At 41.3% G+C, this 71,914-nt stretch overlaps 3 protein-coding genes across 17 annotated transcripts; 1 reads left to right on the top strand and 2 right to left on the bottom strand.

Annotated features, from left to right (window-relative positions):
- Positions 1-9,133: 9,133 nt before the first annotated feature.
- LOC133051815 (protein ARMCX6-like) lies at positions 9,134-12,075 on the bottom strand. 13 transcript variants are annotated; one of them, XM_061136452.1, is made up of 4 exons: positions 11,959-12,075; positions 11,552-11,630; positions 11,115-11,191; positions 9,134-10,822 (listed from the first exon to the last, which is right to left on the bottom strand). In XM_061136452.1, the coding sequence occupies exon 4, from the start codon at positions 10,648-10,650 to the stop codon at positions 9,718-9,720; it is 933 nt and encodes a 310-aa protein (XP_060992435.1). In that variant the 5' UTR covers positions 10,651-10,822; positions 11,115-11,191; positions 11,552-11,630; positions 11,959-12,075; the 3' UTR covers positions 9,134-9,717. The 13 variants fall into 13 exon arrangements, 10 of the variants coding, with proteins under 10 accessions (XP_060992435.1, XP_060992437.1, XP_060992434.1 ...); XM_061136454.1 differs by having other exon boundaries at positions 11,111-11,191; XM_061136451.1 differs by having other exon boundaries at positions 11,107-11,191.
- A 4,970-nt stretch (positions 12,076-17,045) lies between these two features.
- On the top strand, positions 17,046-25,004 carry ARMCX3 (armadillo repeat containing X-linked 3). Of its 2 annotated transcripts, XM_061137412.1 has the most exons (5): positions 17,046-17,184; positions 17,713-17,792; positions 18,076-18,136; positions 18,412-18,482; positions 18,687-25,004. In XM_061137412.1, exon 5 carries the CDS (start codon positions 18,874-18,876, stop codon positions 20,011-20,013), a length of 1,140 nt encoding a protein of 379 aa, XP_060993395.1. In that variant the 5' UTR covers positions 17,046-17,184; positions 17,713-17,792; positions 18,076-18,136; positions 18,412-18,482; positions 18,687-18,873; the 3' UTR covers positions 20,014-25,004. The 2 variants fall into 2 exon arrangements, with proteins under 2 accessions (XP_060993395.1, XP_060993396.1); XM_061137413.1 differs by lacking the exon at positions 18,412-18,482.
- Positions 25,005-43,334: 18,330 nt separating this feature from the next.
- On the bottom strand, positions 43,335-47,649 carry ARMCX2 (armadillo repeat containing X-linked 2). 2 transcript variants are annotated; one of them, XM_061136382.1, is made up of 4 exons: positions 47,515-47,649; positions 46,260-46,323; positions 45,859-45,937; positions 43,335-45,505 (listed from the first exon to the last, which is right to left on the bottom strand). In XM_061136382.1, the coding sequence occupies exon 4, from the start codon at positions 45,386-45,388 to the stop codon at positions 43,559-43,561; it is 1,830 nt and encodes a 609-aa protein (XP_060992365.1). In that variant the 5' UTR covers positions 45,389-45,505; positions 45,859-45,937; positions 46,260-46,323; positions 47,515-47,649; the 3' UTR covers positions 43,335-43,558. The 2 variants fall into 2 exon arrangements, with proteins under 2 accessions (XP_060992365.1, XP_060992366.1); XM_061136383.1 differs by lacking the exon at positions 46,260-46,323 and having other exon boundaries at positions 47,515-47,613.
- Between the last annotated feature and the right edge of the window lie 24,265 nt (positions 47,650-71,914).

Raw genomic sequence — 71,914 nt, forward strand, 5'->3', positions numbered from 1 at the left:
ACAGTCAACTGTTTATTGAACACAATTTTGTGTCAGGTACTACTCAAAGCATTTTGAATTCAGTTACGAGTAAGACAGAGATAAGCTTTATTAAGTCTGCTTTCTTATGGAGGAAATAGGCCATAAAATCAATTTAACTAAATAAAGTAGCTAAATTTAAACTTTAAATTATATATATGTGTGTGTGTATATATATATATATAAACCTTTATTTTGCTTCATAAACTTTCACCAGGACTTGTTCACTTCTCACTTTATAAAATGAGGCTATTAGCTCTGCTGCCTTTTCTTCCGTCTTTTATCATCTTCTTCTACATCCCACATTCTGTCAGCTATATTCTATTGATTCATGCCTACTTAAAATTTCATTCCCACAAATTATATGTGAATCATTTTCTAAAACTATACAAAATAGTTTCACGTTAGGACTCTACTTCAGCTCAGCAATGAACAGCATTTATAAAGTCATAATCATCTAAATACTGTTCATGCATGTGTGCTAAGTCACTTCATTCATGTCCAACTATTTGGAACCCTATGCCCTCCTCCAGGGGATCTTCTGACCAGGATCAAACCTGTGTCTCTCACATCTCCTGCATTGCAAGTGAGTTCTTTACCACTAGCACCACCTGGGATATACTGTTCACAAAACATTAATGAAAGAAATTGAAGAGGATACAAGGAAATAGAAAGATATTTTGTGTTCTCGGATTGTAAGAATACTGTTAAAATGGCCAGACTACCCAAAGCAATCTATATATTTAATGCAATCCCTATCAAAATACCCAGGGCATTTTTCTCAGAACTAGAACTAGAACAAATTACCCTAAAATTCATATGAAACCACAAAAGACCCTGAATTGCCAAAGGAATCTTGGGGGAAGTAAAGAACAAAATTGGAGGTATCACCCTTCCAGACTTCAGACAATTCTACAAAGCTACAGGATCAAAACAGCATGATACTGGCACAGATACATAAACAGATACATAAATTAATGGAACAGAATAAAGAGCCCAGAAAAAAACCCACAGACCTATGGTCAATTAATCTGTAACAAAAGGGGCAAGAATATACAATGGAGAAAAGACAGGCTCTTCAATCAGTGGTGCTGAGAAAATGGGACAGCTACATAAAAAACAATGAGATTAGAACATCCCTTCATATCACATATAAAAACAAACTCAAAATGGATTAAATACCTGAAACCATAAAATTCTTAGAAGAAAACATAGCCAGAAACTTCTTTGACATAAATCATAGCAATATATCTTTGGATCTGTTTTCTAAGGTAAAAGATATAAAACAAAAATAAACAAATGGGACCTCATTAAACTTAAAAGTTTTGCACAGCAAAGAAAACCATTGACAAAATGAAAAGACAACCTCCAGAATGAAAGAAAATATTTACAAATGATATGACCAACAAGGTTTAATATCCAAAGTATAAAAACAATTTATACAACTCAATATTAAAAAACCAAACGACTCAATCAAAAAATGAGCAGAAGACCTGAATAAACATTTTTTCCAATGAAACTATACATATCGCTAACAGGCACATGAAAAGATGCTCGATGTGGCTAGTTATTGCAGGAATGCAAGTCAAAATGAGGTACCACCTCACATCTGTCAGAATGGCTACCATCAAAAAGGCTACAAATAATAGATGTTGGAGAGGATGTGTAGAAAAGGAAACCCTTGTACACTGTTGGTGGGAATGTAAATTGGTACAGTCACTATGGCAAATAGTATGGCGGTTCCTAAAAAAATTAAAAATAGAACTATCATATGATCCAGCAATTCCTGTCTTGGGTATATATCTGGAAAAAATGAAAACACTAATTTGAAAAGATACATGTACCCCAATGTTCTTAGCACCAGAGCTTACAATAGCTAAGACAAAAAAGCAACCCAAGTATTCATTTGTCATTTGTCAACAGACAAATGGATAAAGAAGATGTGAGATTACTCACCCATTAACAAAGAATGAAATTCTTCCATTTGCAGCAACGTAGATAGATAATATTATGCTTAGTGAAATGTCAAAGAAAGATGAATACTGTATGATATCACTTATATGTGGAATCTAAAAAAAATCCAATATAGCAGAACAGTAACAGACTCACAGATATATTAGATAACAAACTACTGGTTACCAGAGGGGAGAGGGAAGAGGGGAGGGAAAAGTTAGGGATGTGGGATTAAGAGATACAAACAACTATGTATAAAATAGATAAGCAACAAGGATATATTGTACAGCAGTATTATATATGGAATTATAGCCATTATCTTATAATAACTTTTAACCTGTAAAATATTGAATCAGTATGCTGTGTACCTGAAACCAGTATCATGTTGTTAATCAACTATACTTCAATAAAAATGTATATACTCTTTATGATTTTCAATGTATAGAAAGCCTTATTGGGAGACTTGGTTGTTATAAAACATAATGTAAAAGTAAATTGGAACCTATGACAGAGATAGAGAAAGAGAAACAGAGAAATAGAGATATGGCTGTGTAAAGCAGAAAACCTAGGAACATTCTCTCCATTAGAAGGGTAAGTTTCTCTTGCTTTCAAGACCCCATGAAAACACCCTTTCGATGATGATACCACCTGACTCCCTCAGGTGCCTTCACACATTCAAAGGTCTTTCTTGGGGTGTAGAAGGGTTGCCTTTATATCTATTTGATCACTTCAGACTGTTCTGGGAGCCATGTTGCCATGGTTCACTCATGTACAATCTTCTGGTGTGGTAGAACTAGGTGTACCTAACAAAACACTCCAAAACTCAGTAGCTTAGAACAACCGTCTTATTTGCTCATTATTTTGCGTATCAGGAATTTGCACTGGTTGGTTCTTCTGCTAGTCTTGCCTGAGGTAATTTATGTAACTGGAGTCAGATCAGCTGGCAGATCAGTTGGGGGCTGATTTTCTTGTATAATAACTAAGGTTGGCAGATATAGCAAATAAAAATACAGGATGCCAGTTAAATTTGAACTCTAGATAAATAATTAATAATTGTTCTATTATAAGTATGCCCAATGCAATATTTGGGACATACTTATATTGAAAAAATCTTTTATGTTCATGTGGAATTCAGATTTAACTGGGAGTCCTGTATTTTACCTGGCAGCTCTTCCTAGGGTTCCTCAGTTGCAACAGTTTATGTCTGTTCTGCATGGACTCATCCTCTAGCAGACCAATCTGCTTAGCACATGGTGGTTTCAGAGCAGGAAGAGTGTAATGTCCACTGAAAATGCACTGTTCAAGCCTCTTTGTGGGTCATGTTTTCTAATGTTCGAACTGGCCAAAGCAAATCACATGTTCAGGCCCAGATTCAATGCAGGAGGGGATTACACAATGATATGACTTCCCTGGTGGCTCAGATAGTAAAGAGCCTGGCTTCAGTGAGGGAGACCCAGGTTTGATCCCTGGGTTGGGAAGATCCCCTGGAGAAGGAAATGGTAATCTACTCCAGTATTCTTGCCTGAAAAATCTCATGGATGGAGGAGCCTGGCAGGCTACAGCCCATGGGGTTGCAAAGAGTTGGACACAACTGAGCGACTTCACTTTCTTTTCTTCTATGGTAACAAGGAGGCATGGTTCATTGTAGCTATTATTGTAATATTTTCTCAGAGGTCATTCTAATTGTTACTTTTCCCCCTTATTTGCCTATATCACACACTCAATTGATTTTAACAAGTTCCTGTTTGTTCACCCACTATCCCAAATCCTCTGTCCGTTTACTCCACTTTGGTCTGGTCAACCAGGGCCTGCTGTTTAGCTGTCATCTTAAAACTCACCTTTATTGCATTCCCAAGTTGTGATCATGATTTCCTTGATTCCATATTTACCCTGGACTTGATTACTACCTTTTTACTTAGAGTGCAAGCTCAAGTAACTTCCTAAGAGAAGGTCCACAAGAGGCAAAATTTGAGTACTTTCAGTCCTGAAAACATCTTTATGGTCATCACATACCTATGTGATATGTAGGTATGTCTGTTTAGAAATAAAATACTAGAGAAAAGCTCATTTTCTAAGAATCTGAAGGCCTTTACACATTGAGATATCACATCCAGTGTTATGAATAACATGTCTGATGACACCCTGCTTTGCAGATGACTTTATCCCCACCCTTGAGAAAGTTTGAGGTTACCTTTTAATCTTTATTATTCTAAAATTTCTTGGGGATATGTCTACGTGAGGTTTTTAATTGTATTGAGCACAGAAAACAGCTTTCTTTTTAATTAAATTAAAATTAATTATAAATTAATTGTATTGAGCACAAAACACAGCTTCCTTTTTAATTAAAAAAGAAAAATACGGAGAAAAAATAATGAGGATCTATATATAAGTCATCCATAATTAACAGCAAACATTAAGACTCTGTTGTATTTGTTTATAAGTTCTTTGTTAATAGATAAAATTAAACTACAAAATTGTTAGGGTCACATTTTCCTCAGCCCCTTACCAAAGGCAAGTGGTATTATAAAATTGATGTGCATCTTTCAGTGCCCATTTTTAATTTTGCAATAAATATATGTATCTAAAATAATATATACTATTGTTTTATAATCTTAAAATTATATAAATGGCATTATATTGTATCTTTCTACAAATTGCTTATTTCACTCAACTTCAGGTGTCTGAGATATCTAGACTGAGCTGTAGAGATTTAGTTCATCCATTTTTTCTGCTTTATGAATTCAATTATATAGATAGATGACTTATTATATTATTCAAAAACCTACAACAAACATCAACCTTAGGGCTGAAATATCAGTCATTAAAATCAGAAAAATGCAAGTATGCAGTTTATCATCAGTGCTGTTGCTCTGGAGGTCCTTGACAGTGCAATGAGATAAGAAAAAGAAATGAGCTATAAATTATTGAATAAGGAGAGATAAAAATATAATAATTTGTAAACTATGTTTGTCTAGTTGAAAAGTCAGAAAGAAAAAAGAGGCAAAATAATAAATATAATACGAGAGTTCACCAAAGAAACCTGACTATAGAAACAATATTACATCAAGAGTTTTTATAAATCCAGGAAAAATTATTTCCTATTATATTTACTTTTGATGAAAATATATATATGTACAAAATTCAAAAGCTACAAAAGACATAAAAACGAGTCTCTTATTGAATTTTTCCCATGCAAACACAACATATGCACAAAGAGGCCAAAGTGTTTTGCCTTTACTTCTGTATGACTACACATTCTGAAAGATAATTTTTACTATATAAGAAAACAAAATAAAAAATGATAGAATATATAAAAGGTGTATAATAGTACAAAAAACACAGTGTGCTTCAACATGTTTTCTCTCACAAAATAAGGCAGTTTTTACACACACATGCACACAAACACAAACCACTAGTAGGTTAACAAAGCAGCTTACTTTGAAAGCAAACTATTGGTATTAGAAGGAAATACAGTCAATGTCTTCTAATAACCTTGGGCTGTCAAAGGCTGTCCTGAGTAAAAGAAAAATATAGAGTTCAACAGAAAAACACTGAAAGGCACAGAAATCATAAATTCCTGAATGACCAAATACATCACACAAAAGGAAAATCAAGGGAAGTGTTGAAAGAAACCATGGTGATTTCAACATGTAACAATAGCCTTATTTCAAATGTGGACAATGACTACAGTGTAAATTGTAGAGCAAGTCTATATATAGAAAATAAACTTGCTTTCTCTTGCAAAACAAGGCAGTTTTGGTGAGGGAATAAACCAGTCCCATTTTGCTTGGCGCTAAAGCAGGCAGGGCAGGGGGTTCCTAAGTTTCCTGTGGACCAGAATGCATCCTGAGATGGTATCAGAGGATACCTGATACCTGCTCACAAGCACCAGCACACCCTCTCTGACAACACACACACCCCACTTGCCACGGACGACCCAGTAACCCAGAGGGTCCCTGAGTCAGTGAGGGGTTCCTGGGAGAAAGGGGTGTGCCCCAAGAGGAATTCCACAGCAGGAAGCCACAGAGGGGCTGCTCAGCTGGGGGCATGAGGTCCCAGAGGCACCAACTGTATCATGAGAATGGAGTGATAAGTGGTGCTGTGTTGACAGGTTATCTGTTTGGAAAAGGAGTCAGTTTGGATGACAGCTCCCGCCTTGCACAAAAGGAAATTCCAGGTATATCCTTGAGACAAGCCTTGAAGTGGAAAGGTAAGAAAGAATTAGGAAACCACAGAGGAGACTCCTTTTGTAAAGGGGAAATGGGGAAGGCCATCCTAAGCCACACACAAAAGCAAGAAGCAATAAGGGAGAATGAGCCTTCCGGGGAAGAGGAGGGCCTGAGCAAAGTGAAGGGTGTGTGTGTATGTGTCTGTGTGTGAGACAGAGTGAGGTGATGCATGTGGCATGAGGATCAGACAAGGGACTGGCCGATGCCCGGCAGGGCTGTGCTACAGTGCCCATCCCATCTTAGACCAAGTACTGCCCCAGGAGAGAGGCGGGGGCCAGTGCTCCACACCGCTGTCAGACTCTTAACCAAAAGTGCTGTGGTGGTCCAGCAGAGAGATTGACTTGGTGAGGGCTGTGCCTGTCCCCAGTGACACTTCAAAGAGAGGGCACTGTGGTTGGAACTGCCCCAAGCGTGGCACGAAGGGCCCCATGGGGATGCAGTCTGGGAGATGCAGGGGGTGTACCAGGCAGGAAGCTGGATGCCTGCAAGCCACCCAACCTGGGCTTATGTCCGGGAGGGGTGGGGTGGGAGGGGGTCATATAACAAAGTTCCCAGGACAGGAAGCAGGCTGGGAGGGTACTGGAAGTTGGTGTAAAAAAGTTCGTACCTACAGGCACAGATGTAGACAAGATAATGATGAAGAAGGGAAAGCAGGGCTCCTTCTGGAGCGGCCGGAAGACAGTGTGTGGAGGCACTTCCAGACTTACCCGAGACGCAGCTTTGGCTGGGGCAGTCCCATCAAGGCAGGCACCCCCACAGAGTGTGATAAGCTCAAGCTTTGAGAACCCTGGCTAATGTTTGCCACAGGGAAACCCAGCAAGAAACTCGGTGGATTGTAGCAGACAGGTGGGCCTAAGTTTGTGCTGGGTGGTCCCCTGCTGTCTCATTTTTGAATTAAGCATGGCAGGGGTGGCAGGCTCCTTCGTCTTTCCAGTGCTGAAAGCCTCTGACTGTGCTCCTCAGGCCCTGACTGCAGGCATGCCTCTCGCTCCAGGTCCCTCCACATCTGAAGGCAGAACCTACGGGGACCTGGGCTCCTGCCCTGGCACGGCAGCCGGCCAGGGGCAACTGAGGCCAGCCAGGGCCCAGAGCTTCCCCACACAGGGAGTGTTTCAGGGAGGGCAGTGCCAGCTCGTGGAGAGGGGTCGTGACTTGGGCCAAGACCCCACCATGGAGACACTTCAGGGCTGGCAGGCTGTCCTGTGAGAGAGGTGCTCAGGAGGTGGGCAGAGGCCTCCCAGGCCCTGCCTGAGATCGGAGTGAGTTGTGGCCTGAGAGGGCCTAGTGCCTGCCTCGGAGATGGTGGAGCACTGCCTGTGGCGGGACTCAAGCGGGGACTTGGCAGAGTGCAGAGGAGGAAGGAAGCACGTGGTCATTTGGGACGCCAAGCCAGGAGCAAGCAGAAACGCTGTGGTTAGGTTAGGGCAGAGATCACTGAGGCTGAGCAATAAGGTGTTGCTGAAGACGCCCCCGGCCAGCAGGCTCCACTGGACGAGTGGATGAGGGGCTGCCTGCGGGCAGTCCTGCCTGGGAAACAGACTGCCCCGCCCACCTGAGGCTGGCTCAGGTGGGCTCCCACAAAGGAAGGATCAGGGAAGTAGCTCTTAGAGCCCCAGAGCCAGCAAGCGAAGCCCCAGCCTGGTGAGCCTTGCTGGGGCTGTGGTGTCACAGCAACCGCAGTCACATGCTGGCCAGCAAGGCGCCAGGGCCCGGGACGGGGCAGAGTTCTGGCGGGCCCCCATGATCACTAGGCAGCCCAAACTGTGGGGGGGGGATGAGTACAGGCAGGAGAGTGGCACCCCACCTGCACCCCCCTGCCCCAGGCTCCAGGAGAAGGGAGGGAAACACTGAAATAAAACTGTGCTCTGCACGGTCAAGGGCATTCAGAAGGCAGTACACTGGGACATCACTGATGACCAGGGCACAGTGTCCCGGAGCCACACCCCAGGGGCACCAGGAGAAGGCACTGGGCTCACAGGAAGCACCGCTCAAAGGAAGCTTCTTGTCCCCTACGTGAGCCTGGCCTGTGAAGAGGAGGACCACTTCATGACACATCAAAACACCCAGGGAACCTGCTGACCCGGGGCTGAGGCTTGCTGGGAGGGGCCTGGAAATGTGGGCAGGGGCGGTGGAATGAGTCGCACAGATTCATGGAGCTTTCAGTGTGCAGAGCCACATTCTTCCTTTCCTCCCAGGGGTGCCGGGAGCTTGCATGGACGGCAGGAACGTGTGTCCTTCTGGGTGGACCAGCCATGGCCATGCCGCGCCCCTCAGCATCTGCCCTCCCACCCCCTCGGGGATCCGTGGACGTCTCCATTGTCTCCTTCCTGGATCCTACAGAAGTTACCCGGAGAGGGCAGAAAAGAGGTTCCCCAGAGGAAGCAAGGGCCAAGCCTTCTCGCTCGGCCAGGAATTTGGGCTTGGTCTCCCAAGGAAGGGAGGAGGCCTGCAAGTAGGTTGCACAGCTGCTTCTCAGGAGAGAGAACACCACCAAGCAGGCCCTCAGCAAGTAGCAACTGTCACTGCTCTAACTGTGCATTAAATGGCAGGGATGGGTTGCCCAGTGGGACGACAGGGACGCACAGACCAACCCAAGGGTACTGACCTTCCTCTCTAGGCCAGCAGGTGAGGAAAGACACCTTCATCGAGGGAAGGACTTCTCTGCATCAGGCACTGTGCTGCCTGCTTCAAGGTGGTGCCTCTTTCTAGTCCTCCCAAGAGTCCTTCTTAATCCCACCCCTCACCCCCTTCCCTGCCCCAGCCCCTTCTGGAGGCCCCTCCTGAACCCTGCAGCCCATCTCTTCCCCAGCCTCCTGTGGGCACTGCTAAGTGGGCATCTGTCAGGAGCAAATGCCCCCAGTCAGTCAGCATAGATCATGTATTTTGGTCTTTCCCCTCACGCAGACTAGAGATTCAGAAACAAGTACCGTGTCTCATTTTTGCCAGTTAAAGCACACAGCTTTATTGATGATACATAAAAATGCAGACTTGGTGGACGAGGTTAAGTCAGTACAGCACATAGAAGAGGAGTGTACTTTTTCGCTCAATAAGTATCGTTCATAGGCTCGCGAAGAAAAGAGAGTAAATGGAAAGAATCCCATCTAAGCAGCAACTGATACGTTTTTGGCACAAGCCCCCATACGGGTCTGGTCTCCCCAACATGGTCCAGCTTAGACACAGAGACCACCACAGGCCAGGCATCCCCACTGAGGCTAGAACATGTTGTTCTTTAACCACAGCTGGCAGCTGAAAGGACCTCTTTACCACAGGAAGAAGGCTGCAAGGGAGCAATTTACAATGCACATTGCCTGCAGACTGAAAAACCAAGAGGTTACTCAAAGCTCTGCGGGAACCCCTGCTTGACCAGTAAGAGTGTGGTCCTGGATTTAGCAAGTGCAACTTTCACCCAGAGGTGTGCTGATCCAGCTAAGGCTGGGTCTTCAATAGCACCCACTGCAGAGTCTTTGAGAACACAAGTGTGTGTTCACCCATTGACTGGGCTTTGTTTTGGAGTGGATCAGTCCCACCCTGTCCGAGGGGCCACTTGAGAGGCCAGGGTTTCTGAGAGAAGCTGTCTGTTTGTGCTCCTGATAAAGAGGGGCAGGAAGGGGCATAGCGCTTGGGCTCTCAGCAACTCCCCCGACAAGGCTGGCTTTTCAGACAAACCCGTCAGGGGTTTCACAACCTGCCCCTCAGCACATTCACTTCCCTCTGGTACCAAAGGAAACATCAAGCCTGAAACGGACTTGGCAAGCATGTTATTAATAACTGTCATGCTTATTAACAAATTTAATCCAGCCTGCTGCAGAAATGAGCTGCAGCAAAGTGACACAGTCTCCCGACACACTTGGCTGATGCACATCTTCATCTGGCCCTGATTTTCAACACTGGCATTCAAGTTATCCGGGGCACACAAAGCCTTTCCCTCCTCAACAGCAGGGTCGGGAGTCGGGATTGTGTTTCCAGCAATGGAGAGGCTGGCCAAACGACTGTTGATATCACGGCTAAATGAAAAACTGGCATCCTTGGGCTCAGCTAACAACACTTTTCCCTGAATGAAAGGGCCCTTGGAGAGGCCAAGAGCACAACTGAAAGTTTTAAAGCTCTGAGCACTCCAAGTATTTTTGTGTTCATAAGGGAACGGTCGCTGTTTTACCAGGTATGTTCGACTGGCTTTGCCCCCACCTGAAGGTCTGTCCTCGGCACCACCGGGTGCCCCAGGTTCAGTCCAGTCCCCGTCCTCACTCCAGGGCCGTGCCATAGTTGTCAAATCAAACCAAATCTCGCACTCCTCGTCATCCAGTTCCTGCTCATCATCCCATTCCTCTTCCTCCTCCTCCAACTTCTCACTGTCATCTCTTCCTATGGTTAGTTTGTAAACGCAGTAGCAGGCACCAGCCCCAATCATCAGTCCTGCGGCCATCCAACCCACTTCCCGAGCCCGGCCCATGTTCAGGTCTGTTCAGCTGGGGGCAGGGAGGAGTGGTGGGGTGCGGTAGGACAGAACAGGAGAGGGTCTTGTTTCACTTGAAAGAAGAGGGTTCTTAAGGCCAGGGTGAGTGATGGTGGAGGGGAGTCAGCTTCAGCCTATTCCCGGCTCCTGAGGCTCTCCTGTGATGAATCTATGGGTGAAAAATTATATTAGGGCTTTTGGCAATACCTGGATTTTTGCCTCACGAGACAGACAAAGTGGAGTTTGAGTTCTGGCTGAGAGAGGCGGATTATTTGGCCACAAGTTCTTTGTTCTTTTCTGTCATCCTCTGTCTCCCTTCAGGACCCACCATTTGTCTCCCAGGGCCTACAGAGAAGGGCAGGAGTTGGGACTGGGCTATAATGGCCAGGAGGGTGACAGGTAGTCTCCTCCTCCACCACACCCCCAGCCCCAGAGACTTAGAGGCAGTCTCACCTACCAACCTCTACCAAAGCCAGTAAATTCCTTCTTCTCTTGTCTTCAGTGGTCAGTGGTCCTCCCACAGTGATTGATGGACAGTCTGGCAGAAGGACAGAGGGAACGACAGATAGCCGGCTTTGGAAAACTAAAGTGTAGTGGATGGATCAGCAATGAGAACACAGGTCCCTTTTCTGAATTTCCAGCCTTTGAGCTTAAAATATTTCTCACACCCTCCTGACTTTCCTAACACTGGTTTCCCCACCCCTCCCCCCTTGTCGTCCGCCATTTCCCCAGCAAAGGCCGCCACACCCCTTTCCCTGAGCCGAAATGGGAGGGGGTATGGAGGAAGGGGCCTGGAGAGGGCGGCTCAGACCCCGCCCGCAGCGATCCCAGCCCCCCTCCCTCATCTCCACCGCCACCCCCACCCAGGGGCCAAGCTTCATCCCACCTTCACACCGACCTGCACGGTCCCAAGGCACTTTGGTCCTTCCGTCGCCGCGACTTTCCCTGGCGACCTACTGGCCAACAGATCTACAAACCTGCAGACAGACGGTGGGGGGTCGGGGGGGGGGGGAGACAGAGGGAACGGAGTGCTTGGTGGACGTAGCAGCATTCGGGACACGAGTGCCCTGATACTAGAACCTTTCTTTCCTCGGAGTCTCTGTACCAGCCATTCACTTCCCTCACCCGCCGCCCGAAGTCCGCCAATTCTTTCCACAAAAATGGGCATGAGGAAAGGGACGGCAGTATTTAGAAAGTAGGCGAGAAGGGGACACAGACCCCTGTCTGCCGGAACCTGGATCCGTGGCGCTCTTGGCCTTCTCCCAGCCCCATCTCCCTCCAAGCAAAGCCCACGCTCATACCGACCTGCAACGCCCGTGGCTACTTTCCTTCTTCCTTCACGCGCCTGCAGAGTGATATGGGGGGCTGGTACCCAGACGGAGGCGACTAGCAGTACTTCTGCTCTAGGCAGCTCTGGTCACGTGACGACCGCGTCACCAGTGAGCTCTGGCCCCCAATTTCCACTCCCACAAGCAGTGCGGCAGGCGCCAGCCTGCCCCGTACCTCCCCCCATCACAAGGGGCCTTGTCACTCTTTTCCTCTGTAACAATACCAGAAGCCAGAAGTGACCGTGGCTCTCTGGTGTTTGCATTTGGCTTTCTCTAATTACAGAAAAGGGCAACACTTTTCCTGGGTCTATCATTTACTTACACTTCTTTTGAGGGGAATGTCTTACCGTTTCTTTGGCTCTGAAACTCCTGTCCCCTCTTTCTTCATTTCTACCCCTTCCCACATGCAGTCTCTGCACCAAAATTAAGCAGAGGGGCAGGGAAAAAAGCCCAAGTAACAGAGAGATTTTTGTTACTATTTTTAATATATTTATATTCTATTTCTTCCATTCTTTCTTAATTGACTCAAGTTACTATTTTGTAGTCAGAAAATACAAATATGTGTGTGTGTGTATAAAACAAGATTTCCTAGTTAATATGAAGGTCTCATCAATTTAAGCTAATTTGTACATTGAAAATATTTTCTTCTGACTGCAGAGGAGATAGCAGCTTTCAAATAGCATATGACACTTTAAAAACATACCCTTACAAACAAAGCCAGTGTGCTTTCAATATGATTTATAAGTTGATGGATAAAACGAATCTATAGTAAATTGGTCAGTGTTTTGTTATCAGTTTAGAGAAGTGAACCACTATCCCTTTCTTCTTGACTGAACTGTTACTTGTTAGAGAAGACTGCTGGATGGCTTCGATTCTGGTTTTGAAGGACAGACTCTCTGCAGACCCCAAATTCCAATGAATCTTATGTCTTCAGATGAACTTTACAAATTAGTAACTTCACAGATTAGCTTGCTCTTCATTCAAAGCTCTTTATTTAAAATCTATTCTCAAGTTTCATGGTGTAATCCATAAATCATCCAGAAATTAGAGAATTCCTTGCTAGCCCATTGATGAAAATGATAGGTGGAATTTTCATTTGATCACGACACTGGTGAAAGACCTGCGGTATTTGTCATTTGTGCACTGTATGTCCCCTTAGCAGTGCCTGGTGTTGAGCCTTTTCCAGTGGAAATAATGGTGAGGGTCTGTGGGTGACTGTAAATCGCTGCAACAACCTGACAGCCCTTGAGATCCATGTCCTTTTTCCCTCACAAAAGGCACAGTTCATAGGACCCCAAGCAGTGTTGCCAGGAAAAAAAGGTCTTTTCACCCTCTCCCTTCTGTTACAATTTCATTGTACCATCTATACAAGTCCCTCAGAATAATCCCAGAAGGTAGTGACAAAGTCTGCAGAACTTAGTTCCCAGACATCCAGCTGTCCCCGCTGGGGAGTCATGCTCTAAATATAAACCCTTCAGGCAGCCTCTTTCTTAGAACATTGTAATGTGACACTCCAGCAGGAAGCTCCCTGGGTGAGGCGCCCCTGTGTGGGGGAGGCCCTTTCAGGAGGTGAACCAGGAAGCCCAGAGTTCCTTGCTAGTGAAAAATTCACAAGTCAAGAACACGTCACAACTTTCTGGTCTTCCTTAAACATTTATAGTTCAAACACACCAACATTACAACTCATCTCTCTAAACCCCTAACTCATTTGTTTTGCCATCATCTCCTTACACTGTTCTTTTTATCATCCTTTATTTTACTTCTCCAAGGGAAGTGATTTATATTTATGAAGCCTTACTAACAGAACTTGCAGATTTAACTATCATTCAACTTTTGGCTGCTAAGAACGTAAAAAGTGGCTTTTATTTATTTTGAATATATACATTAGAAAGAACTGCAGAGCATGTAAAACTTAAGAAAGGCAGGTGTCATTGACGTGGCTCTACAATAAGGAATCATTTCACAACTCTTACTTAGCCATGCTTCAGGGACAAAAGCTCCACTCTTACCTCTCCTCATTTGTTAAAAATATCTTTCCCCTTCAGTATATTTTTCAATTTTTCCAATGTATAGCCCCTGACCACCATTCTCCCAGGCTGTCAGATCTTTCCTGTTTGGATCCACTCCCTCTCTTAAACTTCCTAAACCCCATGGGAAAGATAATCCTTTCAATTCTCTGTGTCATTTTGATCCACAATTCCTACCAAGGAACCTGGGGACTGACATTTAAAATCTATTTTCCCTCCATTATACACCCACCAACAAATACTTATTTAAGGGCATGCTATTTGCCTGACATACCATTTCAAAAGCAAAAAGGGAAAATCTTAAGCAATCCCTCAGACAAGTCTTCAAAAGACTATGTGAGTCCACTGTCAAAAGGAACCTTTTGGCTCAAATCAGTTTATGGTCATATATGATGCATGATTTATAAAGTATTCAAAAACATAAAAGGATCAGCAGATGGTAACACTGATGGAATTTTAGAGGGTAAGAAAAATAAATGATAGAAAATTGTTATCTTTAAAAGCTGTATTACTTTTTGTATCATGTTGTTTTTGTGTTGTGTATTAGTTAATTTTGTTTGATTGCAAGCAACAGAAACCACATCTGTTTAACTTAGTGAGGGAATGTCGAAGACTAGCATCAGCTCTGAGGTGTCAAGGTAGGAGGAACTGACAGATGATCTCTTCAGGGTGCCATAAACTTCCACTGATGTTTGGTTTTCTATCTTTGTTCAGGTTTAAATTTCAGTAAGAGTAAGTATTGAGTTGGTTTGTTTGGGGCACAATGCCCACCCTTTTGCTGTGGAAAATGACAGGGCATGTAAAATGTGAAATGCACTTCCTTTCTTTTCCTAGAGAGAACTGTAAACTGTTTCAGAGGTTATTGTTGATTTGCAGGAGCACTTTAACTATTTTGGATATACATCTTTTGTCCAGCTGTGACTGAGGTGCTGGGGGTATATTTGCCACAGCATGCTTTAGTTGTCACTGAATATTAGAGAGGTGCAGTTCTGAAATGGTGGTGCACAAGGCTGTCTTCTAGGCCAAAGCTACCTGACTTCCTTGACAGGATTCCATGCAGTCGCATCTACAGTACAAAGTATTGTGCTCATCCCTTCATGATCAATACCTGAATTTGTCTGGATAGTGAGAACAGATGCCTCTGTCAAGTAAAGACTCTCATTCAGAGAGACATATATAAATCTATATCTGAATGCCCAAACCCATGGATCTCTGCATTCCCTCCCTGTAAGAAAGCCACAGGGAAGCTAAGTCTCACAAGGAAATGACAACTGAAAAATTTATCCTGAGAAGTACAACCGTCAGGGGTACTAGAGGTTTCTGTTAGTTTTACCAGCCCCTTCTCTCCCCATTGGCAAGCTACTACTTGGGAAGCCACAACTTCAGAAGGTTGTGTGGTAAGCCTGCAATCACAGAGCAAGGGCATTGGTGCACTTTAAGAAGTGGCTTTCAGCTAAGAAACTTGAAGTACACTTACATATCATGGGGATGGTTCTGCCAAAGAAAGCTAATTTTTCCACGCATCTTAGCCAAGACTCCCTCTCCTCCAGACAGTGTTTGGGTGGGAACTATCAACACTTTCCTCTGACTCTTCTTTTCATATACTCCTGTTTGAATAAGCCCCTTCACTGCACATGATCTTTCTCTAAACACAGAATCATACAGTTTATTTGCTTTCTGCTTACTAAATTTCAGTCATATCCTGTTCATCTTAACCTTACACAGTATTGTATATCAATTGTATCTCAATAAAAATGGAAGAAAAAAGTACATTTTAGTCATATCCTAGTACTATTTTTCAGAAATTACATTGACATGAATTTCTCTGGAATTTTGCCTGTTCTCAAATCTCCCAGTCTCTTGATTTACTCCCATATTGTCTGTGGATCTTAAAATTTTAATACTCAGATAACAACCTTATATCTTAACTATCAGGGCATATCACACTATAGACCCTGTGTTATGACACTGTTTTATTATTTTTCCCACTTTCTTAAAAGTGGGAACTTTCTTAAAAGTTCGCTCATTGCTGACAGGTGAGTTGTTGAATTCATCAATACAGTCAGTGAAAAGGTTTCACACTAATTGCTGTATGCTGAGTTCAGCCAATTTTGACTTGGTCTAACACCTCTAACACCTACTTCATTTAAAGATGCTGTTGTCCATTTGTATATTTTGTAATGTTCTTTGTATGTCACTCACTTTGTCAGTGTGCATGCCTCCTATCTGACAGACATCCATGACATACTTGTGATTACCACTCAACCTTTTCTGTGTAGCTGGCTTCTGAGGGCTCCTGTGCCTTGCTAACTGATGAAAGTGAAAATCTATAGCTCTCTTGTTTAGAAGACTGGCCTAGTCAGAAGATTTATGTATTCTCAGACACACTGATGAGCTTATTTAGGATTGTGTTATGTGCTAGGCCCCAGAAGACACTAAGATTGCTTTGAGTGAAGTGTGTAACACTCCCTACAAGTGAGAAAATGTGGGACTTTTGGAGGCCATCACCCAACATCACTCTCCCACTCTTTTTTTTAACCAAATGAAAATAGCTTTACAGCCATTTTTTTTCTCCTAAAAAGAATGCAGTCTGGGGGTGGGAAAGGGCAGAACTGAAAGAAGAAGAACAACAACAAAACAGTAAGTAAGGAAAAAAACTGCATTCACTCCAGGTCTCCTTTTCTGATGGCTTTTTCTTTTCAGATCTGGGACTAGATTTCAGAGGAAATGGTAGACATTTATAGCTGGGAGGCAGGGAGGTGGAAGGAGAGGTTACTGTCCCAGGAGTCTAGGGAAGGAAGAGGCAATTTTTCAAAAAGTACAAGTGGCCAGTAACCCCAGGGGAAGATGCTGTCCCTTTCTGGTAATCAGAGGAAGGCAAACACCACTACAGGGAGATGGGATTAGGAAAGAAAGAGAGTAACAAGGCCTGCTATGGGGGAGGGAAGGGAGGGGGGCGGGCCCTCTTCTGCCGCACTGCTGGTGGGAGGGGAAATTGGGGACCCGAGTTGGTGGATGACGTAGGTCTCACGTGACCAAGAGCTGACGTGTGCAGAAGTCCTTCTTGTTCTGGTCGTTGTTCCCGTCTGAGTATCAGCTCCCCATTGCCCCGAAGGCCAGCGGGCCTGCAGCAGAGGAAAGGAGGAGGAGAAGGAGATTGTCCCGGATCCGTGCAGGTCAGTGCCTGGGAGATTCCAGAAGGTGGGGGTGGCCGAGGGTGCAGGGCGGAAACCGTCGCGGATCCTGGGGCGCCTCCGTCGTCTCTTCCACTCGCCGCCGGCTTTCCAAGACGTCTGTCCCGCCCGCAGCCCATTCTGATGCTGCGAAATGGTGAGCAGGGGGTGTTTGGGAGGAGCTCAGAGATCGGAACGTGGGAATCTGGTGGGAACCGAGGCCGTAATCTGGAAAGGGAGCTGTGCCCTGGGTGTTGGCCCCCAGTCCTCCAGGACGGTGCCAGAGGGGAAAGGCTGGACATGGGGAGGGGAGGTGCAACGTGATGTGTCAGCAGAACCCCGAGAGGGGTTGAAGGGATGGGAAACCTTTGACAGCCAGGCCTCCGAATTAAGGACAGAGTTTTCTGTTCTGGGGACCGGTCCGTCCACCAAGCACTAGGTCGCGGCAGTTTCCCGTCTTTCTGACTGTGACTGTGTCTTCCTGACCATGGCTCTGTGTCTTGTGGATCCGAGCCTCTCCCGGGTTGCCAGTCTTTCCGTAGGTTGCGGCACCACGCCAGGCTAGAGAAGAGGAAGGAAATTAACCCCGATTGGTGAAGGTCGATTTGAGGGTAAGACCATCTAGAGACCCTAACGGGGGCGGTGGGAGGATGGGGTGGGGAGAAACCAGAGGTAGCGATAATCTAGGTTAGGTCTGAGTCTGAGTGTGTTTCTCACACTCTTGGGACTGTGGCGAAATGGCGTGCAGTGTGTGTGTGTGTGCGTGCGCGCCCGTGTGTCGTGGGGGGTGGGGTGGGGGAGAATGACAGAAGGGAAACCTATCAGATAGTTTGTTCATAATCCTCTTCTCTCAACAGTACTTAGTCCCCATGTTTTCGATCTGTCATCCTGCAGGTCTGCTGTAGCAGGTGGCACCAGTTTAAACGAGGGAGGAAGTTTCCTCGGATCAGTAGAGGTCGGTTTGGGCGTGGGGGCTGCCTGGAATGGGGGAGGGGTTGGAAATTGCCCGCGGTTGGACAGGCTCACCCAATGTTATTATTTCCCCAACATCTCTCCCATTTCAGGCTAGGGAAGCGGCAGGCATGTGCATGTTTTGGATGGCAGAGAGAGGTTGTGTGTGTGTTTTTTTTTTAATCTGACAACCTAGATAGGTGAATCAGGAAAGCAACAAATGGAGGAACAGTCAATCCATCAAGGCTTCAGTTCTCATTGGCTCTGGTCTCTCTGCAGGTTGCAAGGGTTGTTGGGCGTGGCACACCTCCAGGGGAGGGAAGAAGGGGCAAACTGCTTGTCTGGAGGAGGTTAGTGCAATGGTGCCACTCCCTGGGAACATCCAAGTTTGGGGTAGCTGAGGCCCCAGCAAAGAGGATGGGCTCCACTGCCTTTATATAGGCTTGGGGAGGAGGTGGGCTGGGGAGAGTGAAATGAGGGGGAAAGAGTTTGTTAACAATCTACGTTTTTTACCAAGAACTCATTTGCTTGTCCCTCTGTGCAACTCTCTGCAGAGGACAACACAAGGAGAAGAGAAACTCCACCCCTAGGTCCACCTCCAGAATCAGTTGTCGTGGCCTTGAAGTGGCTGAAGACGATCATCCTCCACAGGCCTGCATCCAGGCCAGGCCCATAGCCCTCCTCCCCCAGCCTGAGTGACTACTCTGTTCCTTGGTCCCTGATACCATCAGGGACGATTGCATGGGCTACGCCAGGAAAGTAGGCTGGGTGACTGCGGGACTGGTGATTGGGGCTGGTGCCTGCTATTGCATTTATAGACTGACCAGAGGAAGAAAACAGAACAAGGAGAAAATGGCTGAGGGTGGGTCTGGGGATGTGGATGATGTTGGCGATTGTCCTGGGGCCAGGTACAATGACTGGTCTGATGATGATGATGACAACAGTGAGAACAAAGGTATAGTATGGTACCCACCTTGGGCCCGGATTGGGACTGAGGCTGGAACCAGAGCTAGGGCCAGGGCAAGGGCCAGGGCCACCCGGGCTCGTCGAGCTGTCCAGAAAAGGGCTTCCCCCAATTCAGATGATACTATTTTGTCCCCTCAAGAGCTGCAGAAAGTTCTTTGCTTGGTGGAGATGTCTGAAAAGCCTTATATTCTTGAAGCAGCTTTAATTGCTCTGGGTAACAATGCTGCTTATGCATTTAACAGAGATATTATTCGTGATCTGGGTGGTCTCCCAATTGTTGCAAAGATCCTCAATACTCGGGATCCCATAGTTAAGGAAAAGGCTTTAATTGTCCTAAATAACTTGAGTGTGAATGCTGAAAATCAGCGCAGGCTTAAGATATACATGAATCAAGTCTGTGATGACACAATCACTTCTCGATTGAACTCATCTGTGCAGCTGGCAGGACTAAGATTGCTTACGAACATGACTGTTACTAATGAGTATCAGCACATGCTTGCTAATTCCATTTCAGACTTTTTCCGTTTATTTTCAGCAGGAAATGAAGAAACCAAATTTCAGGTTTTGAAACTCCTTTTGAATTTGGCTGAAAATCCAGCCATGACTAGAGAACTGCTCAGGGCCCAAGTACCATCCTCGCTGGGTTCCCTCTTTAATAAGAAGGAGAACAAAGAGGTGATTCTTAAACTTCTGGTCATATTCGAGAACATAAATGACAATTTTAAATGGGAGGAAAATGAATCTACTCAGAATCAATTCAGCGAAGGTTCACTTTTTTTCTTTTTAAAAGAATTTCAGGTGTGTGCTGATAAGATTCTGGGGCTAGAAAGTCATCATGATTTTTTGGTAAAAGTGAAAGTTGGAAAATTTGTGGCCAAACTGGCTGAGAATATGTTCCCAAAGAGCCAGGAATAAGTTCTTGATTTTGTAGTTTAGAAGCAACACATGTTGTAAACTATTCCTTTTCTCCACCTTGTCTATATGGTAAAGGAATCCTTTCAGCTGCCGGTTTTGAGTAATGAATATCATATTGTATCGTCAATGCTGATATTTATCTGAGTTGGTCTGCAGGCCTAAGCTGGATGAATGAATATCACTACCTGTTCTGAAAACGTTTGTTGCTTTTTATCTCACTGCCTAGATTGAAATATTTTTACTATTTCTTCTGCACAAGTGACAGTGAACCAATTCCTCATAAATAAGCTCCCTCCTGTCATTTGCATTGACTGCATTTGTGTATCATCAGTGAAGTTGTGTGTTAATGCTGGAAAGAAAAAAAAAAAGAGAAACCATACTTGTCTTTCAGTGTATAATCTAGTTGGAGAGATAAGAAACATACAAACAAAAAGAAAACAGAATATCTCAAGCATATACTCTTTGTTAAATATTCGCACTCAGAGCACGAGAAAGCAAAGGTTTCTGCGGGATACAGTAGTCAGCTACAGATTTATGAAAGAAGTGTTCATTTAAAATGAATCCTCAGTGGGGTAGGTAGTTAGGGAGTTCCATGTGATGGGAGTGAAGGGGACTGGTGTGAGAAAGGCATGGAGGTAGGAACTCTCTTGCTGTGACAGTGAGGAGACTAGTTTGTTTAGAGTGGAAAGTGTGACCAGAAGTAAATAAATTTGGAAAGTTGGCTGAAGCCAGTTTGTGGAGAACTGTTTGAATATTACCTCACCGAACGCTGAGAGCCAGTAAATAATTTTGACTAGAAAGAATAATTGGAATTCATATAGAAGTCCCTCTCTCACCTACTATGCAGTGTCCATGAGAGTATGGCAAAAATGGAGTCTTTCAAACCCTGGTGGTAGGAATTCGCTTACACTGGCACGAGGTTTGCAGAGGGCCATTTGGTAATACATATCATTAGCCTTAAAATATGTAATCCCTTTGTCCTAAGGAAATAATTGAATCATTGGCCAAAGATTGTATGTGCAAGGCTGTTTATCCCAGCACTGTGTGAAATAGTAAAAATTAAAAACAACTTAAACAATTTAGCACACTGGATTGGTTACATATATTAAGGAATATTCACATGGTGTAAGATAAATATGTCAATTGCAATCCATATTGTCAGGGAATGATATTCATCATGCACTGGTAAGTGAGAAAGGTAGGTTAGATAGGAGTCTTCTTAGTATGATTCAATTTTTCTGAGAATATAAGATTTTAAGTAGACACTAAAAACTCTGGAATTACAGACATCCATATAGTAACAGTGATTGTCTTTTGGGTGGAAGGATAGTGTAATTTTTACCTTTTTACTTTTTATTCATCTGTGTGTTCTTATTAACCTAAAACAAATACTGATTTTTCAAAAGTTTTTGAAAAAGGAAAGTGTTGGGAATGGAGCAGGTGATTGATTGGAGCATGAACTGAGTAGAAAAAGTATTTACATTAAACATAAGATGGGTTGAAGTTTTCTCTCTGAAATAATAGATGAGTGCTAAAGATGGGGCTCACTGTAAGAAGTAAATGAAGTTATATATGTGAAATACTTAGAATTTTCTGGCACATAGCAATTAATTAAGAAAAATGAGCACACTTAGTTCCCTAGAATTCAGGGCCAATAGTTGTTCTGGTTGACCTTTGTGTTGCTGGGGGCATTTTGCCAAGTGTCAGCATCATTTAATAAATAATAACAACAATAAAGGTTAGCATTTATTAAGTGACTACTGTGTAGAGTGATGTCATTCCTGCAAGGCAACTGTTAACCATAGTTTCTTAAAGAAATAGGCTTTTCTTTTTTCTAAGTACTCAAAATGTTTTATCAGACATGATCTCACCTGCCCTTACAATGTATCGTTGGTCAGTTTGGGGATGTTATCCTATTTTATACGTAAGTCCAGGAAAGGGTAAAATCTCTGTTCAGTTATGATCTTGTTTTAGCTCCAGGCTTCCATATACTTACTCAGATGTTGCCTATAGTAGATAAAAGGATCAAGGATTGATCAGCTTAAAGTTGTTGGGTATGGTGACTATTGAATCATGCACATGTTGGAGCTCCTTTGACATCAGTTTTAAGGGTGAATGAGGGTAAAGGAATTAAAATTTTTTCTTGCTCTATTATTAGGCAGGAAACAAGGATTTGGGAGGGAAAGCCTTATCCATTTAAAATAAATTGACTTTGAGATACCTGTGTGACATCTAGATGGATATACCCTAATGTCGTTTGAGTGTATTGATCTGGTGCTCAGAAAAGACCAGGCTGCAGACATAGATTTGGGGGCCACCAGAGAAGAAATGATAACTAAGGACATGGGAGTGAATGTGATACCCAGAGAGAAGGTGCAGAGTGTAAGAGTGGAAAGCAGCAGAAGGAACTGGATAAGGGATTGTGGCAACTGGGGAAAGAAGCATCGAATTCCAACTGTGGATACCCTTCCAGACACTAACTATCAATATACCTATATAGTCTGTACATCAAATTGGATGATACTGTAGGTAAAGTTTCAGAATCTGATTTAAATTTTTTCTACTTTTCTTCTAAAAATTATTCATTGGAGATACTTAAGAAAATAGAGACAATAAGAACAAACTTGTTCCCTCACCCAGATCTGTATTGTGAACATCTAGAAAATATTCTGATCAAGCCATGTTGAACTGGGGTGCTGAGTGACTTTTTGACCTGGGGTGGCAATGAGGTGAACTTGGGTAATAAAAAGCCACCCTGTAGCAGGGGCACAGGCCTGACTAGTGTCCATCTGCTCCGCAGGACTCTTTTCTCATCCTTTCCTCCCTTCCCATTCTGCTTCCCTTTCCTTCCCTCACACTTCTCTCTTTCTTCCCTCCTCTGAGAGACCATTGACAGTAGTCTTTTTGTGCTTCTGTGTCTTTTGGGGGTGATCGTTTCATTTCCATGACACCAGGTCATGCCCCAATGGGCATTTGATACAGAATGATAATTGTCGTTGCTGGGTATATATGGCTGGATGCCAAGACTTTTTGGACCGTTGTCGAACAGAGACTGAGAAAGCACCGGTCTTATTGTGGAACAGCCCTATGTGCATTGCATGAATCTTGATGTCCCATACCTGGTATTATTTGGAACTGAATCACCCGGACTTTGGGAAGTGCTATGTGAGACAGATGTGTGACTGCCTGGTCCAGGGAAGACACAGGGCCGGCCCAGCCACGCTCTGGTGTCCTGATGCTTTCACATCAGAGGTTGCCACTCAAACATTTTGGGAAGGGCACCCTTCTAGTATAGTAGCCGTGATTGTGGCAGCTTGTGGGGGCAGGGAGGAGCCAGTATCCTTTCTTTAGAAAGGATGACAGTTTCTTGGAAACTGAGGAAATTAGAACTCAAGAATATTCTGCTATTTTGTTTTTATCTACTGATTTTAGGAATTTAAGTGGGTCTATTCCAGTCAAATGTGTTCCAAGGTGATTTTACAAAGATGGAGTATAGTTCTCTTATAAATTGTCACCCAAAGCATAATATTTAAGGCTCAGGAAACTGGTTTTCTATTTTTAAATTCATATTTTACTTGCCTTGTTTCAAAAGAGATTCAAAGTGTAGATTTAGCAAATTGATGTAGTTTAGGCAAATTTTGTGTTTATGCCTCTGTTTGGTTAATTTCTCTGCTCTATTCCCTTGAGAGTGGTTTTGCGAAGAATGATTATGACTATTTTCAATGCTAACATTTTACATTCATTCTTCATCATATCCCAGACTGAAGCTTTTTTCCCCTGATTTTTCCATTCAAACTGTGGCTCTTCTTGCCTTTAAACCAGAACTATCATGCTGCCATCTCCGGGTGCAGAAGACTAGGATATTGACCCCTGAGGTGTGGTATCAAGCAGGATAACACATATTTACTTTCAGAGATGTGTATCTCCATGCTTTTCCCTCTCCACTGTGTCCTTCTCAGGCTTGTGTTAAGGGCTTGGGCATTGTTGGGTTTGGGGATAAGCCTGAGGGGAGGGAGAAGGGAGGGAGGGGGAAAGAAGCCTTGTTGGAGGGGTAGCTTCATTCTAACAGGTTCATGTCAAAGGAATTTGATCCAGCACTGACAGTGGGCTAAGTGTAACTCTTTGACCCTTGTTGACCAGTTACATTTTAAAAAGTGAAAGAGTAAGTGTATTACAAGCATCTTTGGGTATTAGAGCCTTCTTTGGGCATTAGAGCATTTCTAAGTTTGCACATGGACATAACATGTTATTAAATTGGTTAGATTTTCTTTTTTGAAAATAAAAAAAGAATGAGAGTCTGTTACTCTTAGAAATGTAATTACCAAGTAGAACAGATTTTTAGTGTTGGCTGCTCAGAACATTCTGTCTCTAAGATCGATGTACATCAGGAACCACACAATCATCAGAAGGTTGTTTATTTAGTGCTTAGGGAATTGGGGCAAGCTGACTTAGCTAGATGTTGGTGCTGTCAAAGTAGAAGAACCTGATGCACCCACGTCAGCTATGGGGGTTGACTTGTGTCTGAAATCAAATACTTGTATTCAAGAGCTAGAGCATGTTTCTCTCTGTACACAATTAGAAACTTTGTCTGCCCAGATGACCCTTAGCCAGAGGTGGATTATCAGTTGATAGTAGTTTTGTGATTGTTAAGATGTATTATCAGTTAGTTTCCATACAGGATTTGAGAAATGTATATTTTATAACAGGAGAAAACTGTAGTATTTGTAATGCATTCCCTCCTATATATTGATTAGTATCTCCCTTTTCTGCACCTTTCTTATGAGTAATGATAACGTGTTATTGATTTTTTGGAAACCAAGGTAAAACAAATTGTTACCTCTTTAGTTTTTTTCCCATTTCTACTTCAGTTTTCTGTTTGCTGAAATGTGGTTTAACTATAACCTTGCTAAATTTTGTGGCTTTCTTTCAATAAGCTGTAATGAAAATTCTGACATAATGAAATGGATCAATAAAACAAAACTTTTAATTTTTACTGTCTTCCATCATTTAAAATGAATTAAATGGATTATCTTTTTGATATTAGAAAAGTTGGAATCTAGGCAAGACCAAATAAAACAGACAACTGTTTTCTAAATCTTAAATCCATTTAAACTGACTTGGAGACTAATTCTTTGTAATCATTTAGTATTAAGATCATCAATCTTCACCTCTTGTTATGCTGGTCTGTGTAATCTATAGCCAAAAATTGAAAGTATTAAATCGCACCATGTTGCTTACAAAAATTGCTTAAAATCTGATTGATTTTCTTCTGATATGAAAGTTAAACCTTTATGTTATGAATGTCATAATTCATGAATGTCTATAAATATGTCACACACATGTGTTTAGGTGGAAATGACTGTATTTGGGGAAATAATAAGATATTAGTAACACTCTGGAATTGCTTTTCAGTTATTTTTAAATTATGAATAGAAGTCCCAGATATATTTAATTTAGAAAGTGGAAAAATTAGTATCTGGGGAAGAAGACCATATTATAGCCTCTGCATTGATGGACAGGATTATGCATCCACCTGGGCATTTGACTACCTCTCTGAGACAGCACTCAGAGTTAGCACTCTGAGAGATTATTTTTCATAGTGAACTCTATTTTAGTCTTCTTTATTATATTTTCTTAAACCATAGAAGTTCTTTATGCTTATTAACAACTCAAACAGATAAAATGTAAATTAAAACATAAAACTGCCCTCTTCTCACCCATTTTTGCAGTTACCTGCTATTAATGTGTTCTATGCATGTGCTGTACTATGCTGTGCCAAGTCACTTCAGTCACGTCTGACTCTTTGTGACCCTATGGACTGTAGCCCGCCAGGCTTCTCTGTCCATGGGATTCTCCGGGCAAGAATATTGGAGTGGATTGCCATGCCCCTCTCCAGGGGATCTTCCTGACCCAGTGTATGAACCCCCATCTCTTACATCTCTTGCATTGACAGGCGGGTTCTTTACCACTAGCACCACTGCATATTTAAACATAAATGATACACATATTCATATTTTTATCAGAAAATGAGGTCATTGTCCATATATGGTTCTGTTCTGCAACTTTTATTTCACCTAAAATCATGTGTATATTTCCATGCAGATCCTACCTCATTCAACTTTGTTCATGGTAGTCATATCATTCAGCCTTTCCCTTTATGGTTTCTAGGTTTCTGGGCATGCTGAGGCAAGCTTTTACTCCCCCAAGAGTTTACAATAATTTTTAATATTTTATTCAAACTTTTAAAAATAACTGTGTGTTTAATTCTTCTTGTATATAGTTTTATGTGTGGTATGAAGTAGAGACATAATTTTACTTCTTTTTCCCAGCCCTAGACATTGACTATGCCATCCACTTTTTGGCATACCTTTTTAGACATCATTAGTTATAGGTTATCTACCTAATGTTATTCTTCTCTATAAATGGAAACGTTATTCCTCTTTCTGCTATCCTCCTGGTAGGATGCACTGGAAACTTGTGGTGAAGTCCTATATTACAGAACCTGTTTATTAAAGATGGAGTGAATTATATTGGGTTGTCATACTAGTAATTAATTTTTATGGGTCTATTATGAAATAGAGAAAAAATTTAAGAAATTTAAAACACCAAAGGATAAATACAGTGCACTATGGGCTATTAAAATGCTACAATTTGTAAATGGTAGTCTAGCAGGTGACTTACATGAGTGTGACAACACTTCACTCAAAGCATGACAATGAATGAGCTAATTGGTGTATTTGAGAATTTGAAAATCTGCTAGCTGACTCAGTCTTCCAAGCAGAAGAGTTATTACATATTGTCACATATGCCTTGAAACCAAAGATATGAAACTGATCTTTTTGAAACATGGAATGAACTGTTCAATCTAGAGGGCTTGAGCACTATGAATTAAGACATTTTGGAGGACACTTACAAGATAAAGTGATATTCTTATCAGAAAACTGGAAGAGGTACAGATTTAAATTTGTAAAAGACACTTGTGCACAAATAGATAATATAATTTAAAAAGTGTATCAATGACACACTGACACTGGAGACAATTGGTTGAAGTAGCAATTAATTAAAACATCCTATGAATGAGTTTGATATTAGATACTCCTTTCACTAGTAATATATATCCTTTTAAGCAAAAGAAATAAGAAAATGTTGGCACATGGTCTGAATAGTGCAATACTTCCTAAAAACTTGCTAGAATAGAAGAAAGCTATTGATTTTTGTGTGTGTTTATCTTTGCCTAGGCACCTCTTCTATTTTGCTTATTGACTTCATGATCTTTAAATAGTACTTGTGTTTTAGACAAATACAGTCATATCAATTGTAAATAGAAATTGGTTTTAACTTTTCCCAATTTTACACTAATTATTTATTTTCTTATCTTATTGCAATAAATTGAATCACCAGAAATATTATTGAATGAAAATGGAGATTGTGGATGATCTTGACTTGTTCCTGCTTTTAGTGGAAATGACTTTGGCATTTAATGGTTAAAATGAGGATTGCTGTTAACTCTTGGTAAAAAACACTTTCAATATTTAAGTCATTCCCTTCTATTCTTGTTGGTATCCATTAGGAGTAGCTGCTGATTTTTTCTATCCTACTAGGTCATAGTAGAGATTTTTCTTGCCAAACTTCTGGGTTCTGTTTGTTTATAAATTTTATATTTTGTTAATATTTTATTTTGATTTTTTATATTATTATTAATATTTTTATAGTTGCCTTTTATATACTATCTTTAGCAGATTTTGATCTTAAGTTTGCTAACTTTATAAAATTCATCAGTGAACTTTCCATTTTTTCCCTCTTTTCTGATAGAGTTTAAATGATATTGATCTTAACTGTAGTAAGTGTTAGTTGCTCAGTCATGTCCAACTCTTTGCTACCCCATAGACTGTAGCCTCTGTCCGTGGAATTCTCCAAACAAGGATACTGGAGTGGGTAGCCATTCCCTTCTCCAGTGGATCTTTCCAACCAAGGGATCGAACCCAGATCTCCCCCTAGCAGGCAGATTCTTTACCATCTGAGCTATCAGGGAAGCCCAATATTAGTCTTATCTCTTCTTTAAAGGTAATACAGAACTGAATTGAAAAACCATATGATCCTGGTTCCTTTTTTAGTTGTAGGTCTACAATCACATTTCTAATCTTATCTCTAGTAATTTGTCTTCTCAAATTTTCCGGTTCTTGGATTAATATTGATAACTTCTGGGAACTTATCCATTATCTTTAGATTTTTAAATTTGATATCAAACATATATATATAAAGTTATAGCTCTTTTAATCACATCTATTTATGTAGTGAAAGCCTTCATTATTCATAATTTATATACTTTTGTTTTTCTTCTGTTATTACTTAGTTTTACTTATGAAGAGTTTATTTTAGTGGTCTTTGAAAGAACCAGGATTTTATTTATCATTTCTACAATGGTTTTTTCTGATCATTACTTTTAACTTTTTGCAAATTTCTTCTATCTTTGGATTTGTTTTCTTGTACTTTTCCAATTCTTCAAGAAGAGAGCTTATTTCTTTTGTTTATGGGCTTCTTGAATAATAGTGATAATTAATTTTCTCTGAGTACAGCTTTAGTCATGCCTCATAAGCCTTGAAATGATGTATTCTTTTTCTTTTTGTCTTGCTTTTAGCTTGTAATTTTACTTTTAATTTCCTCTTTGACCCAGGGGTTATTTTGGAGAATAGTGCTTTATTGTCAGGCAGTTATATTTAATGGTAATCTTTTATTTATTTATAATTTTATTCTGTTAAGACAATGTACCTATAAATTTGTTCCTTTTTCAGAATGTATTTCCTGTTTCATTTAATCTGAGTTTTTAAATTTGAAAATCATGTTTTTCAATCCCAGAAATTATTTTTTCTGCTTTAGTTGTATTTTTTAAGTACTGTTGTTAGTTATTTTGCTAAAGATTATATCTGACTCCTTAAGTAGTTCTATTTCAGTGGGAGATAATGTAAGTTTTAAAGTGCACAGACAATGAATATGAATAGTCATTTATGGAAGTAATACAAGTGACTGGAGAAATTTGGGGACTAGAAATTTCAAGGAAGGTCTTTGGAGATATCCCTTGGAGGCAGGAGTGGGACTTGATTGAAGTAAATTTTATGATTCTGTGTTTATTCTTCACTATATGTGCATTTTCTTCAAACATTATTTCTTAGACATATCTAGTGATGCCTACCTAAGTGGTAGATTACCCTCTTCCCAGGTTGCTCAAATGGAAAAGAATCTGCCTGCAATGCAGGAGACCTGGATTTGATCCCTGAGTCAGGAAGAACCCCTGGAGAAGGGCATGGCAGGCCACTCCAGTATTCTTGCCTAGAGAATTCCATGGACAGAGAAGCTTGGCAGGCTATAGTCCATGGGGTCCCAAAGAGTTGGACACAACTGAACGACTAATACTTTCACTTTCTCTCAGTGATGCTTACCTAAGTGGTAGATTAAATAATTTTCAGAAATATCATTAGACTGTTTACTATTAGACCATAATTTGTTTTCTCACTCTAGCTCCCCTACCTCTTCCAGATTTGTAATGTATCACATTACCACAGTGCTCCATCTATCATTATTGTATTGTATTGTATGTTGATTACCTTAGTTGTAGCTTAAAAGAGCTATGTTCAGAATTTAGTGTCCAAGAGAAAACAAGCTGTGTAGAGACTATGGCTTGACCAACAGCTGATACCATTTCCCAGTGGGCTACTCCTACTTATGTCACCAAAGAAAATCTCTGAATAGTCAAAAATAAAAAAATATATAGTCATTTACCAAAAAACTACTGAACATTTCCATGTACTCTCTCATTGGAATCTTGGAAAGTGCAATTTCCTTCTTTCCCTGAGGATGGATTCTTATTCACTCTTAAAACAGAGACTTAATATTGCACTGGAGATGATAAATATACACCTATTTGCATGTATATATTGGCCTGGCCAAAAAGTTTGTTCAGTTTTAAGTAAAAATAAAAAGATGCATTTTTTTTTCATTTTCGCCAAGAACTTTATTGAACAACATAATTCACTAACGAACTTTTTGGTCAACCCAAAATATATGGTAAACTATTATGTTTTTTATATAAACTTATATTCTTGTTTTTCTCTCCCACAATATGTTTTACTTTCCCATTTTCCCCATTCTTTTCTTCAGGAAAGGTTTATGGAAGGGCTTTGTCATTTCCCAAAGCCCAAACACATGAAAGTATCATGCTAGATATAGTTGATGCTCTACAGTAAGCTGTGTCTATTTATGGTTTTATTTACATTCAACCTTCTGAAGAGTCAGTGTGTTCAGTATGAGGATTCATGTCTTGCTTCAGTTGTTGAAACTCCTGTGCCACAATCTCTTCAAATATCACCTTTTGCTTATTCACTCTAGTCTTTCTTTATGGAACTTTTTCCAAGTATATTTTGATAGTTTTCATTCTTTCTGCTATGTCTTCTAGCTTCTCATTCATATTTTGCATCACTTATTGTTTTTATGCTGCCTTCCGGGTGATTTTTTTGAGATCTATCTTTGAACATTTTAGTTATCTCCTTGCTTTTGAGTTTGCCTCTGCTCAGGCCACATACATTTAACCAGTTCCAGATTAATTTTTACGTTTTTGTTCTTTGGGATTGCTAACATGTAGGAACTGTGATTTCAACCCTACACATTTGGGTGGAGCTGTTCTGGATTCTGATAATTCCCATGGGTCTCTTTATCCACCCATAACCTCACATAAAAGACAAGTTTTCTTGTTATATATCTTTGCTGTGAGAAAAGGTTTTCTAGTCATCATTTTAGGTACCAGTTGTACTTCTATGGGATCTGGATTTAGACAGGAGCTCAGTACCAGCTTCCCGTCTTCCACTGTCTAGAGCTGTTGCCTTCTGTTACTGTGTGGGATTAAAACCCTGCTCCCCAGCCCTAAAAGCCAATATCCATCTTTTGTCTTTATCTCTGTTTGTCTTTATCTCTTGCTTACTGTTGTTAGTCCCTTCCTTGTTTCTTGGGGATTTCCATTTTGTGATCAGGTGGTTGATTATTTCATGATTATGAGGTTGACTATATTACTACTTTTAGAGGGGAGTACGTATTCTATCATTTCTGAGTTGTCAATGGAAGGGATCAGTGCTGAGTCAGTTCAGTCTGCTATTAACTGAAAGTTCCTCAGATAGTTTTGTTGGATTGAATTGTGTAGATGTGGTGCCTCCTAAGAGACATCTTGGGGGAATGCTGTTTTATATTTCTTCCAGTCACATAGTATAGGGTCTTAACATGCTTTCTGTATCCTGGAATGGCAATGATAGGGAAGCAGAAGAGAAAGTCTTGATTATTCAAGGAAGACACAGAAGCAAATGGAGAGCCATCATGTCTGAAGGGGCCACAAGGAGGGAATGAAATTGGTGAATTATGTAGAACAATACTAGAATCACGTGGGCTCCTTCCTTCCAAGGACTCTAAGGCACTCTTATAAGCATCTTTAAATTTAGACACACCATGGAGAAAACATGGAGAAAACTGATACTGTTTCAGTCACCCCCATGGAATGAGAAGACAGAACAAAAATTGTGAGTGTTGCTATGGAAAATAAAAAGTTGGTTGTCTTACACACCTGAAGTTGTGGACTGAGATTTATTATGGTTACACATAAATACATACACACACACACATATATATATACAAACACACACATGCAGGCATATTTGTATATGGATAGTAAACAAGCTGGAAGGATACACCACAGTGTATTAGAATGGCATTCTGTAGCAATAAGATTGCAAGACAAGTGTGGAGATTTCTTAAAAAACTGGAAATAGAACTGCCATATGACCCAGCAATCCCACTTCTGGGCATACACACTGAGGAAACCAGATCTGAAAGAGACACGTGCACCCCAATGTTCATAGCAGCACTGTTTATAATAGCCAGGACATGGAAGCAACCTAGATGCCCATCAGCAGATGAATGGATAAGGAAGCTGCGGTACATATACACCATGGAATATTACTCAGCCATTAAAAAGAATTCATTTGAACCAGTCCTAATGAGATGGATGAAGCTGGAGCCCCTTATACAGAGTGAAGTAAGCCAGAAAGACAAAGAACATTACAGCATACTAACACATATATATGGAATTTAGAAAGATGGTAATGATAACCCTATATGCAAAACAGAAAAAGAGACACAGAAATACAGAACAGACTTTTGAACTCTCTGGGAGAAGGCGAGGGTGGGATGTTTCGAGAGGAATCGGGTGGAGAGGGAGGTGGGAGCGGGGATTGGGATGGGGAAGACGTGTAAATCCATGGCTGATTCATATCAATGTATGACAAAACCCACTGAAATGTTGTGAAGTGATTAGCCTCCAACTAATAAAAAAATTTAAAAAAAATAAATAAATTAAAAAAAAAAGATTGCAAGACATTTATATTGTCTTCTTTGCCTAGTTAACTACACTTTTCCTTATTTTAGCTCAAATTTTACTCCCTGGGGGAATGTTTTCTGTCCCCTTTCTACTCCCTCAGAGTGTTTTGATATTCTGCTGTATATTCTTATATACCAGTGTCCCATTCTTTCTTTGCACTTACACAGAATTAAAATTATACATGTATTTGTATGATTACTTGATTAATGTATATCTTCCACTAGTCCATGAGCTTCATGAATGCAAAGATTTAGTTTGTTTTTTTCACCACTGTATTCTCAGTACCTTGCATACGCAGTCAAAGACTTACTAAATGGATAAATGAATACATTTCTGCATTGTTTGAATACTTTTGCAATGATTGTATTAATTTCATTTTTAAAAGAAAATAAAGATTATCCCATTTAGAACAAATATAAACATAGATTTTCTGGGCCAGTAATTATTTGAGGGTCACACTTCCTATTAAAAATGTGTTGGTAACTATAGCCTGTTTCTCCTGAAAAATCTACATACACCCTCCTTTCATTCCTAACAAAGAACTTTACATATACTTTAGGTAGTTATAGATTTGGCCAAGAGAACATCTGGTCTAGGTTTATCAGTGTGTGGTCAGTGGGTGAGAGTTCCTTGGACATTGGCCTAAACCTGGCTGAGGGGTGACCAGGGAGGAGGTGGAATGACAAGCAGCAACCTTGCTGCAAGGTAGACTCTTCCTGGGTTCCCAGGAGTTTGTGAATGAGAGGCCTACCAGACTACACTCCTCAGGCTAGGTGGGAGGTAGTAGAATGGCCAGGGGGGAGCTTCTACTCAGGGAAAGAAAAAGTGAGTCTGTGTCACTTCTCTAGGCTACATGGAAACCCTCAGTTGTAGGGGTCTAAGAGAGAGGGATCCCATTCTGGTTTCCATTGGTGGGAACAGTGCTGCCATCTGTGTTGAGGCTGAGTTATCTCGGTGGAAATTTGGGAACGGGGTGGAAGGGGCCAAAGGCATTTACTCAGGTTACCACTTTGGTCACCTGTTCATGTTTATTTTTGAGATGAGCAACAGAGTCAGGTGCAAAGAATGAGAGACTGTGGAATTTGGGAAGGGGTTGAGAGACAGCACCTTATGCCCATCCTGATGGGACAGGGAAAATCAGACCATCTTTGCAACTGTTACACTCTCAGCTGCCTGGGCCTCACAGCTCTTCCCTTTGCCCAGAGTTGAATCTCACTGTTTAGAAGGATTCAGTCTGAAAACTTATCAAATAGTTTAAGCACATTTATAACTCTTCTTACGTGGAAAAATAGTACAATTGTAAAACTTGATTGGATTAAAGCACTTGCATGAAGTGAGGCCTCCCTCTTAAGTTGGAAATATTTTTGGGGGCCATGCTGGATCTTCGTTAGGATCTTCCCTGGTGGCTCAGAGGTTAAAGTGTCTGCCTGCAATGCGGGAGACCTGGGTTCGATCCCTGGGTCAGGAAGATCCTCTGGAGAAGGAAATGGCAACCCACTCCAGTATTCTTGCCTGGAGAATCTCATGGACGGAGGAGCCTGGTGGGCTACAGTCCACGGGGTGATGCATGGGCTTCTTTAGCTGTAGTGTGTGGGCTTAGCTGCCCTTTGGATATGGGGATCTTACTTCCCCCATGAAAGATCAAACTCACGTCCCCTGTATTGGAAGGTGGATTCTTAACTACTAGACCACCAGAGAAGTCCTGATAAGTGTCCATTTTGATTGAGTGCAGCCATAAGTGTGATTTTGGGCCAATGAATTGTGGCAGAAGTGATGTAAGTAACTTCCAGATTTTTTCATATAAGACGTCTCCATGCTTCATCTGTGTTCTCTCCTTTCTCATCCACCAGCTAATAAATGTGCCATAAAACCTCCCTGCTGACCTGAAACATTAACTTGAGACTCTTTTGTGAGAGAGAAATACTTATTTTTGCTTTTAAAATCTATGTTTTTGAGTCTTCTGTTATAACAGTTTTAGCCTTTTATGCTACTATGACGTTGATGGATTTCTTCCCTTCCTTTTTTGACTTCAGATAATGAAGATTATACTAATCAAATTCCTTCCTTCATATCACACCATTTGCACTGGTCTAATAAAAATTTTGGAGAAGGCAATGGCAACCCACTCCAGTACTCTTGCCTGGAAAATCCCATGGATGGAGGAACCTGGTGGGCTGCAGTCCTTGGGGTCGCAAAGAGTCGGACATGACTGAGCGACTCCACTTTCACTTTTCACTTTCATGCATTGGAGAAGGAAATGGCAGCCCATTCCAGTGTTCTTGCCTGGAGAATCCTAGGGACAGCGGAGCCTGGTGGGCTGCCGTCTATGGGGTCTCACAGAGTCGGACACGACTGAAGTGACTTAGCAGCAGCAATAAAAATATTTTCCTCTTTTCTTTCTTCATTAATTTACTACTTTGTTTCTTTCATCTCTATTCCTCACTTCCATCTTCCTCCCAACAGGCAACTGTCCTGTTTGATGTATAGAGTCTTATTTATTTGAGTTTTTTAGAAATTACATTATTTTGTATGAATGATTTTTAATTTAATAAAGACACGGTGCTGTGGGTCTTATTCTGTTTTTTTTTTCCCACTCAGCAGTATTTTTTTTTAATGTTACAAGTTATTCTGGGTACATTTATTCTGTAGTTTCCAACTTTTGCTTAATGTACTAAAGTGTTCATCCACTCTAATTTACTTCATTTTCCTAGAAATAGATACTAGACTGCTTCCAACTCCTTACTACCTCAAACACTGAAATGATTGTCCTCTTATATGTCCCCTTATGGACTTGTGTAAGTAGTGTTCTGGAATATAAAAATGGAATTGCTAGGCCATAGGGCATATGTGTGGGCTTCCCTGGTGGCTCTGATGGTAAAGAATCTGCCTGCAATGCATGATATCCAGGTTCAGTCTCTGAGTCAGGAAGATCCCCTGGAGAAGGGAAAGGCTACCCACTCCAGTATTCTTGCCTGGAGAATTCCATGGACAGAGGAGCCTGGCGGGCAACAGTCCATGGGGTCACAAGAGTCAGAGATGACTGAATGACTAACACACACACACACACACACACACACACACACACACACACAGGGCATGTGTGTAGTTAATTTGATTAAATACTGTCAGATTACTTTTTGGAATAGCAGATACAGCCTAAAATCTAATTAGCTGCCTGTACGTGTAAGAGTTCCTATTACCCTTGCACCCTCACTAGCAACTGACATGTCCTAGCTTTTGAATTGCTAGCCAAATAGGTGTAAATGTACATGCATCCTCTGCTTTTTGAATGTTCACTTTTACAAAAGACTTAGGTTAGTACCTCTTTCTGCTAACAGAAAGAAATATGAAGAAGATTTTGCTTTTATGGAAAAATGGAGAAAAATGAAAACAGCAGTTCAGGGTTTGTTTTGCAGCTAACCATTGTAGAGACAGCGTGCACCCAGAACATCAAACTCTTTCTCCCGAAGCTACACTCAGCATCTCCCGAAACTTTGAAATGTATCTGTAAGCTTCTGTGTTTTACCTCATTTATTTTGTGCATCCGTTAGCAAGATGTGTCCTAAGGTGATTATTTCTACACTTTAGACCATTTCTGTTTACAAAACACTGTACTTTGGAAGAATGGGGAAAACCTGTATATATAATTGTATTTTAATGAACAATTATCTAATTAATGATGAGTTTGAACATCTTTTCATGTATTTTTAAGCATTTTGGTTTCCCTCTTCTCTTAGGTATGTATACATGTGTGCTAAGTCACTTTAGTCACATACTACTCTTTGCGACCCTATGGACAGTAGCCCGCCAGGCTCCTCTGTCCATGGGATTCTCCAGGCAAGAATACTGCAGTGGGTTGCCATGCCCTCCTCCAGGGGATCTTCCCAACCCAGGGATAGATCCTGTGTCTCTTATGTCTCCTCCAATGGCGGGTGGGTTTTTTACTCCTGAGCCACTGGGGAAGCCTTCTCTAGGTATAATTTTCATGTATTTTACCAATTTACAATGGTGTGTTCCTGTCTTTTTCTTTTGGTACAAGAGTACTTTGCATATGCTAGATAGTAATCCTTTGTTAGTTTAAGATATTGCAAATATCTTTTTTCTGTCATCTTTTAACTTTGTTCATGGTGCCCTTTATTGAATAGAAATTCTTATTTTATGTAATAAAATATTACATAAATATTTAAATATTACATAAATGTGTATGTTTGTAATATTTATGTAATATTTAAAATTAAATATTAAACTTTTTTTGCCTTCTGGTATGTATTTCTGAAGTTTTGTTTAAGAAATTATTATCCATTTCAGCTGAAGCTGAAACTCCAGTACTTTGGCCCCCTAATGTGAAGAACTGACTCCTTGGAAAAGACCCTGATGCTGGGAAAGATTGAAGGCGGGAGGAGAAGGGGACGACAGAGGATGAGATGGTTGGAAGGCATCGCTGACTTGATGGACCTGAGTTTGAGCAAGCTCTGGGAGTTGGTGATGGACAGGGAATCCTGGTGTGCTGCAGTCCATGGGGTCGCAAAGAGTTGGACACGACTGAGAGACTGAACTGATCCCATTCTCTGCCACAGAGATATTCTCTTATCTTAACTTTGTAATTTTAACTTTATATTTTGAAACAATTATAGATTTACAGGAAGTTGTAAGGATAATACAGAGAATTCTTCCGTTTTCTTCATAGTTTTCCCCAATCTGATATCAAATTTAGAAAACTGACACTAGTACAATGTTTATATATAGTTCTATGCCATTTTCTCTCACCATTGCAACCAAGATTCGAAACTATTCTGTCACCACAAAGATCTCCTTTGTATTTTCTTTCTAGTCACACACACACTCCCCCTCACCATCCCTTACTCCCTATTCTCCATTTCTATTGTTTTTTATTTCAAGAATGTTATATAAATTGAATCATACAGTATGTGAGGGTTTTTTTTTTTTCAAAGATTGGCTCCCCGTCCTCCACTCAGTATAATCCTCTTGAGATCCACTCAAGTTGTTGTGTGTATTAATAATAGTTCATTCCTTTTATAGCCAAGTAGTATTCCATGGTATGGATGTATCATGGTTTGTTTAACTATTCATGTATTTTTTTTTATCTTTAATAATGCCTCTGTCTTAAAACCTATTTTGTATTATAAATTAATTTGGCTATTAATTTCCTTTTGGTTAGTGTTTACATAGTATATTTTTCTAACTTTTACTTTCAAAGTTTCTGCATGCTTATTCTTTATCATGTATATTGGGGGGTTTCTAAAAATCAGACAAAATCTTTAAGCTAGTAAGTTTAGCCCATTTTTACCTATTATTTTTATTAATACGTGTGAACTACATGCTTTCTCTCTCTCTCTCTCTTTTTTTTGTAACTTTTTTGAGGTTTCACTTTTCTCATTTCTCATCTTCTTTGGATTAAATCATCCTTAGTGCATTTTTCCCTTTAATGCAGTAGACATTTTATGCTATCTATTATTTTAGTGGTCACTCTTCCAATTTTATCATTCATATCTAACTTCAGTCTAGAGTTAATCAATTATATTAAGAATAGGTGGGGGAAAAAAAGAATAGGTGAGAGTCCCAATTGTGATTAATTTGGACTGACATAAACTTCTTGGACATACTCAAAATCTGTAAAATCTACAATTCTTTTCTTTTTTGTTCTGATAATGCAGTATCATCCTCAGACCTAGGGTGTTTTCATATTTGAAAGTATGAGTCTCAGTGAAGGCATGAGACAAATTGCTATTTATTTTCCTTATAAGTAGGGCACAGAGCTAACTATTTTTAAAAGGCCCAGAAAGGCTCAGAATTTCCCAGATCACCTACTCAAACTACCAGTTTTCCCCGTTTTACTAAAGAAATTTGATAAATGGTACATTCAACTGATATAACAATTAAGTAAAGAAAAAGGCCAATTTCTAACTCATTCTTCAAGTTGTCTCTGTCTGACAGCTTTAAATGGAGAAAGATTCATGCAGTAGGATTTTGTAATTGCTCTATTTTATCTTTTGCATTGAATTAGGTATTCCACAATTTAGTCTATTCATTGTTTTCACTGGAATTTGCTCATTGATTTTAGAAACAACCATCTGATCCCACTCAAATCCTCTTCTCCATGGTTCTTGTCACCTAGAATGTATTGTCAGAGGGAAAGGACTCTCAGTTAATTGTAGGCTATTAGTTTTCAATGCCAGGTTGTGGAACAAATCCTTATTTGCCTTTTGCCCACCTCAGCCCAAATAACTCATGCTTTCTTGAGGCTCTGTTGCTTACTAACCCACTTCTGTTCTTACTCTTTGTCTGTAGACTTTTGTTTAAGCACAAGAAATGAATTTAAGGAAAGATGCTGTGATATATCTTACAAGTAATGGGAAAATTGAATACCTGGCCTGATAAATGATGAAAACAAGTGCAACTCAGGGACTCCAAGAGCAGGAGTTTGTATCACTTCATCCTTGTGCTCTACCACTAAAATGACAGCCCTGTATTCTCAATTTTTGCATTTGTCAGTTCATATTCTTTAAAAATAATAAAAAAGACCATGAAAACTTATTGATCCAATTGATTTCCCAGACCAATAAGTTAAAGCAAGGAAGGTAAGACTTTTCAATGCAAATTTGGTTGTGAGAATTGCTCCCACTTCAACGATGCCCTGGACACACAGTGTCAAAGGTAAAAACTATAGTATGACAGAATGTCTAGGAATGTTTCAACAATTGTACTTCAGTAGTAATAGAACACTATGTAGCTGCTGCTCAATTCCTGGTGCCTACTGTCATAATTTTACCAGGGTAAGTCTTTCCAAAGAGCTACCTTTTTAAGTCTCAGCACCACCTGGACTATGCTGCTGATCATTCTCATGTGATGTGACCTAAGACACAAAAACTCAGACTTTAGGAAATGAAATATTTGCCTATTGTGTGATTCTTAGCTCATTCATAAGTCCCGTCTACATGTCTCTGCATGGGAATAGGTTCCATCTGAAGGCAGTGGAAATTTCCACTGCTAATCAGAGCAAAGGAAGCTGGTTGGATTACCCTCATAGCTGGGATCAAGCCAAGAGACATTAATACATCCATCTTCAGTATATAAACTCAGATACCATCTCTACTTCATGGAGAAGACGTTACTATTCCAGGACTGACAACTTTTCAGATTCTCCTTATTAATGGTTCTAACAATCTGGAATCTAGCCTCACCCAAGGTCATGTCATTACCAGAGCAATGATATTGTTTTATTACATGACCACAGGTTTGATGTCATATGGGTTACAATGGTCACAGTAAAACTGAGTAAGACCAACATTAGACCCAGTGTCCTCCATCATTTCTCTCCTAAAAGGAGAAAAAGAAAAAAGGCTTTCACATTCATTGTTATCACTACTGATCTCTTCAAAAAAGTCCTTAAGTATTATGAGCTGTCAAGCCTATGGCTGTGGATACAAGCTTTCCAAAATTCTAATTTTGCTTGAAAGTTCAAATTTTATTGTTGGTGGCAAATATCATCAACTGTTTTCCTTGAAGTTTCACTTCATTCACTTTCAAGAAAATGTCTACCCAATATCCAAGTCTGAAAAACCACAGTCTTTCTGCCAGTCATCCTTTCAAGTGAAAATGGTGTTCCACATCAAAAGCAGCTAATTCAGGCACAATTCAAATGATTGTGTAAACATTTTCCTTTGAGACAACCATTGTATTAAGCTATGCAGCAGAAGTGCTTTTTGCATCCTTCGATTACACAGAATTTTTAAAAGATATGCACTCAAGCATCAAGATTTAATTAAAAATATAATTTTATTATAAATAGGGCTCCAGTAAAGACATTTTAAAATGAAACTGGATCACAAGAATTTGTTGAGTGTGTGGCTACAAAGAAATTAATCACTACTAGTACAGTTTGGAGACACTGCCTTGATCTATGCTGAGGCACCAGAAATTTAACCCACCATTGCTTTGTTTTGAAAATAATTTTGATCTTACAGTTCCAGGGACCTGTAGTGGTCTGTGAACTACACATTAAGAACCACTGATGTACAATGATTCCAATTCTGTGTAAAAATACATTGTGATGACATAATAAACATCAACATTCAGAAAACTAAGATCATGGCATCTGGTCCCATCACTTCATGGCAAAGATGGGGAAATAATGGAAACAGTGACAGACTTTACTTTCTTGGGCTCCAAAATCACTGCAGATGGTGACTGCAGCCATGAAATTAAAAGACCCTTGCTCCTTGAAAGAAAAGTTTTGATAACCTAAGCAGCATATTAAAAAGCAGAGACACTATGCCAACAAAGGTCTGTCTAGTCAAGCCTATGGTTTTTCCAGTAGTCATGTATGGATGTGAGTTGGACTATAAAGAAAGCTGAGTGCCGAAGAATTGATGCTTTTGAACTGTGGTGTTGGAGAAGACTCTTGAGAGTCCCTTGGACTGCAAGGAGATCCAACCAGTCCATCCTAAAGGAAATCAGTCCTGAATATTCACTGAAAGAACTGATGCTGAAGCTGAAACTCTAATACTTTGGCCACCTGATGCGAAGAACTTACTTCTTGGAAAAGACCCTGATGCCGGGAAAGATTGAAGGCGGGAGAAGGGGACGGCAGAGGATGAGATGGTTGGATGGCATCACCGACTCAATGGACATGAGTTTGAGCAAGCTCGGGGAATTGGTGATGGACAGGGAGGCCTGGCATGCTGCAGTCCACAGGGTCACAAAGAGTCAGATACAACTGAGCGACTGAACTGAACTGAACTGAAAGAATCTTCACTGACTTTTTTGACTGATGCCACAGACTTACATATGGTGAATGTCTTTTCATGACAATAATATAAAATTACATCGCAGTTTTAATAATAGTTGTATAATATTTTACTGTGTGGACATACTCTTGCATAATATTTTATGTGTGGACATACCTATTGTTTAGTCAATCCCATGGTGCTAGCCATTTAAGTTGCTTCTATTTTTTCTTAGAAACATTGGTCAACTGTGTATAATTGATATTTCTCTGCACACAATTATTTATTTCTCTAGGGAAAAAAAAATCCTACAAGTACAATGCTCCACCGAAAGGCAGGTACATCTTTAGAGCTTCTTATATAGATTACCAAATTGCCATCTAGATAAGTTGTACCAATATATATGCCAACTTGTCCATTTTCTATGTGCTCCCCCTCCCAGGAGTCCCTATCTCTATTTCTGCCACAGCCTACCATACACTTGCTCCAAAATGAAGATTTCATGAGAGGTGTCAGGAAAGCAGGCTGGGTTTGGAAAAATCTCTGCGACTTCTCCCATTTTCTTCTTTCATAGCTTCACTGGGCCAGGGAGTAGAGGAAGGAAGATCTTCCTGCTCTTAAGTCAACTCAGGGGTGGGGGTGGAGTTCCTATAAAGGCCTCACCACTTCCTCTCTTCTAAAAGAAGATTGATCTAAACCTCTAACTTGAGAGGAGTGGGGAAATCACTCTTTGCACACAAGATTCTTTTTGTCACACTTCTCTTTCACATCATTATAAACGGTAACTCAAACAAACAAACCAAAGAAAGAAAGAAATGGTAACTCATTCTGACATTACTTGATTGCCAGAATTGCCCAAGAAAGAGGGCTTTCTTTGTCAGACCCTGCACAAGATCATACAATCCTTTCTCTCTGTCAACCTAGAGACAAGACAGCAGATTTTGGTAATTTTTTGAAAAGCACCTCTTATCATTTCCTAACCTTTCCAATAGTCACCACCCTATTTCACTCCTTATCATCTTATGCTTGGTTTGTCATACATGCTTGCATGCTGAGTCACTTCAATAGTGTCCAACTCTGTGCAGCCCTACGGACCATAGCTTGTCAGGTTCCTCTATCCATTGGATGCTCCAGGCAAGAATACTGGAGCGAGTTGCCATGCCCCCTTCCAGAGGATCTTCCCAACCCAGGGATCAAACCTGCATCTCTTATGTCTCCTGCATTGGCAGGCAGGTTCTTTACCATTAGCACCGCCTGGGAAGCCCCCTGGTCTTATCATAACTTCTTAACAAATGTCTCCACACCTAACGCCATCCCAGCTCCAGCCCATTTTGCACATTGCCCCATTATTTTTCCTTTTGCCAAAAGTGTCCAGTAACTCCCAGAAAACGACAGGATCATATTTCAATATTCCAGCTTTCAGTTCAGGATCTTCCCCAAACTTTTCACACCCTAAATTTCCACCTTAGTCTCTCATCACTTCTCTTCCCACAGTTTCCATTCCAGGCAAACTGGTTAACTTCCTGTCACTGGAACAAATTTGCATGTCTTTCTTCAAGCCTTTTCCCCTCCTGGAATGCCCTTCTATGTTTTCTCATGTTGCCCTTTGGGGCCCACCTTAAGTGTGCCCTTCCTCCTTGAAGCTTCCTACCAACCTCTGCTTTGTTTAAACAGATAGCATATATTTGACAATAAGCATATGCCCAAGTACTGTTAGTAATCCTTTTGTATTTGTGTACCTTACCTCTCCAGCTAGATTTTATTTTTTATAATTGAGTCCATTTTAATGAAAGAAAAATATTTTTAGACATGAGTAAGTCTGGATAAAAAATGCATTTAGTTCATCTAAGTAGTGGTTGGCATCATAATTAAAAAAAATTTGATACCCCTAATGCTAATTTAAGAGATGTTTTAAACATCTGAAATTATGAAAAATTCCAGCTAGATTTTATATTCAAGCAAGAAAACCATTCTTTTAATCGACTGAAACATACAATTTTATTAATGATACACAAATGAAGTCTTTGGTGAATAAATTCAAGTCAAAACAGATGATAGAAGTATAGGCTATTCATGATGGACAGGTTCACTGTCAGTTCACATAGAGGAATCAGTAAAAATATTTCTATTCAAGCAGCACGATTAAAGTCACAGATGTATTTTTAGGACAAGAGGACTGTTTATTTGGTATTCATAAAATGGTTCAGCTTAGGCTGGAGATAGTCACAGATAACATCACTCTGATTGATACATTATTCAAAACTGGCAGCTGAAAGGATCCCTATACTATATGAGAGGGTGGAAAAGCAGTAACTTTCAATTTTCATTGCTCTCAGACTGCAAAACCTGACATTTCTTCAAGTTTTCGAGAGCACATAGACAATCAGAATTTGTCCACTAGTTTTATAACTTTCACTTTCACCAAGAGGTCATGGTGATCTGCTAAGGCTCGAATTTTCTTAACGCACACTCCAGATGCAGTACACAAGTAAAAAAGGGAGCCTTTATTGAATTCTCTGTAGTTGAATACTTCTGCCCTGAGATTGTCATAGATGATCTCAAATAGAGTCAGGGCATTAATAAGAATTTCTGATTCCACATAAGAATTGTAGAGGGAACTAAATGATGATGGCACTTGGGTACTGAGTAGTTTTTTTAACATATCTGGATTTTCAGCAAAATTCGAAAGTATTTTCAAAATCTCAACCTTGATTTTTCCACCTCCCTGAGATAACAAACGGAAAAAGTTTGCAATAGAATTGACAAGCAGGTGCTGGTAGTCATTAGTAATAGTCATGTTTGTTAAAAATTTTAATCCAACTACCTGTACTGCTGAGTTCAGGTTAGAGGCCATGATGTCATCCATCACTTTATTCATGTATATCTGAAGCCGGCCCTGATTTTCATAATTCTCACTCAGGTTATTCATGGCCATTAAGGCTTTTTCCTTAATGTGAGGATCGGTTTTGTTGATCATGTTGGCAATAATTGGGAGGCCTCCCAACTTGCGAATTGTGTCTTGGTTGCATGAATAATTGGCATTATTGCTCAGAGTGAGCAAAGCTACCTGTTGGATGAAAGGGTCATCTGACTTCTGAAGCAAAGCAAGGACTTTCCTGAGATCTCGGACACCCAGAATCTCATCAATTTCATAAGGAAAGGGGCGCTTCTGCATGGGAACAGATCTCCTCCCTTTCCCTTTCTGCTGGGTCTCAGGCTCAGAGTCTGATTCCGATTCTGTGTCTGTCCATCCAGACTCTCCTTCCTCAGAATCAGGAACCTCTGCCAGGAATGCCTGGCCCCCATTAGCAGACGCTGCCGCGGCTGCCGCAGCCCCATCTCCAGGCCGGAAGCCCAGCCCCAGTTCATCTACTTCAACCTTATTTTTCTTGCCCTTGCCCTTGCCTCCAGTCCGGGACCTGGTTACACCCTTAGCTCCACCTTTGGGTACAGCTCCAGTAGCTGACCCGGCCTTAGGTATAGCCCCAGTATGAGCCCCGGGGGTTGCTTTCTTAGGTGCTGCCGCTGTTCTAGAGGACCCTGAAGGCCCAGGAGCCTCTGCAGCCCCAGAAGGCGCTGCTACCCCTAAAGTCGCTGCTGCCCCAGTAGGCATTGCTGGTATGGAAGCCTCCACTGCCTCTGTAGGTTGTGATGCCTCAGTAAGAACTGGCACCCCATGAGGCACCACTGGTGCCCTGGGAGCCTCTGCTGTGCCAGGGGCTTCTGCTAATTTAGGAGCCCCAACCATTGCAGGAGCCTTTGCAGCTGAGGGAGCCATTGCCTCCCAGAGAGACGGTGCCACTGCAGAAGCCACCGTGGCTTCTGATTCAGCTTTGGGCCCCACCTGAGCCCCTTCTGTCTCCTGGGCCTTATTTCCTGCCCCACTCTGGGTCTCGGCACTGGATGCAGCTGGGACCACTGCTTCAGCTCGAGCAGTGTCCAGAGCAAAGGATTCATCCTGAGCCCTTTCCTCTGCCCCAGTGCGGACTGGGGCTGGAGGACTGAATCCTGGCCCAAGGTCAATTGTGAATCCAGCCCTTAGTCCAGCTCTAGCCCTGGTTCCAGTCTCAGCCATAGCCCTGGTCCTGGGTTTAGCCAGTCTCTTCTTCATCATATGGTTTCTTCCCCTGGCATATTTGTAGACACAGTACCAGGCACTGGCCCCAATGACTATCCCAGCAGCTACGCAACCAGCATCCCGAACGCGGCTCATGATGCAGCTGGAGTTAATTCTCTGATCCAGACGTGCCCAAGCGGGGTGCGTGCAAGTCCAGGTGAGGAGCTTCAGCTCAGGCTCGAAATTCTGATGAGGCTGTAATCAAAGCAGGACCTGGGGGTGAAGGATAAAAATGAGGCTTAGGGCTGGCTCACTTCATGCCTAGCCAGGCCTACTTATAGAAGAGTCTGGGGACATAATGCTTCTTGGGTGGGCCAGTACCCAGATATAGGTGTCCAGGCCTCTGTGTGCTGCTTCAGGTCCCTGGTTGTCTGACGTTTTCTCCATCTTTATCCCTAGCCCACCCTGCCCAATATCAACACACCTAATTTCCCAGCACCTAAATGGGGGATGAGAGGCCAAACAGACTTCAGGAAAGTTGGTAGAGAGCCAGAAGGAACCCTAGATTCTTCTCCGATTCCCTCACCCACACCCCAAATATTCCCAGGTGATGCCCATACACTTACCAACTTGCTGGGAGAGCAAGAGCAATTTGCTCTTTTCCACCAGGCTTACAGTTGTGTAGGGCCCAAAAGGCAGAGAGACCTGTGGAAAGATCCCAGAAAAGGGGTTTTGGGCACCTTTGTAGATGGATTCTCTTCTTCTCTTGATTTGAACCCCTGTGAGTAAGTTTCTCCCTCCCAGGGCTCCTCTTTCCTACCATATCTCTTCCTCCTCAAACCCTGATTTAAGAAGGCAAATGCGACACCCCTTTGGCTTCACCAAAAAGAACACATCCAGGGCAAGTGTTTCTTGTAAAGTGGGAGAAGATGAGGGAAGAGAAACCTCTGGCCCCAATTTCTGCTCTGGTTTCTGCCGCATCCATACAAGGGGTTCCCAGACAGTTCCCAGCCCCCCTCACACTGACCTCCAATGATTCAGGGCTGTTTCTCTTTCCCTCAGTTCAGTTACAGCTTCATCCTAAAGACAGACTGAAGAGCAGAAATACAGACAGCAAAACGTTGGAGACTGAGAGCCTGGAGGATAGAACTGACTCAAAACAAGAGTCCCCAGTTGCTTTTTAGCATTCACAAACCAGAATGACAAAGGGCTTCCACCTCTCAACTCCCTCAACTCTTCTCATCCCTCCCCTCCCACCCTAAACCCCGCCCCTGCGCAGACTCCCCAGGCACTCAACCCCTCCTTCCCTTCGCCCCGCCCCCGCCCGCCATTTCTCCCAGGCGGCCACACCCCTTCTCCTGCACCGAAACAGGAGGGGGCGGGGCGAGGGTGCCGCGGAGGCTGGTTGGGTCGCTGGACTAAGGGTTATGGCCAAACAATCTAGCATCTCCCTCGTATGACCACCCATCCTTCATGCTCCAGCCCCCAGGCCTGGCATCAGCCAGCAACTGGACCCCAGTGTTTGCCCTTTCGGTTTGAGGGTCGTGATTCTCCACTGTTTCTCTGCTCTGGGCTCCGCTTCCCACCCCCCCATCGCAAACCCCTGTTAACCGCCATTTCTCCCGCCAGCGTACCCGAACTCCTTTTTCAGGACTGAAAAAATAGGAGTGAAGGGCTGTATGGGCCAGTGATGTCTGTAAAGCAGCCTAGGACTTAGCACAGCGGTTTCTCTCAGGGTCTTCCTGTAAAGCCCAGAGCCAACCCGCCATCTCCCCTACAAATGCTGTCACACCCATTTCCTAGCACCCCAAAGGACTGGGGGCCGGCCGGGGAGGAGGGGGTGGGGGCAGTGGTCGAGGGAGGTATCTGAAAAGTGAGAGTGGGAGTGAGTAAGCCGGATTGTTTACTAATTGCGTGCCCCTCGGATCACCCTTTCCCCAACCTCCCCACTGGCCTTATATGCGCTGCCACGTTTATTTCTCTTCCCTCCTCCTCTCAAAACTGTATGGGATGTGGGGTGCGGGGCCTGAGTGTCAGAAACAAAACCAGAAAAACACTGGCTGAGAGAGGAAGTGAGCGGATTCTCTGCAAGTATGTCTGCGTCTTTATGTTCCCCCCTCCCCCGCTCCCCGCCGCCCACCAAAATGAGCTGCGACTAAGCGCGGGGGTCTGGAGAGTCGGCCAGGGGCGGGCGAGGTGGAGATACCCGCGGCCTCAGACTCCCGCATCTCTGTGCTACCCCCTATTCAGGGGTGCCGGGTCATGGCCACCCTCACACCCACCTGCCCGGATCTGGGGGGATTTTCTCCTCCTCCTCCGCGCCTGGGTTAAACGCACGGCAGTGCACAGCGCAATAGAGTTGGTACCCAGAGGAGAACGGAGGACGGCGGTCAGAGCTTTAAGTATCTTTGCTAACGTCAGCTCCTGGTCACGTGAGGGCTGCATCGCCAGTAAGCTTGGGGCCCCAATTTCCACTCCCACCAAGAGCAGGAGCCCCTCCTTTACCCCCACTAGCACCTCATCCTACCCCATCAGGTAGTGTCACTCTTTTTTTTTTTTGGTCTTTACCACAAGTAGCCTGTTCTCCCTGTGTTAGAATTTTGCCTTTCTCTGGTTACCGGAGAGGGGATGGCATCTTCTTGGAGGGCTATTGACAATTTTTTATGTTTTTGTCGGGATTCTCTCATCCTTTCTTGAGCAGCTAAACACTCTCCCCTCGCTCCACCCCCAGTCCCCCCTGCACTACTGCCCACAGTCGACCCCTGCTCCAGTATAGGTAGGGGGTAGAGTGTCAGAAAGGAGACAGGGAATGGTAGTGTGGTCTTTACTTCTGTAATACTTCTCTGTTTTGTTTTGTTTTGTTTTTTAAGCTGTTACCACCCTTTATTATTATAGTAAGAAAATATAAGAAAACAAGAATTCAGTGTGGGAAGCAGCAGCAACAACAAAAAAAGAGTAGACATGTTCTAGAAAAAAGATCTCCCACTAATATTGAAAGGCACCATTAATTTTGGTTAATTTTTACCACATAGAAAATTCTATTGGCTGCATAGGAAATAGTTTTCAAAGCATGGTAAGGTATTTGCATATCTAAAAATAGAATTTTTCTCAACAAGTTAAGTGTGTTTCCATACCATCTGTAAATTGATCTATGGAGAGATGTTCAGTTGTCTGATCTTATTTATTTTGGACAAATAATATCCTACTTTTTCTCCTTCTGGGACAGCTTTTAAGTTGGATAAATAAATGATCCTGTCTTGTTCTGGTAGAGAAGCACATTTATTTCATGTTCCCAAACCGTTGCTGCCTGCTGTGTGAACCTCTTGAAATTTGATGGCTGCAACCATGACAGTTTTGATCACCTGTCCCTGGATCAGGTTCCAGTTTTGTGATTCCAGCTCTGGGCAAAAAGAATAGCTCTTGTACGAAGAAAATGATGGATATGAGGGATGCAGATATGGTCAACTCCTTCCAGTCCGGTCAAGAGGGGAGGGAGGAAGGCACTTGCCCTCCCACCTCTCCTATATTCCAGTGCCTCTCATCCTCTGGCACCTGACTTTGTTGCTTACCTCAAAAGTATATGTGGACAGGTGACTAAGGTGGTAAATGTCATATTTACTCAGATGACCAACTTGAGTAAGTGCCTTTGGCTTCCTTCCTCCCTCCCTCACAGCAGTAACTTAGGGATTCAGAGAAAGGATTGCTGTTCCCACCTATCCCTGCAGTCGAGGGTTTCCATGAAGGTTGCTGGGGAAAGCACCCAGGCCTGCCTGCCCTGCTCTGCCCTGATTCATGGTGGCCCAATTAACCTTGTTCCTTATGCTGTCTGCTGCTACCACCTGACCTGAGAGGTGCAGCCTGCTTGCCTCTCAGCTCTGGCCACCTTACCTCAGGGCATCCAGGGGGAACCCAACCTTGCTGCTGGGTCACTGCCCAAAGCCCACAACTACCAAGGTACTTCCTCAGCCAAATGTATGCCTGGGCCCCAGATACTCTCCCCACTGACCATCCTAATTAACCCAGAGTAAGTGTTTTCAACTGGTCACCTGTGTTCTACGTGAATTGTATGCAAGGTTTTGTTTTTGAGTGTATCTGTGATTAAATGCATTTTGGGGGACGGGGGAAGGGGAGGAGAATAAAAGTCATTGACCTCCTCAGTTTCCCAAGGGATCTTGGGTCCCTGCCCTATATATTAAGAATATATACAATGACCAAGAGAGTCTGCGTTTCTAAAATAGTCCAGATTAGGAATATCCTGTTTTTTTTCTAGTAATAAAAGTAATGTACATATATGTGAGTACTAAGTTGCTTCAGTTGTGTCCAACCATGTGCGACCCTATGGACTGTAGCCTACTAGGCTCCTCTGTCCATGGGATTCTCCAGGCAAGAATACTGGAGTTGGTTGCCATGTCCTCCTCCAGGGGATCTCCCCGACCCAGGGATTGAACCCACAGTCTCTTATGTCTCCTGCATTGGCAGGCGGGTTCTTTACCACTAGTGCCACCTGGGAAGCCCCAGTGTATGTATAAATTAGTGGTTACAAATATTCAAAACAATAAGGAAATGTATAGTATTCAGGGAGAGAGCTCCATGATCTCTTTTCCATTGTTAGTTGCTGCTAAAGATTCCCAGCTTTCTTTTTATGCACATATTAGTAAGTGCATTTGTTGTTATTAATCAACTTCTGAATTGAACAAGAATAAACAATAATCATTTGGAATTTGTATTGTAATTGCAATAAATCTGCAGATTAATTTGAGGAATATTAGCATCTTAACATTGAGACTTCCCCTCCAGGAAAATATGTCTCCATTTTGCTCAGATCTATTTTTATGTTTGTTAATCAAATATTGTAAGTTTCTTCAGCTAAGTAATTCCTATTAATTGTTAGATTTTTCCTAGGTATTAGAAGTTTATGTTGCAGAAATGCTATTCCTTTCTCCAATTATAATTTCTTAAAGGTGATTTTCTGCTTAAGGAAAATGTTCTACTATTATATAGTTATTTTGTATCTGCCAGTTTCTGTGTTCTGTCTGATTGATTCCAATTCTTTTCTGGTGATGCTTTTGGTTTTTCCAGGTATGTATACATAACCATCTTCAAATGATGATTTCTTTTACATTTCTTCCTTTCTAATATTTATAACTTTTCCCTTTTTCTTTTCTGCATGTGTTATAAGGACGAGAACTATGTTGAGTAATGGTGGTGCTTGAGAACCTTCTGATCTTGTTCTTGAAAAAAATGGGAATACCTCTTATGTTTCATCTTTTAGTGTAACTTTTGCTGTTTCTAATACATTTTATCTGTTTTTCAAGGTTACTTTTACTTGTGTTTCTCAGTACTTCACAAAAAGTAGAAGGAAATAATATCAGTGAGTAGAGGTTAATTCACAAGTTCTGTGGTCTTGGTAGCCCACAAAGATGGAGGAATCTGCTAGGTCAGAAGAGCCTCTGATATAGTCTTCATCAGACTAAGACTATTTTATGTGCTCAGTCGCTCAGTCACTCTTTGTGACCGCATGCACTGTAGCCCACCAGGCTCCTCTGTCCATGCAATTTTCCAGGCAAAAATACTGGAGTGGGTTGCCACTTTCTACTCCAGGGGATCTTCCCTACCCAGGGACTGAACCCGAATCTCTTGTGTCTCCTACATTGGCAGGTGGATTCTTTACCACTAGTGCCACCTGGGAAGCCCATTTTCTTTTCATTAATTTAATCTAACTTAATCTAATTTAACCAATAATAATTCATTAAATTATAAATATATAATTATTTACTACATAAGCCAAGTTTCCGCTATTCCTTTCATATATATATATATACACATACATACATATATATATACATACATACATATATATACACATATACATATACATATACATACACATACATACATATATATATATACATATACATATTTAAATTTAGGACTGCCTGAATCAGTTTATCAAATACTTTAATTGTATGTTTTTTTTTCCTTCCTCAGTTTGCTGTTGCAATGACGATGTAGATAAATCAGTCTCCATGTCACTCTAGTCTCCCTATAGTTTATTCTCACTACCTCCCCCAAATTCAAACTCCCAACCCACTTTCCCTGGTTTAGAGTAAATGCAGATGTCCTCACTACAACTGACAAGGGCCTATTCTCTTAACCTTATTACCTTTCTGCTTCATCTTCTACTGCTCTCTCTTTCACTCAGTGATTCCAGCCTCATTGATGTTCCTGGAACATACTGGGCTTGTTACTTCCACAGAGCCTTTGCATCTGCTTGTCCTCCTGCCTGGCATATTCTTCCCCCCGATGTTACCACACTTAGATCCTTCACTGACTTCAGGTCTTTACTCAAAGGTCACCTTTCTAGTGATGCCTTCTCTGGTCACCCTGAAAAGTTATCTGAAAGTTTAACCTGTCTCAACTTTTCATATCTCCTTTTCCTGCTTTTAATTTTTTTTTAGTATGTATCACTAATAGTATATTATATATATATATATATGTATGTATATTTATTATTTATTTGCTTTTTTATTGTCTGTCTCTCTCATTACAATGTAAAGGCCACATGATTTAGAGATTTAGCTCTGTTTTATTCACCCTTGTAACCACAGAATGTATAACAATGCATGGTATGTAAGAGGTCTCAGTAAATATGTTGAATAAATGAATAAATAAAGCAATGGCTTTCCAACATTTCACTTGCAGTGACTCTCATGAAGTCCAGAAATAAAGCCAGTTGGTTATGCTATATTAGCAGATTTGTAAACTCTCAAGTAAATAATTAGCTAAATCAGGGACTTATCATGTGACTAGATGTAGAAGATATTAAGAGTGCTTTGAGTGGCATATATGGAACTCAGAATGATTGTTTATGAGACATGTCTTTATAAAAAAGTAATCTTTTTCTTCACATGTGAAAGTAGTTCTATCATTATTTTGCCACAATAAAATTTGCATTATAAAAAAAGAAACAGAATACTGCTAACAAGAAAATAAAATCCATTCCTACTCTCTGCTTCCTTTCCTGCCACCCCTTCCCCCATCCCTATTTCCCGGTATTTTCAGGACTGCAGAGGTGAACATTAATGATTCCAAAGAAAAAGGGTGGAGGGAGCAGGGAAAAGGACAGGACCATTCCCTAGAGAAGCAGTAGAATTGGCCAGGAGCCCAAGAGAAAATGTTGCCTTTTCTAATAATCAAAGACAACACGTTTGTTGGGTGTGCAATGAGTAAAAAGAGGGACAGCGTCCTGTGTGGTGCTGGGGGGACAGGAGGAGGGGGCTGGAAGGGGGCGGGTCACCCTCTGCTTGGCTAATAATAGGAGGGGAAATTTGGGACCCTGAACTCACCCGTGACGTAGCTTCACGTGACTAGGAGCCTGTGTGCTGAAGTCGGTCCAGATAGCGGTTCAGGTAAACGACTCTCGATTTCGTTGGAGGTGGTGTGACTGTGGTCAGGGAAGGAGGACAAGAGGAAACCCGTCCTGATTCCCGCCGCTCACGGTGAGGGTGGGTATTGATCGGAGACTCTTGAAATGAGGGTGAAGGGTAGATTTTCGAGTTTGGAGGGGCTTCTCAGTCTCCTCGACCCTCCCACCCTCGACCCCGGTCAGAGTCACCCGAACCCAGCTCCTTTTTGTGGTCTGCCTTGTAAAAGACAGCTGAAAAGGGGGACTCCCGCGGGCAGAGGGGAGGGGAGGAGGAGACTAGCGGGGAGTGGGGCCATGGGCGGGGCGGGGGGGGGGGGTGTGAGGTGAGAGACAGGCCTGAATACCTGGACTGACAGGAAAAGTTCCGGGTTTGAGCCCACATTTAGCTGTTGGTGCGTTCACTGTATTCACTGCAGCACTGAGTCCCCATTGTCTCCTATCTGTTTCTGCCTGGTTCTCGCTTTGGTCTGTCCCTGTCTGCTGGTCCATCTATCAGTGGGTTGATGATGCAAAAGAAAAAGCAGCTTAATACCTCATTTTCTTCTTCCCTCTCCGCCCCCAACACCCCCGCCCCCTAGATCTGGCTAGTTTGCGGTTTCAGACTCCTGCATCCAGGCGGCTCTCCTTGGCCAACGAGAGTCCCCTGAGAGTTTCGCTCGGCTGCAGCATGGGCCGTGCTCAGAATTTGGGCTTGATGGCAACAGGCCTGGTGGTCGGCGCTGGCTCCTGGTACTACATATACCGACTGACGTTGGGAGAGCAGAATAAGAAGAGACCTGCTGATTCGAAAGACGTTAATCCTGCCTACAAAAAGTTTAGAAAATACAGAAAACTGTAAGGAAGAAAATAAAAATAAATCACCAATAATTGCTATTCCTTGTCTTTCTGTCTGTGTAAGAATGTGGATGTGTGTGTTTAACATTATTGAAACTATACTGTGTATGATATCCTGGAATTATTTTTTTTCCAGGTTACATTGTAGGGTATGCCTTTCATCAGTTAATGAATATGCTTCATAAACAGTCTTTGAACAGATTGTTTCATAATAACATCATAATCTCCCTTTGCTGGGCTTTCAGATAGGAAAGAAATATTAGATATCTTAATTTTCTACAAAATAACTGTGGTGGATCAGTGATAAAGAATCCGCCTGCCAGTGCAGGAGACAGAGAAGACTCAGGTTCGATCCCTGGGTTGGTAAGATCCCCTGGAGGAGAAAATGGTAACACACTCCAGTATTCTTGCTTGGGAAATTCCATGAGCAGAGGAGCTTGGAAGGCTACAAGCTCGTGGGGTCACAAAGCATGGGACATGACTGAGCACACACACACACACACACACACACACACACACACACACACACACACACATAGAGAAAGTCTACATAGACTTTCGCAGGGATGTCTTTCCATACTAGTTATAGCTGTGATATCCATCATTCTTGTTTTCAGAAGGACCAGTTAGGTAGCTTTGGTGCCATGCTTGGCATAGAGGGCATAGGAATTTGGTGAGACTGACAGCCTTGGGTAGGACCTAGCCTTGCAGGAGCATCATAAGGCCAGCAGCTTTTATTTCCTCCTCTTTTCTTTGGGCTGTCAGGAAGCAGGCAAGTGGTCTCATCTATTCAAGGGACCCTGAGATCTCTCCTGTTTTTCATTGAGTGGGAGAAGGGATTTCTTTTTAGTATGAGGGAAATCCTTCACTCCCTGAGCTTCATTTTTCACAATGGATTTGGGGTTTGGAGGAAATAAAACCTGGGAAATCCTGCCACAAACTTTCTCTGAGGCAAGGAAGTACAAAATTGGCAGGACTGAGAAAGGGAGAGCAGGGAACACAGACAACTATAGAAATGAAACCAATTAAAATCTTAAGTGAGGTTCTCTAGAAGCAGAGCCTGACATGGGGCTTCTTCTGAAAGTGGTTTGACAGTGTTCTCAGATGAAACATATATGGAGATGAGAGGTACAGGACAGGACAGGGGAAGAAACTAGGCATAGCTGTTCAGCTGAAATGTAGCCTCAGCTTGAGTCCAGGGCAGCTTTGGGATGTGAAGGGCGTCATAGAACTGATCCATTTTGAGACAAAGAAGCCAAGTTTCTATCCACCAACTGAAAGTCTTTTATCCATCCATCAGTGGGTGAGTTGGTATGAGAGGAAAGGGGTTTTAGCTCCAAGATATCCTCTTACAAGGGTGTGGCTATGAATTTTTAGCAACCAATGTTCATAGCAACTGAGTGGGGTGGCTGTAACTAGCCTAGGAAGTAGAATCTGGGCAGGGCATCAATAGTGTCTTCTTCCCTGGTGGCTCAGATGATAAAGAATCTACCTGCAACGCAGGAGACCCGGGTTCAATCCCTGGATTGGGAAGATCCCCTAGAGGAGGAAATGGCAACCCACTCCAATATTCTTGACTGGGAAATCCTGTGAACAGGGGAGGCTGGTAGGCTATAGTCCATGGGATCCAAAGAGTCACTGGACACGACTTAGTGACTAAACCACCACCACCACCACCACCAACAACAACAACCCCCTCAACTATAACTAGCCAGTCTGCATTCTTGGAATGAAAATGTGTTTCCTATCCATGTGAACTTCCCATCAGGAAGCCTTAACTTCAGCATTACTAGCTGCAGAGTTATTTCATGGGTGTGGTCTATCAGGAAATGCCCAGCTTCTCCATAAACAACACAAAAAGAGGAGAGTGCTGCTACTTCTCCAGTCTCCTAGTAGTTGTCTCAGAAACACTTTCTCTCAGAGGCTAATTTTCTCTCTACAACCTAAGTAAGGATCAAATCTCCTTCAATACATGAATTTTGGAGGGGTAATGTGTAGCATGCAGTTTAGCACCTTGGAAAAATATGTTCTGCCTATGAGATTGGAGGCTAGTACAAAGGTTGAGAGATGTTTAGATATAGGATAGGATGTATGGCTCTAGTCCAATTAGAACAGGCCTTGTCAGGTGTTAAATTGGCTGCCATACAACTCTCTTCCAAATTCTTGAAACTAGTGGAGAAGGTGCTAGAGGAAGGGCAGGTGTTATTCACTTAGACCAGATGACCCAAGCAGAGGCGGGAGGATGTAAAGGCAAAGGGACCTTGTTAACCTGACAAATGGGCTGCCCATTAATTTAACATTCATGTGGTGGCCCTGGGCTCTTGGAGATAGAAGGGTCCTTGGAGGAATTTAAAATTTGAGCCCTCATCTTGCTAATGTGAAAAAAAAAAAAAAGCCTCCTCATGGTTCCCTTACACTTCAAATGTCAAAATTTGGGACCCAGAGTATCAGAAAGGCAGGCCTATTTACACAGTCTGATAAGATATACATTGTTCCAAATTGCAAACCCATTTCAGGTTTGAAAATTCTAGTGCCTCTGCTGTAGGTCAGAGGAACAGAATTCTTTGTCAAAACTGGAGTTGTTGAGCATCTCATCATGGCTGTCCTGTCTGAGGCTTGCCACATCTCTGAGGCACTCTTGGGGCAGGGCACAGGTATCTATTTCTTCATATTCACTAACCTTTCCCCAGAACAGGTGAATGTTCTTGACTAGGGGGAAATTCCTCTCTCTTCAAATCATAAGTTATCTTGCTCAACTTGACAGATGAGATCAAGAGAGAATAAGTTAACCAAGACCCTACAGGTACTGATAGGTCAATGGATAAGTTCTTTCTCATTTTAGAAACATATATCTTGTTAAAATAGTTAGATATTAAGAAATTATATTATAATTTAATTTACTTCCTTCTCTTATTCCTAACCAGTTTCACTTATAATTAAAAGTTATATCTTTTAATGTTGTGAGATAATTGAAAATTACAACACATTATAGGATATTATGTAAAAGTCTGTTAAAAATGTCTCCATGACAAAGATTTCCAAGTCCCATCTAATGGCCTATTTTTATACAGTGTGTGTATTTCTCTTATAACCATGTTTTCATAATTCAAATTGGATATAAGGTCTTTGGTCAATAGGAAAACCAAATTTACATTATATAAAGAGTGGCTGGCACTATGGAGAACAGTATGGAGATTCCTTAACAAACTGGAAATAGAACTGCCATATGACCCAGCAATACCACTTCTGGGCATACACACTGAGGAAACCAGATCTGAAAGAGACACGTGCACCCCAATGTTCATCGCAGCACTGTTTATAATAGCCAGGACATGGAAGCAACCTAGATGCCCATCAGCAGACGAATGGATAAGGAAGCTGTGCTACATATACACCATGGAATATTACTCAGCCGTTAAAAAGAATTCATTTGAACCAGTTCTAACGACATGGATGAAACTGGAGCCCATTATACAGAGTGAAGTAAGCCAGAAAGATAAAGAACATTACAGCATACTAACACATATATATGGAATTTAGAAAGATGGTAATGATAACCCTATACGCAAAACAGAAAAAGAGACACAGATGTACAGAACAGACTTTTGGACTCTGTGGGAGAAGGCGAGGGTGGGGTGTTTTGAGAGAACAGCATGTATATTATCTATAGTGAAACAGATCACCAGCCCAGGTGGGATGCATGAGACAAGTGCTCGGGCCTGGTGCACTGGGAAGACCCAGATGAATCGGGTGGAGAGGGAGGTGGAGGGGGGGATCTGGATGGGGAATACATGTAACTCCATGGCTGATTCATGTCAATGTATGACAAAACCCACTGCAATGTTGTGAAGCAATTAGCCTCCAACTAATAAAAAGAAAGAAAGAAAGAAAGAAACAGCTTGTAGTTTCACTGAAAAAAAAAAAAAAGAGTGGCTGGTATTAATGCCATCAAAATCAAGATCCACTATCACTTATATTTTTTTAAGAACATACCAACTTGATTGGGATGCCTTTAAATACTGTTTATCCTAAAAGTGATAAAAATTGATAAGACTGTTGTAAGAAGGTTTGTTCTAATGATAGAGATGTTGATGATAAGGAAAAGAAAAGCCATTACTCCTAAACAAATGTTCCATATGATCAAACCCTGGATTTGTCATCAGGAAGCCTATTTTATACCTATACACTTAAAGCTCCAATAAAACCTTTATTATTGAAATTCCTGCAGCAAACATAAATTTGCTATTGCAAGTCTCAACTGGTCCAGACTTAATTCCATTTCCCCCACTGAAAGAAAGTTTTTAGAAGGGAATTTTGAAACTGTGGATTCCTTTGAAATGCAAATACTTCTACTTAGGAAAGCAGGCTGTACTTACCAGTCTTGTGAACTGTTTGGTAACCATGACAGTCCTGACTACTAAATGGAGAAGAGTGTTTCTATTATCTCCACCTAGGGCACCAGGGATCTGCAACTCAGAAAAATGTTTTACCTATTGTAGTTATTTTAAACAGTGAATATAGAATTGGTTTACTGGTTGACCATCCAATCAAAATGTCATCAAGAGAGGTGCTGGAACTCCAACCTAATCAGCTGGAATATGAGAACTTCTTGTGTCATGTGTTGTAGTAGATGAGATGGCATCTTAGGACAGGGAACCCTTACCTTGGGCTCTCAGAATCAACACTCAGAACTGCCACATCAAACTCAAACTAGTCCTACGGCTTTCTCTTCATCTGGAAAGTAAAAATTTCTTGTAATTCATGAATACTATATGCTTCTCAGGCACTCTTTCTTTGTCCTGATGCCTGGCATAAAAGTCCTAGGATGGAAGGTTCCAGATTGTCCTGGAGCAAGAATAATAAAAATAGAAATGATAATAGTGATAAATGTGATGAATGCTTTCTATATGTTATCTATTTCAATTTTTATAAAATGTCATTGAGGATAGGGATTAGTTTATAGATGAGGAAATAAAGATTCAGAAATGTTAATCAACTTTGATAATGCATACAAAGCTAAAAATTAGTGGAGTTAGAGTCTGAACTGTCTCCTAAACCCACGCTTTCCCTTGCTAGTTTATGCTGCATATTAATGTACATGTCTAGGAAGTCCCCACAAGCAGGCTCTGGCAGACAGAACTGCACAAACAGCCTGAAAGAGGAGAGGGGAAATGAAACCGCCTTGCTCAGAAGAGGAGGAACACCAAGAGCCCTCAAATACAGCCCAAAGAATACAAGGAGAGGAAAAGGATGACATACCCTTCCCCAGGCCACCCCACCTCTAGAAACACAGATACACAGCATGTAGGAAAGCGAAGGAGTGAGGAAAGAAATGATACTGACTTTGGGATGTTCCAAAAGTCCCTCTTGTGCACACCATGGGATGTACATTTGGTCTGTGCTGTCTGAGCCTCCAGTTTTCTCCTGCTTCCCATTTCCTCTCTCCTTCCTCTAGCCAGCTGATCCACCCACAGGCTCTGAGGCTGATGATCCCCACATCTTTATCTCTGGGGCAGATGTCACAGTCCAACTCCAGATTCATGCCATCAACTGGTCACTGAAGTGCTCCATGTAGACAACTCACTGACTACTAAAACTCAACTTTTTTCAACCTGAACTCCTCCACTTCCTCCTCAAACTGTTCCTCCTCCTCCTTCTGCTCCCTCTGGCCCTCTCCCTCCCACTCCCCTCCTTCTCTGAGGAGTCTCACTCTCAGTGAAAGGCATGGACAACCCACCCCACTGCCCAAATCAGACCGTGTCTTCTGTCTCACTCCCACATCCCATCTGTCTACTTCTGAAATATCCCCCATCGGTCCCCTCCTTCCAGTCACCACTTCTGCCAACCTTGCCCATCAAGGATGACTCCTTGCATCCAGGAATCATCTATCTCTTTTGGATGACTCCAGCAATCCCAACAGGTCTACTCACCTCTGCCATGGGGTGGGGTGTGGAGAGCTCCAACATACTCTGCCGCCTGAGATCTCCCTGCAATCTGTGTTCCTCCATGTCTCACTTCAAACCCCTCAGTGGCTGGCTTCCTGCTGCACTGGGTTAAGTTCCAAACAGCCAAGCTTTCCATAGCCCTGTCCCTGCCTACTCTTCCTTCTTCACTCCTTTGACTATACTGAACCTTTCCATGTTCTGTGAATGCACCATGGTCTCTCTCACCTCCTAGCTTTGGCACATATTGTCGCTTCTGCCTAGAACACGGTCTTTCTTCCCCTTCATCTGGCTGATGCCCACTCAACCTTGACTGCCGTGTTGGGTGTGTGCATGTGTGCTGTTTTACCTGTTCAGGCAGTCCTTTGATTGTGTCCTACAGTCTAGTCTTCACACTCACTGTGGCTGGGTTTACTTATTTAGCTTTGAGATAAAAGCTTCATTTCTAAGCTCTTGAAGGTGTGTGTGTGTTTAAGTCACTGAAGCTCCTATCCACCAACATAATATCCTTCCTTTCAATTCTCAAAAAAAAAAAAAAAAGTGGTTATATGTACATGATCTAACTTATCAAACTGGGTGACAATTATTTCATAATTTATTGCCAGAAGATTTTAGCTCACTTTCTCAGTCCAAGCTTTCCTTTAATTATCCAGTGTGCTTTCTCATTACTGATCATTACTGATCATCAAGGATATGTTACGATACAGTAACTCATGCCTGTATTCTATCAGTGTTATCACCCTGGATGCCATTTTCTCCTTTTTTTTCACTCAGTTTTAAAAGCTTATAAAGCAAGTTTGACACTCTTTTACCCTGGATACCAGTTAAATTATCCCTCTTATAAATTATTTTCCTGTCAAGTTTCAGTTAATTCATTATTTTTTCTGAGACCATATCCTCACCTCTTTTAGACTGTGCTAAACGGAATATTGGTTTCACAACCTAGTAAAACAATTGTTCTCATTAATGTAAGGACCCTGTTGTTTCTGATTAAAATGTTTTTCTTTAGTGAGTACTTCAAATCTTTAATTTTAGTTTCCCTGTTTTCTAGATTTGACACTAGCTTTTACATTGTCCTTTTTACTTGGAGTAATACCTGTCTCTTACTCCCAAGCAAGGGTAACTCTGTGTATTTCTTTTATTTAGAACCACTGGTCTTCCAAGAAGAGTGTATATGACCTAATAGATGTATGATGTTTTTTCATTTTTTTGTGGAAATTCCATTTTCAATTGATGATGTAAATATTTGTCTCTTTCTGGATTCTCAATTCTGTTCTGCTGATCTACATGTCTACACTTAAACAAATACTACACTATTTTGACTACTGTAGCTATATACTTAAATTTGAAAATCAAGTTCATCTGTACTTAAAAAAGATAACTTATTAACACTTTTTTTTCTTCTAGAGCTGGGCAAAAGCTAAATCTATTATTTTTGCCCTTAAACAGCAGCAATTTAGGCTTAGGGACATTTCAACCAGGCCTGAGAGTATGTGGATTAGACCAAATTATTTGTCCATGAAAGCAGCATACATCTACCTTCTGGTAGACGAAGTCACTAACAAATTATCACTGTGTCTTTGTCTCATTGGCCCCATGGTTTGGAAAATTGCTTATCACATAGTAGCTGCTCCATACATTATTAAATAAATGAAATAATGAATTAATTACAGCAATATTTCTCTCCCACTGTTTTTTCTCCTGTTACCATTGTACCACTGGGCCCAAAGATGAGGTGTTTTTTCTTTCTGTGCTCTTCCTTGCCATTTTCAGGCCTTATCTCATCTCAACTTTTACACATTCCAGTTCTTTGAAGTCTAAGCTATCTATTAGACCAAACCTCTCATTATTCCTCTTTGTTGCAATCATCTACAACTTTCTGGGTGTTACTTCCTGTTCACTAAAAACTTTAGCATCAAGTTTACTACTTTATTTTATTTTCCCTACTAATCTTGTTATAAGAGAGACTAGAGAGCATCTTGATGCAGGTGAAAGAGGCGAGTGAAAAAGCTGGCTTAAACATTCAAAAAACTGAGATCATGACATCCAGTCCCATCATTTCATAGCAAGTAGATGGGGAAAAAATGGAAACAGTGAAAGATTTAATTTTCTTGGGCTCCAAAATGACTGCAGACAGAGATGGCAAGCCATGAAATTAAAAACTGCTTGCTCCTTGGAAGAAAAGCTATGACAAACCTAGACAACATATTAAAAAAACAGAGACATAACTTTGCTGGTGAAGGTCTGTATAGTCAAAGCTATGGTTTTTCCAGTAGTCATGTATGGATGTAAGAGTTGAACCATAAAGAAGGCTGAGCGCTGAAGAACTGATGCTTTCAAATTGTGATGCTGGAGAAGACTCTTGAGAGTCCCTTGAACAGCAAGGAGATCAAACCAGTCAATCATAAAGCAAATCAATCCTGAATATTCATTGGACCTTCAATACTTTGGCCACCCCTGATGCGAAGAGCTGACATTGGAAAAGACTCTGATGCTGGGAAAGACTGAGGGCAGGAGGGGAAGGGAGAAACAGAGGATGAGATGGTTGGATGGCATCACTGACTCAATGGACATGAGTTTGAGCAAATTCCAGGAGATAGTGAAGGATGGGGCAGCCTGGCATGTTGTAGTCCACGGGGTCACAGAGAATCAGACATGATGTAGCAACCAAACAAAATCTTGTTATTCTTCAAGACTTCAACCTCATGTAAACAATCCATCAAACATTTCTCATCTCCATAGTTCTTATCCTCAATCACAATCAGCTAACTACTCCCATGTGGCATATCGATAAGGATAGAATAGGCAGTTATACAGATAGTTGTAGAAGTCCCAGTAGAGGACTATAGATAGAGAGGGAAACCTAAGAAACTCTGGAAGACCACTGTAAGTTAATGATCACTCCAGAAAGCTATTGGAACATCATAGTATGAAACAAGCTTGCTTAACTATAAAGTCATAAATAAAAGCACAAGATATGCCCTAGACCATTAGGTGAAAGAAAAATGTCACCACCCTTCTGCTGATTTGAATAAGTGCTATGATAATCCTAATTTGACTTCATAGGGTCAGACACTCTCTTGCCAGATACAAAGTAGACTGCATGTCTACTGGGAGAAGGTGGCTTTTTCCCCTTCCCCCACTTTCCTTTGATTATAAAGTTGTAGCCCACTTAATCCTCAGGGCAGAGCTCCCTCACCTGACTGCTTGCATCCTTGTAAGTGTCTTACATTAATAACTGTACTTCTTTCCTTTCACTTTGCTTATCACTGAATTCCTTCTGTGATGAAACACAAGAACCTGAGCCTCAGTAAGTCCAGACACTAGGTGAGTGATTCAAATTAAAAGACTATGAGTTCAAGTCTCAATCAAGGTTTTAACTGGGTCCCGGCACTTGGATTCAAGTCCCATTCTAAGGTGCATAGTTTCAGTACTCTAGACCTTAGCATCATTAAAATGACACCATCTCTAAAATACTGATTTCAAGAATCCCACTCTCCAACCATCACTTCTGTCTTTCTAGGTCACTTGTTTTATTATCCCTATACCAACAATTATTCAATTCCACTGGGATCTCCAATCCATTGGGCCTACCATGTTTCATTACTCTCCTCCTGTTCTTACTCTGCTCCATACCTGGCTTTTATCTGTGGTTCAATTTCATAACCACTCATTTGAATATATCCATAATTCCCTTGTCTCTCTTTGCCTCAATCTTTCATATCTACAAAAATCTGAACTTTGATTAAACCCAACTCTCCTCCTTCTCTTTTTTTCCCTCCTCTTTCACTTCTGCTCCTGACCAGCTAAAATCACTCAACTCTGCTAACTCAACTCTCCCCCTTGAAATTTTCACAAGTGGGCACTGAACATTGCCTGGTAATTCTACTACATTTTCCTAGTAAATTCATTTTCCTAATCTCTAAAACACTTCATAGTATCTCCTTGTTCTTAACACCTCCAACACCAAGTGCAAAGTGTTTAACATATATTTGTATTTATTTTCAAATCAGATTTTATGGTAATTCTTGGAGAGATACTATAACTGACAAGGGAAAAATTTGCTAGTCAGACAAATTTCTGCTGTTTCTTTTTGCAGTTTCATTGCTGTACTTCTCTGTGGTTTCCCCGTTATCCTATAAATTCAAGTTCATATCAAAGAAAGATAAATGACAGAGTTCTGCCCCCAATGATTCAACCTAGCACATCTCACCAAAAACAATGAAAAATACTTGTTAAATATTTTGAAGCTCTGTTTTAAAGTACCACAGAGTTGACAAGATTTCAAGAATCACCAGGCCAAAATCTAAGTGAAAACAAACACTCATTTGGTAATCAAAACCACTTATACCTTGAGGGCATTTACCAAGCTAGTGAACTTGAGCAAAATTTTTCATTGGGTACTGAGATTCCAAGGACAGAAGGCAAAGTCTAGAATCTGCTTATGGATAAACAGTCTATCTAAAAGTAACAATCCCTGATAAAGCTGTGAATGCTAAGTGTTAAAGGTGACTTTCCCTACTCCAGGGAAAATTTCTTTGGCAATGAACAAATGGGAGGTTTTTAGGATGTCACAGACTTTAGTGCTGCTCTCATGTAACTTGCAACCCACATTTCTAATGTGGTAGTCTAAAAACTTCATATTACTATCATCAAAGTAGACTTTAAAGAAAAAAAATTATTGGGAATAAAGAGGGACATTCATGAGGATAATAGTTCAAGTCATCAGGACCTACTACCAATTTTAAATTTGTTTGCACCTAATAACATAGCTTCAAAAACTAGAAATAAAGTTGACAAAAGTATAATGAAATTTAGACAAATCCACAATAATAGTGAGAGATTTTAATACATCTCTTAGTAATTGGTAGTGCAAACAGACCAAAAAAATCAGTAAGAATATGAAGGACATAAGCATCACTTTATTTTGTGGGCTCATTTTTTTAACTCATTACCTATTTTACATGAAATAATTACTCTGTTAAAAAATTGAGAGATCAGGAGAAGGGTTGCAAATTCAAAAGAAAGAAGTAAATAGACCTTATTGAGAAGGTGATATTTAGGCAAAAATTCGAAGGAAAAGGATTAAGTCATATAGATATCTGGGTGAGGAAAGATTTCCAGTACAAGCAACAGACAGGGTGAAAATCCCAGTGTAGTATAGAGGATATTATCATTGCTATACTCAAATCTCCTTTTATCTCTTTTACTGTTTCTGTGCATCTGCCCCCCAGTTTCTGCACATTTTGTTTCTAATGGCTGACACCAGTGTCTCTTCTGTCCCTGGGCGCCTGGAATTGCTTTATTTGATTGTATGGAAAGCTGAAACCACAATCACAGATAACAGGCCAATATGATCACATAGACCACAGCCTTGTCTAACTCAATGAAACTAAGCCATGCCATGTGGGGCCACCCAAGACAGACGGGTCATGGTGGAGAGGTCTGACAGAATGTGGTCCTCTGGAGAAGGGAATGGCAAACCACTTCAGTATTCTTGCCTTGAGAACTCCATGAATAGTATGAAAAGGCAAAAAGATAGGACACTGAAAGATGAACTCCCCAGGTCAGTAGGTGCCCAATATGCTATTGGAGATCAGTGGAGAAATAACTCCAGAAAGAATGAAGGGATGGAGCCAAGGCAAAAATAACACCCAGTTATTTTTGGTGATAGACTGGTGATAGAAGCAAGGTTCGATACAAGCAAGCTGTAAAGAGCTATACTGTACAGGAACCTGGAATGTTAGGTCCATGAATCAAGGCAAATTGGAAGTGGTCAAACAGGAGATGGCAAGAGTGAACATTGACATTCTAGGAATCAAAGAACTAAGATGAACTGGAATGGGTGAATTTAACTCAGATGACCATTATATCTACTACTGTGGGCAAGAACCCCTTAGGAGAAATGGAGTACCCATCATAGTCAACAAAAGAGTCCAAAATGCAGTACTTGGATGCAATCTCAAAAACGACAGAGTGATCTCTGTTCGTGTCCAAGGAAAACCATTCAGTATCACGGTAATCCAAGTCTATGCCCTGACCAGTAACACTGAAGAAGCTGAAGTTGAACAGTTCTATGAAGACCTACAAGACCTTCTAGAACTAACACCTAAAAAAGTTGTCATTTTCATTATAGGGGACTGGAATGCAAAAGAAGGAAGTCAAGAAACACCTGGAGTAACAGGCAAATTTGGTCTTGGAGTATAGAATGAAGCAGGGCAAAGGCTAATAGAGTTTTGCCAAGAGAACGCACTGGTCATAGCATACACCCTCTTCCAACAACACAAGAGAAGACTCTACACATGGACATTACCAGATGGTCGACACTGAAATCAGGTTGATTATATTCTTTGAAGCCAAAGATGGAGAAGCTCTATACAGTCAGCAAAAACAAGACTGGGAGCTGACTGTGGCTCAGATCATAAACTCCTTATTGCCAAATTCAGACTAAAATTGAAGAAAGTAGGGAAAACCATGAGATCATTCAGGTTTGACCAATCAAATCCCTTAGGATTATAGAGTGGAAGTGACAAATAGATTTAAGGGATTAGATCTGATAGAGTGCCTGAAGAACTATAAATGGAGGTTCATAACATTATACAGGAGGCAGTGGTCAAGACCATCTCCAAGAAAAAGAAATGCAAAAAGCAAAATGGTTGTCTGAAGAGGCCTTACAAATAGCTGAGAAAAGAAGAGAAGCTGAAGGCAAAGGAGAAACGGAAAGATATACCCATCTGAATGCAGAGTTCAAAAAAATAGCAAGGAGAGATAAGAAAGCCTTCCTCAGCGATCAATGCAAAGAAATAGAGGGAAACAATAGAATGGGAAAGACTAGAGATCTCTTCAAGAAAATTAGAGATACCAAGGGAACATTGCATGCAAAGATGGGCATAATAAAGGACAGAAACAGTATAGACCTAACAGAAGCAGAAGATATTAAGTAGAGGTGACAAGAATACACAGAAGAACTATACAAAAGTGATCTTAATGACCCACATAACCATGATGGTGTGATCACTCACCTAGAGCCAGACATCCTGGAATACGAAGTCAAGTGGGCCTTAGGAAGCATCACTACAAACAAAGCTAGTGGAAGTGATGGAATTCCAGCTGAGCTATTTCAAATCCTAAAAGTTGATGCTGTTAAACTGCTGCATGCAATATACCAGCAAATTTGGAAAACTCAGCAGTGGCCACAGGACTGGAAAAGGTCAGTTTTTATTCCAGTCCCAAAGAAAACAAATGCCAAAGAATGTTCAAACTTCCACACAAGTGCACTCATCTCACATGCTAGCAAAGTAATGCTCAAAATTCTCCAAGTGAGGCTTCAAAAGTACATGAACTGAGAACTTCCAGACGTTCAAGCTGGATTTAGAAAAGGCAGAGGAACCAGAGATCAAATTGCTGACATCTGTTGGATCATATAAAAAGTTAGAGAGTTCCAGAAAAACATCTACTTATGCTTTATTGACTATGCCAAAACCTTTGACTGTTTGGATCACTACAAACTGTGGAAAATTCTGAAAGAGATGGGAGTACCAGACCACCTGACCTGCCTCTTGAGAAATCTGTATGCAGGTCAAGAAGCAACAGTTAGAACCAGACATGAAACAACAGACTGGTTCCAAACTGGGAAAGGAGTACGTCAAGGCTGTATATTGTTACCCTGCTTATTTAACTTATATGCAGAGTATATCATGAGAAATGCTGGGCTGGATGAAGCCCAAGCTGGAATCAAGATTGCTGGGAGAAATATCAATAACCTCAGATATGCAGATAACACCACCTTTATGGCATAAAGGGAAGAGGAACTAAAGAACCTCTTAATGAAAGTGAAAGAGTAGAGTGATAAGGTTGGCTTGAAACTCAACATTCAGAAAACTAAGATCATGACATCTGGTCCCATCACTTCATGGCAAATAGATAGGGAAATAATGGAAACAGTGACAAACTTTATTTTCTTGGACTCCAAGATCGCTGCAAATGGTGACTGCAGCCATGAAATTAAAAGACACTTGCTCCTTAGAAGAAAAGCTATGACAAACCTAGATAGCTTATTAAAAAAGCAGATTACTACTTTGTCGACAAAGGTATGTCTAGTTAAAGCTATGGTTTTTCCAGTATTCATGAATGGATGTGAGAGTTGGACCATAAAGAAAGCTGAGTGCCGAAGAATTGATGCTTTGAACTGTGGTGTTGAAGAAGACTCTTGAGAGTCCCTTGGACTGCAAGGAGATCCAACCAGTCCATCCTAAAGGAAATCAGTCCTGAATATTCACTGGAAGGACTGATGCTGAAGCTGAAGCTCCAATACTTTAGCCACATGATATGAAGAACTGACTTCTTGGAAAAGACCCTGATGCTGGGGAAGATTGAAGGCGGGAGAAGGGGACGGCAGAGGATGAGATGGTTGGATGGCATCATCGACTCAATGGACATGAGTTTGAGCAAGCTCGGGGAGTTGGTGATGGACAGGGAGGCCTGGTGTGCTGCACTCCATGGGGTCACAAAAAGTTGGACACAACTGAGTGACTGAAATGAATTGATACTTTACTCAGGCTGAGGCTGAGGCTTCCTTCAACTTTGTTACTTTGCTGACAGCAGAAATTAACACAACATTGTGAAGCAACTATACTCCAATAAAAATTAAAAAAAAACAAAAAACTTTGAAGTCTTAGCCTGGCTTGGCTTCTTTCCCTTCCCAGTTCTGCCATACCACTCCTTTACTGGTCTCCCCTGGGATCTTTTCCTTATTTATTGTTCACATACTTATCTCAGGTTTGCTTCTGAGAAACATGAACTGAGATGGGTAACAGTTTGTGAAGCTCTGTGTGAAAACCAGGGTTGTATCACTTTTATGTTCACTATCTTGGCTAATCTGGCAAGTTAACTGCCCTAAAACATATAGGAAATAAGGCTAATATAAATATACATGTAGAGAATAAATACAAATATAAAATGTGAAGATATAAGCATGGTTTTGCTAAACATGATTTTCTGTGTAGTTTGAATATAAAACTTCAAAAGTATTTATATTATCTACCCATTACGGAGAAAACTAAAAGACAAGCAAAATAGAAAACTTAGTAATATCCATAATCTCATTACCCAGAGATAGCCTTTGTTATCATTTTGCTTTTCATCTTTCCAGAAAGGTTTCTTTTATATAAACATGTGTAACGGGTATGAGGGTTTCCCTGTTGGCTCACACAGTAAAGATTTGGCCTGCACTGCAGGAAACCCAGATTCAATCCCTGAGTCAGAAGGATCCCCTGAAGGGAATGAATCTTACTTCATAAACATGTGTATAAGAAATGCCACATTGGATTTATCTCTGGGCTTTCTGTTCTGTTCCATTGATCTATATGTCTGTCTTTGTGCCAGTACCATACTGTCTTGATGACTGTGGCTTTGTAGTATAGTCGGAAATCAGGCAGGTTGATTCCTCCAGTTCCATTCTTCTTTCTCAAGATTACTTTGGCTATTCGAGGTTTTTTTGTATTTCCATACAAATTGTGAAATTATTTGTTCTAGTTCTGTGAAAAATACCGTTGGTAGCTTGATAGGGATTGCACTGAATCTATAGATTTCTTTGGGTAGTATAGTCATTTTGACAATATTGATTCTTCCAATCCATGAACATGGTATATTTCTCCATCTGTTTGTGTCCTCTTTAATTTCTTTCATCAGTGTTTTATAGTTTTCTTTGTATAGGTCTTTTGTTTCTTTAGGTAGATATACTCCTAAGTATTTTATTCTTTTTGTTGCAATGGTGAATGGTATTGTTTCCTTAATTTCTCTTTCTGTTTTCTCATTGTTAGCGTATAGGAATGCAAGGGATTTCTGTGTGTTAATTTTATATCCTGCAACTTTACTATATTCGTTGATTAGCTCTAGTAATTTTCTGGTAGAGTCTTTAGGGTTTTAAAAGAATTCATTTGAATCAGTTCTAATGAGATGGATGAAACTGGAGCCCATTATACAGAGTGAAGTAAGCCAGAAAGATAAAGACCAATACAGTATACTAATGCATATATATGGAATTTAGAAAGATGGTAATGATAACCCTATATGCAAAACAGAAAAAGAGACACAGATGTACAAAACAGACTTTTGGACTCTGTGGGAGAAGGCAAGGGTGGGATGTTTCGAGAGAATAGCATCTAAACATGTATATTATCAAGGGTGAAACAGATCACCAGCCCAGGTTGGATGCATGAGACAAGTGCTTGGGCCTGGTGCACTGGGAAGACCCAGAGGAATAGGGTGGAGAGGGAGGTGGGAGGGGGGATTGGGATGGGGAATACATGTAAATCCATGGCTGATTCATGTCAATGTATGGCAAAAACCACTACAATGTTGTAAAGTAATTAGCCTCCAACTAATAAAAATAAATGGAAAAAAAAAGAAATGCCACATTGGTATCTTTTAAATGTTGAATTAAACCTGACTTCAAGCTTGCATCCCACTTGACTGATGGAAAATGCAATTGCTGTTGATTTTTGCTGTTGTTGTTCTTAGGTTGTTCTCCCTCCACAAGAGTACCCAGAACATGGGATACTATGATTGCTGCTGATATGTTCACTGCCCAAGTCTGGATTATTTCTAGAGAGCAAGGATCTATGCTACTTCTGTGCCAAGATTGGTCCCAGGACTCTGCTGAGTCTAGAAGTTTTGATGTTTGAGGCCCAGCCCTCTTAATCATATCATGGAGATGTTCTTTTCTGAGCACCTGCTATGTATCTTCTTTGGGCACTAGTAGGGAGTGTAGTTTCTATGTAACAAAAGATCTGTAAACTGCCAGCTCTCTTCCCAAACTGGCTGCTTTCCTTCTCCCTCTCAGTCACGTCTCCCCTAACACTTCCCTGCCTCCCCACAGCACAACCCTCCCTAGGAATTCAGGCTTTCAGAAAACAAAAGCCAGGAAGGGAGGTTATTGGCAGACAACATCTGTTTTAAGCCTTATGCCACCAACTTCCCCAGAAGTAAAGGAGTACAATAAGCCTAAATCCCTTTATGGGATTGGGGAGGGGGATTGAAAGAGAAGAAAAATATAGTGAATCAAACACTAAATAATGATTTGATGTTTAAATACATTCTTCCACCATACATGCTTTTTTTTTTTTTTTACCAAACTGAGATCATATTAAAAATGCATAAGAAAATAATAAAGTATATTTGCATGATTTTTAACAATAATATACCATGTCAACAACATACTTGAAAAATATCATTGTCAACAGTATCTCATTATTTGGAACCATCTTGTTGGTATTTTAGGTTATGTTAAATCTTTGTCATTATAAATTCTGCTTACATTAATATAACTTTTTAACTACAGAAGTATAAATTAAAAGTTCCCCAGAATCCCTATAGCCAGAGATAAACAGCTTAGCATGTAATTTTCCAGATTTTTCTGTGTCTATTTAGCAATACTAATAAAATGTAAATTTTAATTGAAAGAAAATTATTGTGTATTATTCACAGTTTTTTTGGTAATCTTTTTCTTATGTAATGTGATATTGTAGATATCTCTCCTAAGTATAGGTTTCAACCATGCTTTTACATGGCTTCAGAGTATCACATTGTATGAGTATACCATAAGTGTTTCTAACCACTCCCTATGATAATTTAGATTTTTCCCATTTTCCCCCATACTACAAAATCTCTTCAATAAACATCCTGACATACAGCAGGGTGCACACTTGATTGTTTCCTAGAAATAGAATTGCTGAATCAAATTGTAAATACACTTATAATTTTAAAAAATAATGTCAAATTACCATCAGAAAAGCTGTATGTGCATTGACACTCAAGTTAACAGAAAATTTAAAAGCCTATTTCCTGGACTTCCCTGGTAATACAGTGGATAGGAATCCACCTTTCAGTAAAGGGGACATGGATTTGATCCCTGGTCTTGGAACATCTCACATGTTGCAGAGTAACTAAGCCCAAGCACCACAACTACTGAGCCTTTGTGCTGCAAGAACTGAAGCCTATGTGTCTAGAGCCTGTTCTCCACAATAAGAGAAGCCATCGTAATGAGAAGCCTGTGCACCACAACCAAGAGTAGCCCTCACTTGCTGCAACTAGAGAAAGCCTCTGGGGAAGGGAATGGCTACCCACTCCAGTATTCCTGCCTGGAGAATCCCATGGACAGAGGAGCCTGGGGGCTACTGTTCACAGGGTCGAAAAGAGTTAGACAAAACTGAAGTGACTGAGCATACACAGGCAAGACTTAGAACTCACAGGTTCTGTTCAGTTCCAGCAGTTTTAGAGATTCAGAGACTTCGTCACAGAGTAAGGTTGTTCATGTGGTAGATTCTCTTATAGGAATTAATTTAGGCCTTCTGGCAAAGTGAAGGGAGCTGCCTCCAATGAGAATCAAGGAAAGGGCTTCTGAGAAATGACCTCCTCTCTCAGAGATTAATTGGAGAAGAGGGTGGAAAGAGGACCCCTGGATGAGTTCTTTCCTTGAAG

The sequence above is a fragment of the Dama dama genome, chromosome X, assembly GCF_033118175.1.
Source record: "Dama dama isolate Ldn47 chromosome X, ASM3311817v1, whole genome shotgun sequence".
In the NCBI taxonomy this organism is placed as follows: Eukaryota; Metazoa; Chordata; class Mammalia; order Artiodactyla; family Cervidae; genus Dama; species Dama dama.

What these genes read in the sequence shown, in the direction of transcription:
- ARMCX2 (XM_061136382.1), bottom strand. Translation starts at nt 45,388, where the DNA reads ATGAGCCGCGTTCGGGATGCTGGTTGCGTAGCTGCTGGGATAGTCATT.
- LOC133051815 (XM_061136457.1), bottom strand. Translation starts at nt 10,650, where the DNA reads ATGGGCCGGGCTCGGGAAGTGGGTTGGATGGCCGCAGGACTGATGATT.
- ARMCX3 (XM_061137412.1), top strand. Translation starts at nt 18,874, where the DNA reads ATGGGCTACGCCAGGAAAGTAGGCTGGGTGACTGCGGGACTGGTGATT.